This window comes from Apium graveolens, chromosome 8 (assembly GCF_009905375.1).
Source record: "Apium graveolens cultivar Ventura chromosome 8, ASM990537v1, whole genome shotgun sequence".
Classification (NCBI taxonomy): domain Eukaryota; kingdom Viridiplantae; phylum Streptophyta; class Magnoliopsida; order Apiales; family Apiaceae; genus Apium; species Apium graveolens.
Window position 1 is genome coordinate 18,937,739 of NC_133654.1, and position 72,089 is coordinate 19,009,827.

Below are 72,089 nucleotides of genomic sequence, written 5' to 3' on the forward strand. Positions count from 1 at the left end.
TACTAGCTTGTCGAGTGAAAATCTTTCATTGATTGGTAGAAAATATGCCGACTTCGTGAGTCTGTCAATGATTACCCATATCGCATCATGATTTGCCTTTGTCCTTGGTAGTCCTACCACAAAATCCATCGCTAGATGTTCCCATTTCCATTCTGGAATGTCTAATGGTTGCAATAATCCACTCGGACGTTGATGTTCCGCTTTAACTCGCTGGCATGTGTAGCACTTACTTATCCATTCAGCTATTTCCTTCTTCATGTTCGGCCACCAGAAGTTTTCTTTCAGATCACGATACATTTTTGTACTTCCTGGATGAATGGAATACTTCGAATTGTGCGCATCTCGCATTATTTCTTCTTTTAATTCTACTACGTTAGGGATTCAGATTCTCGACGCAAAGCGTAAAATTCCTTCACTATCTTTCTGAGTTGTGATTTCTTCTCCCGTCAGGTCGTCATCTTAACTCATCACTTCATTTTGATAGCGGCGAATCTTTTCTAACAATTCCGGTTGGAAAGTCATAATGTAGATAACTTCTGCAGATTCATTGGGAATACGAATCTCAATTTCTAATTTGTCGAATTCCTTGATTAAGTCTTCACACGAAGTTAACCGATTCAATCTTTCTTTCCTGCTCAGCGCATCTGCTACAACATTTGCTTTCCCTGGATGATAACTAATCGTGACATCGTAATCCTTTATCAATTCCAGCCATCGACGTTGTCGCATGTTCAGCTCCTTTTGCGTAAAGATATACTTTAGACTTTTATGATCTGTGTAAATTTCACATTTTTCACCGTAGAGATAATGTCTCCAAAGCTTCAACGCAAATACGATCGCTGCCAATTCCAGATCATGAGTGGGATATTTTTGTTCATGAGGTTTAAGTTATCTCGAAGCATATGCGATGACGTTACCGTGCTGCATCAGTACACATCCTAACCCGCGATACGAAGCGTCGCTGAAAATGACGAAATTTCCTAGCTCGTCTGGAAATACAAGTACTGGTGCGGTTACTAACCGATTTTTCAGCTCTTGAAAACTTTCTTCACACTTATCACTCCATTCAAACTTTTCACTTTTTCGAGTTAACTTGGTCAGCGGCGTTGCTATTTTCACAAAATCTTTGAAAAACCTTCGATAATATCCTGCCAATCCCAAGAAACTTCGAACTTCTGTCGGCGTTCTTGGTCTTTCCCAATTTAACACAGCTTCAATCTTTGCTGAATCGACTTGGATGCCTTCTCTACTGATAATATGCCCTAAAAATTGTACTTCTCTTAACCAGAATTCACATTTCGAAAATTTTGCGTATAGTTGCTCTTTCCTCAGAATTTCCAAAGTTATTCTCAAGTGTTCTGCATGCTCTTCTTCTGACTTGGAGTAAATCAAGATGTCATCAATGAATACAATCACGAATTTATCCAAATATTTCTTGAATACTCTGTTCATCAAATCCATGAATGCTGCTGGCGCGTTTGTCAGACCGAATGCCATTACCAAAAACTCGTAATGCCTATATCTTGTACGAAACGCAGTCTTTGGAATATCTTCAGTTTTAATCTTCAATTGATGATAGCCTGATCGCAAATCTATCTTTGAAAACCATGCTGCTCCTTTTAGCTGATCGAACAAATCGTTGATTCTCGGTAAAGGATACTTGTTCTTGATAGTGAGTTTATTCAATTCCCTATAGTCAATGCATAATCGCATGCTGCCGTCCTTCTTCTTCACAAATAACACCGGTGCACCCCATGGGGATACACTAGGTCGTATGATGCCTCGGTCTAGAAGATCTTGCAGTTGCGTTGACAATTCCTTCATTTCGACTGGAGCCATCCGATATGGAGCTTTCGAAACTGGTTCTGTACCTGGTGCTAGATCAATTGTGAACTCAATTTCTCGATCTGGTGGTAACCCTGGAAGCTCGTCTGGAAAGACGTCTGGAAACTCGCACACAATTGGAATGTCTTCTATTCTAGGACTTCCTCTTTCGGTATCTAACACGTAAGCTATGTATGCCTCACATCCTTGTCGAAGCAATCATTTAGTCTGCATCACAGTAAGAAATTTCTTCTGCTGTTTTTCGCCTTTGAATATTACTGTTGCATTCTCCGCAGTTCGCAATTTGACTCTCTTATTCGCGCAATCTATCTGAGCGTTATGACATGCTAACCAATCCATTCCCAAGATAATATCGAATTCTCCTAGCTTAAAAGGAATTAAATCTACCGAAAAATGATGTCCGGCTATTTCTATATCACACGCAGGACATACTCGATCTACCGGAACTTGGTCGTCATTCGCTAATTTTATAATTAACATTTCGCCCAACCATTCGATTTCACAATGTAACTTACCAAGAAATTCTTCAGAAACAAATGAACGAGTAGCTCCAGAATCAATTAATACTTTTAAAATTACAGAATTCACCAAAAGTGTACCTGCAATAACACTCGGACTCTGCACCGCTTCTTTCATGGTCATGTTAAAAGTTCTTGCTTTGGGTTGATTAGGCGGCGGCGGAGGTAATGCTAACATTCTCGGAACACTGGCTGCCATAGCTGATCCTTTGCAATTTCTGGCGATATGCCCTTTCTTTCCACACTGGAAACAAGTCATCTCTGTTGTTCTACCTGTTGGACATTCGTTAGAATAATGCCCTTTCTGCTTACACCGATAACACGTTACATCCCTTTTGATACATACACCAGTATGCTTTCGATTACATGTCTTGCAGTATGGCACTGGAACTCTGACCATTCCCTGCTGACTGGAGGTTTGGAAACGATTACCTGCCTTCTGTGAACCTTGTCCTATCCTTTTAAAATTCAAATTTGCCCGGGCTTGGAAACCCGGCTTTCTGCTAGAGCGATCTGGGAAACTTCCCTGTCCCTTATCTTGCTGAGATCTTTCACTTTCCCCTTCTATAATTAAAGCTTTCTGAACTATGGTGGTAAACGTCGTTAATTCGAAAACTGTAACTTGGCCACGAATCCATGGTCGTAATCCTTCTTGAAACCTTTGAACTAGTTTTTCTTCAGTATCAACCTGTTCTGGAACAAACCTAGCCAACTCAGTAAATTTGGCTTCATATTCTGCCACAGACATATTTCCCTGCTTCAGTTCTAGAAACTTAATTTGCATTTGATTCTTCACATAGCGAGGAAAATGCTTTTCTAAAAACAACTCTTTAAACCTATCCCATGCAATAACTTCTTCACCCTCTAAGGCCTTTTTAGATTCCCACCAATAATTCGCCTCTCCTTTCAACAAGTAACTAGCAAAATCAGTCTTCTGGTCCTCACCTACCTTCACTAGTGCGAACGCTTTCTCTACTTCTTTTAACCAGGTGGTAGCTTTAATAGGATCAGTAGTCCCTTCAAACTCTGGAGGTTTAACTAACTGAAACTGCTTAAAAGTAACAACAGGTAATATTGGTGGTAATTGAAGCTCAGGACGAGGTGGCTGTTGTAACATTTGTTGTTGTATCTGCTGTTGCTGATGCTGCATCTGTTGCTGCATCATTACCATCTGTTGTTGCATCAGATGGAACATTTAGTTCATGGTCTCATTAGTCTGATTTTCAGAATTGCTGTTAGAGGTCTCAGCCCTAGTCTTTCTTTTTGGTGCCATCTTCTTCTGATAATAAAACAGGTGATATTTATTTAACAGTTTAATAAACAATCGACAATATGTATGGAAAACAATTTATCCTGTATTCATAACATGGTTTATTTAAAGAAAACAGTTGTTGAGTGTACAGACTGGAAATGTAAACAATTAAATAAAATAATTGTTTTTTTTTTCAACAGGAATTATAATATGAAAAACTGTAAAGTGAAAGTAAATGCTATGAAACTGTAAAGACTGAAATTTAAATAAAAAAAAATTTGAAAAAGTTCATCTTATATATATATGTGTGACACCAGCTTCAGGTGTAAATGCTTGATACAAAAAGTCTCGGGTTACTGGTCATCACTACGGCTACAAGTCACACTATCGCTACAAGTTAAACTACTACTACAAGTTAAACTACTGATACACACATACACACTACTCACTAGGTTATACTATGCTGCCTCTATATACACATGCACTCTGGAGTCACCGTCTCAAACCCTCTCAAAACCCAGGCGGAATACGCCTAAGCTCCTCTCTAAGTGCCTGGACCAAAGTCTGTGCCAAGCGAAAAACCCTGTAGAACTCTGCAAAAGAAGGAGGTCCATTATGAGTCAACTCATCCAGCTCCCAAGTAGCACTCATCAATACTGACTGTAATCATTGTCTCATATAATAATCCGGCTGTAGGGCCGCTAACGGTCCTCTGTCCCTCTGATCAAACAGATGCATAATCTCCCGACACTGTGCCCGCCAATACTCCACATCATCCCTCATAACTCTATACTCATGGTATGGTACCATATGCGGCTGAGCAACCTGACCTACTGACTCCTGAGAAGGAACCCTCGGAATACCTGCACCCTGCTGGGGTAAACCTAACTGTAGATCCACATCATGCTCTCCCATCCCCTCTACTGGAATCATCTGAACTATGTCCGACTTTGGGGCATGCACTGGTATAGGAGGTAACAATGGTGGTGGTGGTAACTCCTGCTCAATACCTAGTATAAACTAGTGCTCAATAGGTAAAGGAACCATCGGCTCGAAGAACTCAAATGGATCAAACATCTCTATGGGATCATGCACTATCTCCTGTACTGGTGGTACCAGCTCCTGTGGTAATGGTGGTGGAGGTGGTAGAGGAGGAAACATATGCTCAGATACTGGAGGTATGGCTGGTGCTACTGGCCCAGTGACTGTCCTCTCGGAAGATGCAGAATAACTAGAAGATGCCATCTGATAATATACCAAAGAAAAGAAAAGGTCATTAACAATCCTAAGATTATTTCCCTATTCTAATCTGACCTAAATCCTAACACTATTCATCCTAATTTGACTATCCCTATCTTATGTGATCTTCTTATCCTATCTTAATCCCAATGTTCTTGTTTTCAGGGACCAAACCTACAGCTCTGATACCAAACCTGTAACACCCTCCAGACCCGGGGTATAAGTCTGGGGGTTACTAGCTAATCACCAAACCTGTATAATTTGATTAACAATTAATAAAGAAATGAAATTAAACCCCTTTAACACTAACCAGGATCTTTTTAGGTTGAAGTATGAAAACAAGAACCACTAACTACTTTTATTACAAACCAACATTCAAAGTCTCACCAACTCTCTTTATTACAAACCATTGTTTAATTCATTTTAAGCTAAGTTCAACTTTTATTCAAACACACACACACCTACTATCTATCAACACTCCACCTGCTCGGGCAACTCAAAGCTTTCTTCCTGGATTGGGATCAACACCTTGGGTATAAGAGGATCCCGAGGCTTGACTCGCTTCTTTACCACTCGAGTCATGATTGGTTTCATATTCCTTCTTAATTGAAAACAATAAGGTGAATAACAACAAAAGGGGTGAGCCAAAAGTTGCTCAACAAGTCCACAAACATATAAACAGTGTTAAAGCATTGTAAATGAATCCGCCATCCCAGGTATATCTGCCAAGATATAACCTCACGAGAATAGAAAGAAGGCCATTACTGGCGAGTACAAATAAACTAAACTGGACACAAGTTCGCATCTATATTCTGCTGATCAGTCAGAATATAATGCAGATCCATATCTCAATATATAGATCCAGTCGGGTACCCAGGAACTACGGCCCACGTCGAGGCACCAATCATCCCGGTCCTCAGGATTAAGACACACTCAATCCCAAAATATCATTATCCAGTCCATCGCTTAGCAACCGGGACAATCGGTATGCTTTGATATATTCCAAACACTAGAATATATCAATCTCCATGTGTTACCAACAGAATATGAATCAAGAATCAAAAGAAATGGAGAAATCAAGAATTGAAATGAAATATGAACAAAGGAATAGGGATTGTATATTAGTGATCAAGAATAATAATCAAGAGAATGTAAATGTGATAAATATTTGAATCAATATCACTATTCCGAAAGTAGAATAGAGGAAAAACTTGCCTTCTGTGTGACTTACTCCAATTGAATCACTTATGTCTATCACCTTGGACTATTACCGACTCAACTGGCCTGGCTGGCTTAGCTTCTGTTGGCAAAACAGACTAGTTAAGTCACGTCGTACTTTATTTGCATCTTGAATCGACTTCAAACTGATCCTAACATCTACCCATGCGCTTATGACTGACTCATGTATTACATATAAGCAAGTAAGACTCGATTAACCACGTAATACACATAAGCACATAAGCACATAATCATTTTTATGGTTAAAATAATTTTTAAAACTAAAATCGACTCGCTGATCGCTCAACTGATCGTTATCTGACTCGTTTCCCATTTTTCCGGAATTTTTCGGACTCGTCTCGGCACGTAACTTGACTGATAATCAAACAAGTCACAAAATCAACTAACTTCTAAAAGAAATTAAGCTTTGATATTATTTTTAATGAAAAGAATTCATTTTTCTGAGTTAACAAGCTTTCGTTTCACGCAAAACGGACTAACGGTTGAATTATTATTAATTAAATACTGATAATTCCATTTATTAATCATTATAAATAATTATTACTAATTTTTAAAACCCAAAAATAATTTTTAAATCATTATTTAAGAAAATCAGAATTAAAAATAATTTTTCTATAATTTTTGAAATTAAAATGAATTTATTATGATTTACTGAAAATTATTTGATTAATTATCAAAATAATTAATCACTTTTAAGTAATTAATAAGTAATAAATAAATAATAAATAATTAAGAAAATAATTCAATCTGATTTTTAGAAAATAATTCAGAATTATTTATAATATAAATTAATTAATTAAATAATTAATTAATCAATTTACAAAATAAATAAAACTGATTTTTAAAATTAATAAAAATAAAATAAAAATCAAAATTTCAGAAACAGTTGTCAAAAATTGGTTTCTGACAAAAACAGATCAAAACCGGGTAATCTGAACGGGTCAAACGGGTTGGATTCCGGGTCACCAAGAACACGCCGGAATTTTTCCAGATTCCGGTGAGTTCCCAGAGTCCGGCCAAGCTCCGATCAGCCCCAAATCAACACCGTTTGGTGCTGTTTTTGAGTGTTTTTCATTGCAAATCAACACAGCAATCCAACCACGGCCAAAACATCACAGAATAACTCCTGAATCAACTTCTCCGGCAAAATTGACATAAACTCCGGCCAAAAATCGAATTTGCAGAATCGTACATAAAATCAAACGTTATATAGTGCAAAATGAAGCTAAGAACATATACAATCAAAGCCCTAACATTACAAGAACCAAATATTCACAGAAATAATCGAGTTGTGTTTTGAAAATTCGACCTAAACCCTAGAAATCGTGAATCATTATCCAAGCATCGTTTGTTCAATTAAACACCATAAATCGACTGTAAATCATCTAACAAAGCTATATCAATCATCAAAACATCACAATAACCGCAGAATCAAAAAGCCCTAATTCGAACATAAACCCTAGAAATCAAAAATCAAAAACGATGCAATAAAACGTGAAATTGATGCAAGAAACAGAAACAACGGATCAAAACCTTCGATTTGAGTACTTGAATCACACGATTTGATACTGTAATCAGTGAGAAATCACGACTTGATTCTTCGACCCGAACATGTTCTTCCCGACCCGATTTCAGAGAATTTTTGGTAATTTTGCAGATTTTAATGATTAATTATAATTAATTAAATAAAAATTAGGCTATTTATAGTAGTAAAAATAATACTCCTAATTAAAATTAAGGGGCTAATTATACATTAAATAAAAATATTGGGACCCTAATTTTTATAATTTTTGAGTATTAAAATTTAATTTATAAATATTTTATATATGCAATATATATGCCAAAAATTCCCAAAAATTGTGAAAAATGCAAAAATGCAAAGAAATAATATAAATGAAAGTCCTATAATTTTATAAAAATAAAAATGTGATTTTTGTGGGGTTTTTGACACCCAATGGGGCCCGGAAAAATCATTTTTTCGCAAAACGAGAAAATTTATAAATTATCTAGATGTTCAGAACAAGGCGATTGTAAAAGCCATTTGATGAAAAATAAGGCCCATTATTTTATTTGAAATACTGGCTTTAAAATCATCGTTTGGGTCATAAAACGTTTGAAATAAAACCTATAAATGCATAATAAAATATCTGAAAAATACCTTAAAATACATAAATGACATGGAATACACGTATCACGTAACAGTTAGGGTTTATCAGATAATCACACATAAATGACACATTAATTCACATATTTTATTATAATCATGATATAATATAAACGTAAAGTTCCCAGTCGTTACAACTTATGAGCCTTTTTCTTGATATCCTGCCCTTCGCCTTAGCCATGTCACAACATTTAACGAAGACCTTTTAATTAGTGCATGCATATATATAAAGTAGTGGAGATTTGGTAGATAACCAAGCTTATGGTAGCGCATGACTTCATTGATCGAACTTGAGCGAATACACTTAACCTTGTGTGACTTGAGAGTTATGTGAGCTTTCATATTCATAGCATGTTACTTACTAAAGGCGACTTTGATGGCTGTTTCATGTTAATTTTATCTATTTAGACAATGTGTGCGTACTTGGATTGTTGTGTACAAATAATGTATAAATTAGAAAGACTGTAAAAATTGTGTAATTATGATTTACATGTGTGGAGTGCTATGAGATGTTGCATACTTGAGACTTGGCAGAAAAGAAAAATGAATTTTGTAGGTAAATTCACTATAAACCTTAACGAGACAACACTCGTCCTACTAGGGCTACTTATGGGTTTAACGGCTTATTGCATATGCTCAATGCAATCGTTGTTAGTGTTTGTGCCCTAGAGACAACACTATTATATTTATATTAGGAAACATTTGGATTATTAATTCTGATTATATGGATTATTCTTTAGTAATTTATTATATCTTTATTTTCTGCGATAAGATGTTAGATTAATAAATGTCCTTGGAATGTGATATGTAATTTTATATCTCTAAGTACGTGACTTAGAAATGAGATTATGAGAATAGTATCGATATTCCTAAAGATCCCTAGTCGAGTATTATTATTAAGGGACAATAATAATGCATTAAGACTAGTGTGAATGTTGACTGATGATCACATCTCATTGATCATAGGTATAGTGATACTAAAGTCAAAACACAGGCAATGTATTATATACATGGTGCTGGAAGACCCAATGTGAGATTCTACATGTCTGTTGTGTCATAAGTAATTCTCACAGTGATAATGATGTATTGATCCTTAGACTTGAAATCATTATATTTCTATATGAGAATTAATATATTTTGGTTGCATTAAAAGTTACCTTTGACCGGGTGATGATAAAAGTGTATATTGGGTATATTATGAATCATATGAGAAATATAAATGATCTAGAAAGGATTTAACCTTTCTATTTTAGGAGTGATATTATTGGCCTCTTGTTTGAGTTAGACTATGAAATGCATGGTCATGCTCAAATATTGATTTGATGTTATAGTCTACTCATCGATCAAGGAAACCTAGATTAAATTATGAAGAGGATGACACATAACATGCCTCGAGTTTAATCTATAATATATGGTTAAAAGGATTATAGTACATTATAAATTATACACAAAAGGTTTAATCGATCACCGATTTAATTATTATTACTTGGGTAACAATGATGTATTACTAGATGCCGCTCATTGTTTATGATTTTAAATTAGATTTAAAATTGTTGCCAACGTAATAATAACCTAAAGGGTCGCACAAAGAATGATTGGAGGATTATTTAATTTAAATTCGGATTTAAATTAAATGTAAGTAATTCGAATTATTTGTTATTAATTAAGTGTGACTTAATTAATTAAATAAATAGGAAATTCGAATTTTATAATTAAATCTGAAATTAAATTATTGGATGATTAAGTGAGACTTAATAATACAATAATTAGAATTTCGAATTTAATAATAATAATAACTCTAAAATTAAGTTTAGGGTTGGAGGCCCATTAGTTCTTCCCTATATAATATCTTTTTCTAATAGAATTAGGGTTACACGTTTTATTTGATAAAATATAAACCCTAGCAGCTTGAAGAGAGAGAGAGAGAGAGAGAGCAAGAAGGCGGCCTCAAGAACGTGCTAGTACACATCCATCCTCCGGGCGATCATTCGTGTGGATACCTTCAAGGCGTAGATCGTTCCAGCGACGAGCTACGTGGTGATCATTCAAGACCTCCATCTTTCCATTAACGTAAAGCTTCTTAAGGTAAAACATACTAAACTACGAATTGAATATTATTTTTTGCATGGATCCTGCGGAGGGATTTTGTCTTTTAAAATTTAAATTTATGTTTTCGTTGCGTTTATGTGCTAAAAACCCTTCAATGGCATCAGAGCTACTTGCGAAAAGTTTTTAATTCGTTTATGTGTTTAACCGTTTTCGATATATGAGCATGTACGTGATTCGCCATGATTTGATGTTGATATAATATACTTGTATATGTATGGTTTTGAATATATGATATTCATGTGAGTTGTATAATTATTAGATGATTATGTAATCTGTATATATACCTGATATATACATGATTTATGTTTGTCCTAATTATGAGAATCATATTAGATACAAATTCTGAATTGGCTGCTGCAGATTTGCTGAAATCTGGGTCTGGTGTCCGATTTACGCAAACGAATACTCTATTCGATTGGTAAACGAGCGTCTGAACAAAACTGATAGCTAAAGCTTTCAACGACTCATCTGTAAGGCTTTTGACATCGTTTACTTCCCATAAACAGTGATTCTTGTTTTTCTAATTTGATTCTGATTATTCTAATTTTTGTCATATTTTTTTAATGATTAGATCATGGATAATATGATATGTTAAGATCAGATTATGTGTTTTAACATGCTTTTATGTGTTGTATGAGCATGGTGGATGGTTATGGCCTTTCGACCTTAGTGTAGTGGTTTTGGTTTTGGTTTTAAATACGACTTACATGTCGTCAATCTTTGTAATCATAAATCTCGAATGTAACTCGAGTTATTCTTGTAAGTTCATTAGATTAGTTTTACTTTCAATCATGTAATGTAATTGAAGACTCAAAAAGGCTATTGTTAGGGCGAAAACACGCACTAATATTCACGCAAGTATACGCATTCGCAAGTAATATAGAATACTTTCTAGTTCGTTCCCTCAGAGACTCAGACTAAATTATTGTCTAATTAAACTCACTCACCAATGTATGATTACTTCTCAATGTTAAGATAATAACACTTAAAATTGTTGATTAAATATTAACTATAATTAACTACTTAGTTAACCACTTAACTAACACTTTAATTTATCAATAATAAAACACTCATGAGATCACAACTTCATTATTACTTCCTTCTATAGCCATTGTTATTACATTTAGCATGTGACAGTGATGACATTAATCGAATAACACGAAACTGATAAAAGCCAACTTTCATTGTACTAATACCATTCTACCAAGCATCCACAATTAAGATAGAAGTTGAATAGTCATCAATTATGTTGAGTTCCTATATGTCTACAGAAATTGACAACACAACGATTTAAGCACAAGTTATTCCTTTTGATTACATAGGGCAAATAAAACTGTTAGAGTTACCCACTAATCATGCACAACGTACATGAACCTATGCTAGCATGGCAAGTTCTAAATCTCAAGATCCACCGTCGCTTCACAAGAGATTAACACCCTATCTTATATGTTCGCGACGCACATAAGACGAATACGCACAACCAATACTAGATATCATGCAATCATCATACACTAAAGTATTAAACAATTAACTAAAGAATTCCATAATAAATCCGTTGTAACCCCATGATCACGATTAGCCCATAATAGAACTCATCGCCATCATGGGTTCATATGAAATCATGATAAACAAACACAAGAAAATAATAACTAAACTAATTATATTAAAACAGAGTACGTCACAAGAGTAAATAAGTCAAAGCAAGAAAACTAGCATCCAACGTTACAACGAAACAAGAATCACAAGAATATATGCTTCCTCTTCGTTGCGGTGTGCTAAATCGGTCTTCTTCCTTATCTCCTTCGCTCCTTGCGTAAAACACAATCTAAAACATAATCTCCTTAATACTCTCTATGAAAACGTCTCAAATCTACCTATATAATAGTCCCATAAAACTCAGATTACATAGAAGTTGGAAGCCACACAGAAGTAGAAGTCTAAAATAATTCAGCTTTTTTTCCCCGACCCTGCGCGGCCGCTCAGCATTTCTGCGCGGGCGCGCAGGCTGCTGTGCGGCCGCTCAGCATTGCTGCGCGGGCGCGCAGGACCCTACTGGAAAAATTCCAAGCTTGCTCCGTTTCTTCGCCGTAATCTGCCCATTCCTTTCCTCTCGCAATGGTGAACACATGTCAAGGCTTATTCTTGATGATTCCTCCCCCGAAATGCAACTAATACCCTGAAATGCATAAACACTAGAAAACGCATTAAATACACAAAATACTTGATTTCAAGACACCAATTTAAGCCTTTTTAAGACGTTCTAAGCGGTATAAAATGCCACTTATCACACCCCCAAACTTAAATCGATGCTTGTCCTCAAGCGTCACAGACTCAAAATAAATAAAAATATGCATGAATGCAATCTATATGAAAATGCAACGATCCCCCTTACTACAATTAACCAACCAAATTGTCTCATCTCAACGAATGCAGTTAGACATCTAAAGATCAATAAACTCATGCAACCGGACAAACAGCCAGAAACGTGGTGTGTGCAAATGCTTAACAGATATGCTTCGGAACTAGACCAATTACTATGACCAGACTATCCTCAAGGCAATCCTACGATTATACAAAGAATAAAAATTCTAGGCACAAAGTGATATACAACACTACAAGAACTCTGGAGCTTACTACGGAATTGTGCTTTTTATTTACAACTCAAATGTTTATTTGACCGTGCAATGAGTGAGGTCCACAGAAGACTTATACAATGGTATCCATGTAACGAGCGTTAGGTTAGCGGATCCCAGACTCTAAAAGACTTAGGTCACTAGGCATAAAGTCCCCTAAGAACTTAATAACTCGAATACCAAAGAGCCCACTCTTGATCAATTATGCAGAAATTTTTTTTTTTTTTTTTTTCATAACTTCTGAGCAAGTGCGTTTCGCTCCATCTTACTCAACCCTAGACTACTCGCAACATTAGCGAGCCGGCTACTAGCCATTTGACGCCTAGCCACAACTAGCAACAACTTCCATATTTTTTTTCTCCAAAACAATTTTCTTTTTCATGTTTTTATCACTAAGAACCTATAATCGAATTCTAAGCATAATAAATAGATTGACCTTGAAAACAACCAAATCATAACAACAATCTAGCCCTTACGCATTCTTTAAGACTCAGTGGATTTACAATTGTTTCTAGCATGCATATCAACCTACACAACTTAATATCACTTTAATGCTATCACTACACTCACATCAATATCACAATTCAGTCGATAAATCATTGCAAAAGGGATCATAGTAAATGCATGAGCTAAATGACATTCATAAAAAAAACTATATGGCATAAATTATGCAACTATATGAACTAACTATCATGAATATGCAACTAAATGACACACACACAATATTTCCTTTAACTACCACCCCCAAACTAAAAATCTTCACTGTCCTCAGTGAAAGTAGTAGAAAGGAACACAGGGTATACCTACTCGGAGTCATCATCATCACCCTCAGCGGGTGGAGTATCAGGCGGCGGGTATGCAGAGTCCTCACCAAAAACTGGCCACTGGATATCAGCTCCAAGGCCTCGAAAAGCAGTCTCTAACGCAAGGGTGAGCTCCTGAGCAAACCTACTATGCGTCTCATACATGGCATTCATCCGCCGTGAAAGCCTCCTATATTGGGCATCACCCATCCCAGCACCCTCCTGAGCTCTCGATGAACCAGCCTCACCACGCCCTGGCCTAGCCATAGTAGCACCTCGTGCTGGACGCCCTCCTGGAAGACGATAACCCAGCCCATGCTCCTCAGGCTCACCACCGGTCCACTCCTGCATCCCATTCAGAGTGCCAGAATCTATCGGAGCTGCTGGCAACTGCAACTGCTCATGAGCCGGCCAGTTCACTCCCACTGCTCGGCATAGCTTCGTGACCGTGGATGCATAAGGGATGTTCATATGCTTTGCTCCCCTCAAAAACTTCAGAATTCCTTGGTAGATAAACTCACCAAGGTCCACATAGTATTCCTCATTCAGAATTCCCCACAACAGCTGTGCTCTCTCAACTGTGACTTCGTGTGCATGTGAAGAAGGCAAAATATTAGCACATATAAATGCATTCCATGCACGGGCATACCTGTTCATGGCGATCGCCGGAAAGTGACGATACTTATTATTGGCTGGACTGCGGTTCCAAACTGTGCCCGGTCGACAGAGAGTCGCACAAATCAAATCCAAGTCAAAATCCTCAGCAGTCTTTTCATTCCAGTTCTCCTCCTCGGGCTTCCTCTCTCGCTGTCCAATCACACGGCGAATCGCCGCAAGATGATAATCAACCGTCAGCCCAAGGACTACAGAAAACCCATTCTTTTCAGCCTTCGCGTTCACGTAGAACTCGCGAACAACGCTCATCGGTACTGCTTCGGGTGACTCACAAAAAGCTATCCACCCCTACTCTGCAATCATGGGCAACAACTCACCATCCCTCCCTGATGGTAAAAACCCCCTCTCCTTCAGAATCGGCTTCCCCAACAGCCTAGTGTACTCCTCCTCCGCAGCTCTGTCAGTTAACCGAGGCCTTGCAGCAGTGCCCCTCGATGAATCAGCAGTAGGAACTGTGCTGCTGCTGTCAATAGTGCGTGCTCTCTTGGGTGCCATTGATTCGTGAATAGAAGTGTGTAAGAACTGATTTTTGATGTTTGTGAGAGGGTTTAAGTGTAGGAAGTTTTGTGGGAGATATGTAGGATAAGTGTATGTATATATAGGGTGTGGATTAGATTAGGGTTTGGGAATTAAGGGATAAAATCATGGGGTAGTGGGAATAATTCGTGGGTTTATGGGCTAAAACTGTTTTTGTGTTTTTATTTTTTTTTTTATTTTTTTTTTCTGAACTGCAAAAAATTTTCTGGAACTCGACCCTTGCGCGGCCGCTCAGCATTTCTGCGCGGGCGCGCAGCAAGCTGCGCGGCCGCTCAGCCTAGCTGCGCGGGCGCGCAGAGGGTCTCTGGAAAAAAAAATTTTCAGCCCCTGTTTTCTGATTTTTTTGTATTTTTGGATAGGTTATTAACTTCTAAGGGTTCCTGTAACAACAATTCATGGGTTGCCTCCCACGCAGCGCTTCTTTTTCGTCATTAGCTTGACGTTCCGTACCTTTCTCAAGTAGTCAACAAAATGGCACTAACCACCTCTCGGTTTGCCATGTCCCCATAGTAGTGCTTCAACCGCTGACCGTTAACCTTGAATGCTTGGTCCGAATCATTCTCAAAAATTTCCACCGCTCCATGTGGAAACACAGTTTTGACAATAAAAGGTCCAGACCACCTTGATTTCAACTTACCAGGAAAAAGTCGGAGCCGAGAGTTGAATAAAAGAACTTGTTGCCCTGGCACAAATAACTTAGGATGTAGCTTCCTATCGTGCCACCTCTTCACCTTTTCCTTATACATTTTGTTATTCTCGTACGCTTGAAGTCGAAATTCATCAAGTTCATTAAGCTGAAGCATTCTTTTCTTACCAGCTGCATCTAAATCCAGGTTCAATTTCTTCAATGCCCAGTAGGCCTTATGCTCAAGCTCCGCTGGTAGATGACATCCCTTACCGTACACTAACTGAAACGGTGACATCCCTAGTGGAGTTTTGTATGCTGTTCTGTAAGCCCAAACAGCTTCATCGAGCATTAAAGACCAATCCTTCCTTGACGGACAAACAACCTTCTCTAGAATGCGCTTTATCTCTCTGTTAGACACTTCTGCTTGACCATTTGTTTGCGGATGATAGGCAGTAGTTACTCGATGATTCACATTATAATGCTGCATCATAGAAGTGAACTTACGGTTGCAAAAATGCGATCCTTCATCACTTATGATTACCCGAGGCGTTCCAAACCTTGTGAAAATTTGCTTATGAAGAAAATTTAGTACTATCTTTGCATCATTTGTCGGTAAAGCTTTAACTTCGACCCATTTTGAGACATAATCGACTGCCAACAAGATGTACTGATTATTGCAAGACGAGATAAAAGGCCCCATGAAATCGATTCCCCACACATCAAAGACCTCGACTTCAAGCATCACATTTAATGGCATCTCATCCTTCCTTGACAAATTTCCCACTCTTTGGCAACGATCACACCTTAAAACAAACTGATGAGCATCCTTGAACAAAGTAGGCCAGAAAAAACCTGCTTGCAGAATACGAGCTGCCGTCTTCTCACCTCCATAGTGTCCACCATAAACCGTGGAATGGCAGTCTCGTAATATCCCCTCCGTCTCACAGAACGGGATACATCTCCTGATGATCTAGTCAGCCCCCTGTCTAAACAAATATGGTTCATCCCACATATACCACTTCACCTCATGCAGAAACTTCTTCTTTTGCGCGGATGTCAAATTAAAAGGCATTATATTGCTGACAAGATAGTTTACAATATCTGCAAACCATGGTTCTTCCTCCTGAATTGCAAACAACTGCTCATCCGGAAAAGATTCATTGATTAACGTCATATCTTGTGAAGTAGAATCGGCATTCTCCAACCTAGAGAGATGGTCAGCTACTTGATTCTCGGTACCTTTTCTATCTTTGATCTCTAACTCAAATTCCTGAAGTAAAAGCACCCAACGAATGAGTCTCGGCTTCGAATCCTTCTTAGAAACCAGATAGCGAATAGCTGCATGATCAGTGAATACTGTTACTTTCGTACCAAGCAGATAAGATCGAAATTTCTCAAAGCCAAAGACTATAGCCAAAAGCTCCTTCTCAGTAGTGGTGTAGTTCAATTGGGCACCATTTAAAGTCTTACTCGCATAGTAGACCACATGGAAGAGATTTTTCTTGCGCTGTCCCAGAACTGCACCTACCGCATAATCACTCGCATCACACATCATCTCAAACGGTTCTGTCCAATCTGGTGCTGTAATAACTGGTGCAGTGATCAAACTCTTCTTGAGAGTCTCGAATGCTGCCAAACATTCATCATCAAATTTGAAAGGCACATCTTTCTCAAGCAAATTACACAACGGCTTAGATATCTTTTAAAAGTCCTTGATGAATCGCCGATAAAAACCCGCATGACCAAGAAAACTACGGATTCCTTTCACAGAATTGGGTGGGGGAAGATTTTCAATGACTCCCACCTTGGCCTTGTCCACCTCCAGACCCTTGCTAGAGACCTTATGCCCAAGGATAATGCCTTCACACACCATAAAATGACATTTCTCCCAATTAAGCACCAAATTAGTATCCACGCATCTTTTGAGTACGGCGCGCAGATTATTCAAACATTCATCATATGAGTGTCCAAAGACGGAGAAGTCATCCATGAACACTTCGACGTTATTTCCAATCATGTTAGAGAATATAGCCATCATACATCTCTGAAAGGTGGCCGGGGCACCACATAACCCAAACGAAACTCTACGAAAAGCAAATGTGCCAAATGGACAAGTGAAGGTAGTCTTTTCCTGATCCTCTGGTGCAATACAAATCTGATTATACCCGGAATAACCATCCAGAAGACAAAAATACTCATGTCCCGCCAATCTGTCAAGCATTTGATCAATAAATGGAAGAGGAAAGTGATCCTTCCTTGTGGCTTTGTTCAATTTCCTATAATCCATGCACACTCTCCATTTTGTAACTGTTCGAGTAGGGATGAGCTCATTCTTTTCATTTGCGACCACAGTGATACCTCCTTTCTTAGGTACACATTGTACGGGGCTCACCCACGAGCTGTCAGAAATAGGATAAATGATGCCTGCATCTAGCCATTTCAGAATTTCTTTCTTCACCACCTCCTTCATGATGGGATTCAGTCTTCATTGCTGTTCCACAGTTGGCTTACTACCTTCCTCTAGCAGAATTTTATGCATACAATATGAAGGACTTATCCCCTTGATGTCTGCTATGGTCCATCCTATAGCCGATTTGAATTCTCTCAAAATCCTTAAGAGCTTGTCTTCCTCACTACCTGAAAGGTCAGCTGAAATAATAATAGGTAACGTCGATGAATCACCTAAAAAAGCATACCTCAAGTGTTCAGGTAATGGTTTGAGCTTCAAGGTAGGTGCTTCCTCTATTGATGGTTTGAGCTTCCCTTCAGCATTCTTAAGGTCAGAAGTACCAAGAGATTCAAATGGTATGTCCAGCTTTCGCTTCCAGGGAGAAGCGTTCAGATATTGTAATTGCTCGTTGCTATCTTCATCATCACTGTCAAATTCCCCCACTAAGGCCTTTTCCAATGCATCAGACATTAGCATGTGCTCGAGTTCCGAAGTAACCGCGGAATCAATCACATCCACTTTTAAGCACTCCTCATCTTCTATAGGGAATTTCATTGCCTTGAATACGTTGAAGGTCACATCCTGATCTTGGACCCGCATAGTAAGTTCCCCTTTTTGCACATCTATCAAGGTACGGCCAGTAGCCAAGAAAGGCCTCCCCAAGATTATGGGAATCTTCTTATCTTCCTCAAAATCCAGAATAACAAAATCTGCTAGAAAGAAGAGCTTATCCACCTTGACGAGCACATCCTCAACTATGCCCCTTGGGTAAGTAATGGAACGGTCCGCCAATTATAGCGACATGTATGTGGGTTTTGGATCAGGCAGATCCAGCTTCTTAAAGATCGACAAGGGCATCAGATTAATGCTTGCTCCCAAATCACAAAGGCACTTGTCAAAAGTTAGATTGTCAATGGTGCAAGGAATGGTGAAGCTTCCTGGATCTTTCAGTTTTGGTGGTAACTTTTGTTGCAGAACAGCGATGCATTCTTCCGTGAGAGCAACGGTTTCAAGGTCATCCAGTTTCACCTTCCTTGAAAGAATAGTCTTCATAAACTTTGCATAACTAGGCATTTGTTCCAGAGCCTCAGCGAAAGGTATATTGATGTGAAGTTTCTTGAACACCTCCAGAAACTTCCCAAACTGTCTATCCAGCTTTTGTTGCTGCAATCTCTTAGGAAAAGGTGGTGGAGGATAGAGCTGTTTCTCCCCTGTATTAGCCTCAGGCAGAGTGTGTTCAACAGTAGTCTTCCTTGGTTCCGCCGCTTTCTCCTTTTGCTTAGATTCTTCATCTCTAACTTCAGCTTCGACTTCTTTTGCCTTTTCAGCATCAGCTACTTTTCCAGACCTTAAGGTAATAGCCTTGACTTGCTCTTTAGCTTCCTTCCTGCCTGGTACTTCCGTGTCACTGGGAAGAGTGCCAGGTTGACGATTGAGCACTGTATTGGCTAATTGACCGATTTGATTTTCCAAGGTCTTGATAGAGACCGCCTGACTCTTGCACAACAGCTTAAGTTCCTCAAAATCAGCACTAGTAGGTGCAGCTGCACTTCCCTGTTGAGGATATGATTGCCTTGTAGCATACTGCTGTGGTTGCTGGAATCCAGGTGGGTTAAACTGTTTACTCACCCCTTGCTGATATGGTGGCTGAATAGCATTCTGATTATTCCCCCAGCTGAAATTTGGATGATTTCTGTTATTAGGATGATAGGTCACTGGCACAGGCTGCTGTTGTCGCTGATAATTATTCACATACTGAACAGATTCGTTGACAAGAAAACACTGATCCGTAGCATGAGAACCTGCACAAAGCTCACAAACCATAGCTATTTGATTAACTCCATATGTAGCCAGAGAATCAACCTTCATTGATAGCGCTTGGAGCTGGGCTGCAATAGCGGTGGCTGCATCAACTTCCAGAATACCTGCTACCTTGCCTGACATCATCCTCTGAGTTGGGTTTTGATGCTCATTTGCAGCCATCGTCTCTATAAGATTATACGCCTCAGTATAGCTTTTAGCCCATAAGGCTCCTCCAGCTGCTGCATCGAGCATGGGCCGAGATTGGGCCCCCAAACCATTATAAAAACCAATGATTACCATCCAATCCGGAATTCCATGATGTGGACATTTTCTCAACATTTCCTTGTAGCGTTCCCAAGCCTCGCACATAGATTCTGTAGGCTGTTGCGCAAACTGAGTAAGAGCACTCCTCATAGCAGCAGTCTTTGCCATTGGATAAAACTTCACCAGAAACTTTTGCGCAAGATCTTGCCACGTAGTGATGGACCCAGCTGGTTCAGAATGTAACCAGTCTTTAGCCTTATCCCTCAGTGAGAATGGGAAAAGCCTCAACTTGATAGCCTCATCAGTCACGCCATTATACTTAAAAGTGCTGCAGATCTCGACAAAATTTCTTATGTGCATGTTGGGGTCTTCAGTTGCCGCTTCTCCAAAAGAAACAGAATTCTGCACCATCTGAATAGTGCCCGGCTTGATTTCAAAGGTGTTAGCTTGAATAGCCGGATGAAGGATGCTTGACTGAATATCATCGATTTTAGGCCGAGAAAAATCCATAAGAGCTGGATCAGCTTGAACAATACGATCTCCCATGTTTACTGGTTCTTTCTGCTCAGTTCCTGAATCCGAATACTCAAAATCTAACTTCTCCGGAATATCAAGAACTTCGTCTGTCTCCTCAGTTGTATCTAAAGTCCTCTTGCGAGCACGAGAACGAGTTTGCATAAACGCTTGCTAAAGTACCTGAAACACAACCGAAAAGAGTAAGTAACTACTACGTCCTAATCACTGAGTCCTAATGACCAATGATGGTAAGTATATAAACTAAACAAATACGCCGAGTCCCCGGCAGCGGCGCCAAAAACTTGTTAGGGCGAAAACACACACTAATATTCATGCAAGTATACGCGTTCGCAAGTAATATAGAATACTTTCTAGTTCGTTCCCTCAGAGACTCAGACTAAATTATTGTCTAATTAAACTCACTCACCAATGTATGATTACTTCTCAATGTTAAGATAATAACACTTAAAATTGTTGATTAAATATTAACTATAATTAACTACTTAGTTAACCACTTAACTAACACTTCAATTTATCAATAATAAAACACTCATGAGATCACAACTTCATTATTACTTCCTTCTATAGCCATTGTTATTACATTTAGCATGTGACAGTGATGACATTAATCGAATAACACGAAACTGATAAAAGCCAACTTTCATTGTACTAATACCATTCTACCAAGCATCCACAATTAAGATAGAAGTTGAATAGTCATCAATTATGTTGAGTTCCTATATGTCTACAGAAATTGACAACACAACGATTTAAGCACAAGTTATTCCTTTTGATTACATAGGGCAAATAAAACTGTTAGAGTTACCCACTAATCATGCACAACGTACATGAACCTATGCTAGCATGGCAAGTTCTAAATCTCAAGATCCACCGTCGCTTCACAAGAGATTAACACCATATCTTATATGTTTGCGACGCACATAAGACGAATACGCACAACCAATACTAGATATCATGCAATCATCACACACTAAAGTATTAAACAATTAACTAAAGAATTCCATAATAAATCCGTTGTAACCCCATGATCACGATTAGCCCATAATAGAACTCATCGCCATCATGGGTTCATATGAAATCATGATAAACAAACACAAGAAAATAATAACTAAACTAATTATATTAAAACAGAGTACGTCACAAGAGTAAATAAGTCAAAGCAAGAAAACTAGCATCCAACGTTACAACGAAACAAGAATCATAAGAATATATGCTTCCTCTTCGTTGCGGTGTGCTAAATCGGTCTTCTTCCTTATCTCCTTCGCTCCTTGCGTAAAACACAATCTAAAACATAATCTCCTTAATACTCTCTATGAAAACGTCTCAAATCTACCTATATAATAGTCCCATAAAACTCAGATTACATAGAAGTTGGAAGCCACACAGAAGTAGAAGTCTAAAATAATTCAGCTTTTTTTCCCCGACCCTGCGCGGCCGCTCAGCATTTCTGCGCGGGCGCGCAGGCTGCTGCGCGGCCGCTCAGCATTGCTGCGCGGGCGCGCAGGACCCTACTGGAAAAATTCCAAGCTTGCTCTGTTTCTTCGCCGTAATCTGCCCATTCCTTTCCTCTCGCAATGGTGAACACATGCCAAGGCTTATTCTTGATGATTCCTCCCCCGAAATGCAACTAATACCCTGAAATGCATAAACACTAGAAAATGCATTAAATACACAAAATACTTGATTTCAAGACACCAATTTAAGCTATTTTAAGACGTTCTAAGTGGTATAAAATGCCACTTATCAGCTATCCAATGGAGGTGATACAAAGAAGAAGACGAGACATACAAGGAGTCTAAACAAAGAAGAAGATGAGGCATACAAGAAGTCTAAACAAAGAAGAAGACTTATGTAATAAGTAGTTGTATTTATTTCCATCACCATATTAGATTGACCTTGATCTTTATCATGAGCTTGATAAAGATCACATAGGATGGGGCCATAACCAAACACATTTACTTAATTGCACTTTACATATTGATGTATGAATGTATGTATAGAATAGTTAATGATGCATGCTTTAATTAGATTAATCATGCATGAATGTATGTATTAGATACGTCACCCATGCCATGCCTAAACAAGATAAAATCTATAAGACTCAAGATTTTAAAATTTACAAACAATTATGAGATTCTCGTGTTTATGAAACACGGAATGAAAATCCGAATCTTCTTTATTTCCGACATGGGGCGATTTTGTCAACAACGGGTTCATAGACCTTGTAAGGCTGTGCGTTTTAAGCGAGACCGATGTGACTCCTCCACTACCTGGAAATCAAACCATTGACGAGTATTGATTTGAAGTATTTTATTCAAGGAAAAATTGGGAATCTCTTTATGATGGGATCATGATCGTTATAATACTAACAAAACCCTAATGTTTATATTAAGTTATTTAGATGCCTTCCAATATGTCCAACGCGTTAACCCCTAGATCAATAAGGAGTGGGTTCACCAGAGCGAAGTACTCCCATCTATCATGGGACGGCGTGTTGAAGTATATGATACTTTTAGACCTTTGGGTTTTAACTTAACTAAGTTACAATAATAGGATTGTGAACTTAGAGGCATAGAGTTTGGTGAGATTTATTGGATAAATAAGAATAAATTTTATTCCACTAAACTATCCAAGAGTTATATAGTTGATATAATTGACAAATGTTGTCTATCTTATTCAATCATGTTTTAGGAGTAAAGCCAAAGTTGAACTAAAACGTTGGGAAAATTTGGATCTTGGCTCACTAGAAAGTATATAGAAGATACTTTTTCCGAATTAATAGTTAGGGCTATTAATTTGATAAAATAGTGGGAGATATATATTTTGAATATATATGAATAATAACTTGAACATAATTTAATAATCCTCTGTAAACTAATTTATCTTATGCATTTTAAATATTGTAGATATCAAATGGCAATCAATTCAAACAACTTCTCTGTGCGATCAGTCCTTGAGAAGGACAAGTTGACAGGAACAAACTTCCTTGACTGGTAGAGGAACTTGAGGATTATCCTCAAACAAGAGCGCAAGCTCTATGTCATAGATATCCCTCGCCCTGCACCTCTCACTGAAGGAGCATCCCGTGCTCAACATAATGTTTATCAGAAACATATCGATGATGACACGGATGTTCAATGTCTCATGTTAGCGACCATGAGTGCTGAACTTCAGAAACAACATGAGAATATGGATTCTTATGATATGATTGAGCACCTTAAACGTATGTTTGAAGGACAGGCTCGTCGGGAGAGGTATGATACTTTCAAATCATTGCATGCATGTAAGCAGGGAGAACGTGATCCGGTCGGACGCATGTTATAAGGATTATTGGGTATATTGAGTACCTTGCCAAGTTGGGTGCCCCGATTGCTGTGGAGCACCAGATTGACCTAATTTTGCAATCTTTAAATAGCAGTTATTCTTAATTTGTGATGAATTACAATATGAATGAGATAGATAAGAACCCCATCGAACTGTTGGCTATGTTGAAAACTGCTGAGACCAACGTTCAGAAGACATCCCCTGCTCTCATGTTGATGGTGAATAAGGGGAAGGCCAAAGGAAAGGGTAAATGGAAAGGCAAGAGGAAGATGGGATCTATATCGAATGTCAATCCGAAACCTGATCCGACCAAGGCTTTGAAGCCTAAAGGTGGTGTTCCAAAGGTTGGTGATTGCCACTATTGCAAGAAACCAGGTCATTGGAAGAGGAACTGTCATGCTTATTTGGAGGATTTGAAGAAGAAGAAGGTTGTTGTTACTGCTTCTGATTCAGGTATTTATGTTATTGAAGTCAATTTCTCTACTTCTACATCTTGGGTATTAGATACTGGATGTGGTTCTCATATTTATATAAATATGCAGGAACTGCAGGGAAGTAGGACATTGGCGAAGGGAGAAGTCGACCTACGAGTTGGAAATGGAGCAAAGGTTGCTGCTTTAGATGTAGGGAGTTATCGTTTATCGTTGCCCACTGGGCTTGTTTTAGAACTAGATAACTGTCTTTGCGTGCCTGCGATTTGCAGAAACATTATTTCGGTTTCTTGTTTGGACAAGAAAGGTTTTTCATTTTTAATTCAAAACAATAGTTGTTCCTTTTCATTCAATAATGTTACCTACGGGATTGCACGTTTGTTTAATGGTTTATATGTTCTTGATATAGATACTCCTGTCTATAACATAAATAATGATAATAAACGTATTAAGATGAAAGACTCAAATCAAACATACATTTGGCATTGTCGTTTAGGTCACATAAATGAGAAACGCATTTCCAAATTACATAAAGATGGTTACTTGGATAAGTTTTATTTTGAATCATACGAAGAATGCAAATCTTGTCTCATTGGCAAAATGGCTAAAGCTCCTTTTACCGGATAAGATGAAAGGGCCACCGAACGATTAGGACTTATACATAGTGATGTATGTGGTCCAATGCGTACGATGGCAAGAGGCGGCTTTTACTACTTCATTACTTTTACTGATGATTTCAGTATATATGGATATATGTATCTTTTGAAGAACAATTCCGATTCTTTTGAAAAGCTCAAAGAATACAAGGATGAAGTGGAAAAGCAAATAGGGGAAAGTATAAAAGTTCTACGATCAGATCGTGGAGGAGAATACTTAAGCCTCGAGTTTAAAGGTTTCTTGAAGGAGTGTGGTATCGTATCACAACTTACTCCTCCTGGAACGCCTCAATGGAATGGAGTTTCTGAGAGGAGAAATCATACCTTATTGGACATGGCACGATCGATGATGAGTCTAGAAGATCTTCCAATAAGTTTCTGGGGTTATGCTCTAGAAACGGCTGCATATACACCAAACCGAGTTCCAACTAAATCGGTTCAAAAGACTCCATATGAGATATGGACTGAGAAACATCATAGCATGTCTTTTATGAAAGTATGGGGATGCGAAGCATTTGTGAAATGCTTGGTATCTGACAAGCTGGGACCAAAATCGGATAAATGTTATTTTGTGGGATATCTTGAAGAAACTAAAGGGTATAGTTTCGATAATCCTACCGAGAACAAAGTGTTGGTTGCTCGAACCGCTGTATTTCTTGAAAGAGAGTTACTTTCAAAGAAAATTAGTGGGAGGACTATAGATATCGATGAAGATCGAGTTGTACAAAATAATATTGAACCAGAGTTGGAAAATGGGTAGGAAGTATATCAAGATGTTCCTGCTCCGGAAACACAGGTTGTTCGTAGATCTACTAGGGCTCGTCATGAGCCAAAGAGATATTATGGATTTCTCTTGACTCAAGATGATGATGTAATGCTCATAGATAATGATGAGCCTTGTTAGATATATTTGATAATGTCATGGCTAATATGTCTTATGTTTAGCTTTCAGATCTTGTGTGAACAGGATAGATCAGTACTTAACTGGTGATCAGTACTTATACTGGAAGTCAGGACTTAAGGATATCAGTACTTATATTATCAGGAGATAATCATCAGAAGATAGATATCAGAACTTAAGTGCTGAAGGACGATCAGATAAGGACAGTAGCTGATTAAAGGAAAGAAGATAGAGATAAAACATAAGAAGAGATATGCATGAAGAAGGAATTCCGTGAAGAATGGAATACTTGGAATAGAAGATATCTGATTGATATATTTTAGGAAGCAGAATTATATTCCATATCAATTAGCGATTATCTTGTAACTGTGTAGTATATAAACACAGGCATAGGGTTTACACTAGAAGTGTTATCATATTTGAGAAGATTATTCATTGTAACCCTAGCAGCTCTCGTGATATTTGTTCATCACTGAGCGGTAACAGTTTCATATTGTAACAGAGTTTATTATTTCAATTAAGTTTGTTACTCAAGTTCTTTAAGTTCGATTTGAGTGTACTATACACTGTATTCACCCCCCTCTACAGTGTGTGTGTGACCTAACAATTGGTATCAGAGCATATCTGTTAACTTACATACAGTTAAAGATCCAAACACAATCATGTCGGACACAGAAACTCCAACTAAGCCTACCAAAACTGAGGAACCACCAAAGACACAAATTCAGAGTCGGTATGAGACCATCAGAGTCCCCATACTGAGACCATCTGAATATCCCATATGGAAGGTAAGGATGACCATGTTCCTAGAAGCAACAGATCCAGAATACCTGGATAGAATCAAGGAAGGTCCTCACAAACCAACCAAACTCGCTGTTGCAGTTGCAGGTGAAGCAGCAACGACCGTACCAAAGGAGAAGAGTGATTATACTGCTGAGGACATAGCATCAATTGCTAAGGATGCTAAGGTACGACACTTACTGCATAGTGCCATTGACAATGTAATGTCAAACAGGGTAATCAACTGCAAGACTGCTAAGGAAATATGGGATGCTCTGGAAACAAGATGTCAGGGAACTGACACAATTAAGAAGAACAGAAAGACAATACTCACTCAAGAGTATGAACACTTTGACTCAAAGACTAATGAGTCATTGAATGATTTATATGATAGATTTGTCAAACTTTTGAATGATTTGTCATTGGTTGATAAAGAGTATAATCTTGAAGACTCAAACCTTAAGTTCCTGTTAGCTCTTCCTGAATGCTGGGATTTGAAGGCAACGACAATAAGAGATAACTACAATCTTCATGAAACAACTCTTGACGAAATCTATGGAATGCTCAAGACACACGAGCTGGAGATGGAACAAAGAAGCAAGAGGAAAGGAGGAAAGTCAAGGACAGTTGCTCTTAAGGCTGAAGAAGAATTCTCCAAAGCAGCTTCCTCAAAGAAAGACAAGGGTAAAGCTCTTTTCATAAAGTCTGATACTGAGTCATCAAGTTCTGAGAGTGATGATGACTCAGATTCTGAAAGCTTGCCTGAGACTGATGCTGATGAGGAGATGATGAAGCTGTGTGCTCTTATGGTGAAAGCAATCACAAAGATTGCATACAGGAAGTTCAGGAAGGGAAAGAAGGTTTCCAGGAAAAGCATAAGTTCTGATAAGAAGAATTTCAGAAGATCTGAAGGCAGAGGAGGAAAGTCTGACAGAGGAGATTACACCAATATTAAATGCTATAACTGTGGTGAGAAAGGTCACATATCTCCTGACTGCAAGAAGGTAAAGGGTGACAAAGGCAAGGCTCTTGTCACAAAGCAGAAAAGCTGGACAGACACCTCAGACTCTGAAAGTGAAGAGAACTATGCATTAATGGCAAATGCTGATAAAGAAAGTGCTGAGAGCAGTTCTGAAGCTGCTGAAACAAAGGTACCTCAGACCACTTATGCTTTTCATACTGATGATATTAATGAGTTGAGAAGATATCTTAAAACCATGTTTGTTAGCTATAGAGATCAAAATTTAACATGTGAAAGATTAACTTCTGAAAATCTTGTATATAAGAAAAGAAATGATTTCTTAGAAAAAGAGTTAGTCATATTCCATCAAACTCAGAAGGATAGAGATGATGCTTTTTATGTTAGGGATGAAGTGCTAAAAATGAATGAATCTCTAAAAACTGAGTTAGAAAAGGAAAGAGAAATAATCAGGACTTGGACTAACTCTGGCAGAACAACTCAAAATTTGCTAAGTAGTGAAAATTGGAAAGAGGGCTTAGGTTATGGAGAAAATAAGAATGATAAAGGAACTGAAGAAATTAAGCCTGTTGTTAAGCAAAAGTCAAAGTTAAAACCTGTTAAGTTTGTAACTGTAAAGACTGATAATGAGAAATCAGAAGTTAAAGAGGAATTAACTTCTGACAAACTAAAACAGGAAAAGACAGCTGAAGTAAACATAGGCTTAATGACAAAGAAGCAGCTTAAGCATAAGCTGAAAGATGTCAAGAATGCAAACAAGGTAAAATCACCTAGGAAAAATAGGAATGGAAAGGAAGGTGTGAATAAAAGCAATGATTATATATCTGTTCCTGATGCACCTAGGAAAACATGTCATAACTGTGGAAGTTCTAACCATCTGGCTTCTTTTTGCAGGAAAAATAAGAATATTAACTCCTTACCTTCGAAATCAGGAGTTAAGAGTCAGTCAGTTAGATACAAACCACAAAATCCTTGTTTTCATTGTGGTAGTTTATGACATTCCATTTATACTTGTAAGGAATATCATAGTCTGTACTATGATTATTATCAAATAAAACCTTCTTTGAAGAAAGTTTCCATTGTTCCTTCTAGTATAAATTCTGATTCAAAGTCTGATAATGTAATTTCTGATAAGAAAAATGTTAACATAAACTCTGATGCTAAATCCGCTGCAAATGTTAACAAACTTAATAAGACCAAAGGATCCAAGCAAGTCTGGGTCCTTAAAACTAATAATTAGTGGTCCTTATGATTGCAGGGCAACAGGAAAAATATTCTAGTTCTGGACAGTGGATGTTCAGGTCATATGACTGGAAATAAGGCTCTGCTATCAGACTTTGTGGAGAAAGCTGGCCCAAGTGTTTCTTATGGAGATGGCAACATTGGAAAAACATTGGGATATGGCAATATCAATCTTGGGAATGTCATCATTAAAGAAGTAGCTCTGGTCTCAGGACTTAAACACAACCTTCTGAGTATAAGTCAAATCTGTGACAGAGGTTATCATGTTGATTTCTTTGAAGAACACTGTGAAATTGTGAGTAAATCTAAAGGCAAAGTTGTTCTGAAAGGATATAGACGTGGTAACATTTATGAAGCTAAGCTTTTAACAAGTGCTGATGGCTCTGCAATCTGTCTGTTAAGTAGAGCATCAATTGAAGAAAGCTGGAATTGGCATAAGAAACTCTCTCATTTAAATTTTAACAATATAAATGAACTGGTCAAGAAAGATCTTGTGAGAGGATTGCCAAACACAGTATTTGCTCCTGATGGTCTTTGTGATTCATGTCAGAAAGCCAAACAAAGAAAATCTTCATTCAAGAGCAAGACTGGATCATCAATTCTTGAGCCTTATCATCTTATACATGTTGATCTATTTGGTCCAGTAAATGTCATGTCTATTGCAAAGAAGAAGTATGCGTTGGTCCTAGTGGATGAGTTCACCAGATACACATGGGTGTATTTCTTGCACACAAAAAGTGAAACTGCATCTATCTTGATTGATCATATCAAACAGCTGGATAAAATGGTCAAAGATTCTGTGAAAATTCTAAGGAGTGATAATGGCACTGAGTTCAAGAATCTGATAATGGAAGAGTTCTGTAAAAGCCATGGAATAAAGCAGGAATTTTCTGCTCCTGGAACTCCACAGCAAAATGGAGTTGTTGAAAGGAAGAATAGAACTCTCATTGAAGTTGCACGTACAATGCTTGAAGAAGCAAAGCTTCCAACCTATTTCTGGGCTGAAGCTGTGCAGACTGCTTGTTTTACTCAAAATGCAACACTCATTAACAAGCATGGAAAAACACCATATGAGATGGTGAAGAAAAAGAAGCCAAATCTGAAATATTTTCATGTATTTGGATGCAAATGTTTTGTTCTCAAGACTCATCCTGAACAGCTATCAAAGTTTGATCTAAAAGCTGGTGAAGGAATCTTTGTTGGATATCCACTTTCCACAAAAGCCTTCAGAGTCTATAATTTGAGAACAAAAGTGGTCATGGAATCTATCAATGTCTCTTTTGATGACAAGAAGATCACTGGTCTTAAAGATTTCGTTGATCATGATCAGCTGAGATTTGAAAATGAAGACTCATATTCTGATACTGAAAAACCTGACAGTCTAAGTCCTGATACTACAAACTCTGACGGATTAAACTCTGATGTTATTGAAACTGTGGTGACTACATTAAAGGAAGATGCACCTATGCAGGGGGAGCATACTCAAGATTCTACCACATCTCAAGAAACATCAAAACATGCATCTGGCTCTTCAAGTTCTGATTCGTCAAGTTCTGATAAGCCAAGTTCTGAAAGAGCTGACAATCTAAATACTGAAGAATCCAACTCAGAGAGCATAGTTTCAGGGGGAGCATCATAAAATGAAAATGAAGATAGCATGGATCATGGGGGAGCATCCAGTTCTAGAGAAAACATTCCATCTGCAAGGAAGTGGACAAAATCACATACACCTGATTTGATAATTGGAAATCCTGATGCAGGTGTCAGAACTAGAACAGGTACTTCAAATGAGTGTCTATACAATTCTTTTCTCTCTCAGACTGAGCCAAAGAAAGTAGAAGAAGCTCTTCAAGATGCTGATTGGGTGCAAGCAATGCAGGAAGAGTTGAATGAATTTGAAAGAAACAAAGTCTGGACCCTAGTACCAAGACCAAAGAATAGATCTGTTGTTGGTACAAAGTGGGTATTCAGAAACAAAACTGATAGTGATGGCATAATTACAAGAAATAAGGCAAGGCTGGTTGCAAAAGGATATTCTCAACAGGAAGGAATTGATTATGATGAAACGTTTGCACCAGTTGCTAGGTTAGAAGCCATAAGGATATTTTTGGCTTATGCTGCTCACAAAAAGTTTACTGTCTTTCAAATGGATGTGAAAAGTGCTTTTCTCAATGGAGAATTGGAGGAAGAGGTATATGTTGAACAACCTCCAGGTTTTGTAGATACCAAACATTCAGATTATGTCTACAGGCTTGATAAAGCACTTTATGGACTTAAGCAAGCTCCTAGAGCATGGTATGAGACTTTAGCTCAGTTTCTTCTGGAAAGTAGATTCAACAGAGGGACAATAGACAAAACACTGTTCTACCTCAACCATGAAAAGGACTTACTTCTGGTCCAGATTTATGTTGATGATATCATTTTTGGATCTACAAATGACAAACTTTGTAAGAAGTTTGCCAAACTAATGCAGTCAAGATATCAGATGAGTATGATGGGGGAACTTAGCTATTTTCTGGGCCTTCAAGTCAAGCAGAATGAGGAAGGCACTTTTATTTGTCAAACCAAGTATACCATAAACTTGCTAAAGAAATTTGGAATGCAAGATTGTTCTAGTGCATCCACTCCAATGGCCACTGCAACAAAACTGGATAAGGATACCGGTAAATCAGTAGATATTACTGACTACAGAGGTATGATTGGCTCTCTACTCTATCTAACTGCTAGTAGACCTGATATCATGTATGCTACCTGTCTTTGTGCAAGATTTCAAGCAGATCCAAGAGTACCTCACTTAACAGCTGTAAAAAGAATCTTTAAGTATCTTAAAGGAACAGCTGCTCTGGGATTATGGTATCCTAGAGAATCAGATTTTAAACTAATAGGTTACTCAGATGCAGATTTTGCAGGTTGCAAAATTGACAGGAAAAGCACAAGTGGAAGCTTCCAATTTCTTGGAGGCAGATTGGTTTCTTGGTACAGCAAGAAACAAAAGTCAATTTCCACATCAACTGCAGAAGTAGAGTATATTACTGCAGGAAGCTGTTGTGCACAGATTCTTTGGATGAAGAATCAGTTACTGGATTATGGGTTAACATATTTCAAAATCCCTATTTACTGTGATAATCAAAGTGCTATTGCTATAACAGGTAATCCAGTTCAACACTCAATGACAAAGCACATCAGCATCAGGTACCACTTCATCAGGGAACATGTGGATGAAGGTACAGTGGAATTGCATTTTGTTCCCACAGATCAACAGTTGGCAGATATCTTCACAAAACCATTATGTGAAGCTACTTTTACAAGATTGGTAAATGAACTTGGAATGGTTTCAGGTTCTTTCTTTAAATCTGCTTAGACTTGTTCTGTGTTATCAGACTTTATGCTCAGTATTTACAGAATTAATATCATTGTGTATTCTGTGCTTAATTGATAAATGTCTTTAAGTACTGACTGTTGTCTGATATATGTTTCTAAACTCTGATAAGTGATATGTTTGTTCCAGTACCTATTCAATCCTATGAGGATAACTGTGCTAGATACTGACCTAGTAATCTTCAATAAACAAATGACTCCATGGAAGAAGTAATTATTTCAATGGAAATCTTATGACACTAGCAAATTCTGATAACTGAGCTTAGTTAAGTTCACTTTGTATATCTTATTACTAAGTCACAAATTAGAATAATGCTACTCATCTGTTAAGTTCTGATACTAGTAAAACTGCTGAGTGCACTAAGTGCTGATAGACCTCTCTTATAAAAAGAAAAAGCAAAAAGATTAAAGAATAAAATCAGGTACTCCTTTGAGATCTAGAGTAAAAATGTGAAAGGAACGACCCAAGTGCATTGCTGGTATTAAGTAAATATGCATTAGAAAAGCAAAATATTTTCTTGGTGACTTTTCACACTCTATGATTACTGGAGAAATACTCTGATAATAGCATAAATTCTAATAAACAGTCGTGACTCACTTACACTGAGAAGCCACTGTAAAATAGAATTTCAAAAGATGCATAAAATGAGCACAAAACAGTTGAGGTGGACTCAAGCATGAACTCATTCATCAGTAGGTTTCAGGACAATGACAGATCTTTAGCAAAATTTTAGTTTTGCCTTATTTCTAAGATATACTGAAGTGAATCAGACTTTACTCTTTGTCTGTTTTTAGCTTAATGCACACACTAATCACTCCATCTGAATGATGAAAATTTCTGTGGTGGTCTATGTTATTTTAGATAAACAGTCATTGTGTCATTATTGCACAAATTCTGAGGACAAGTTCTGAGTAACACGTTCTGATGATTAAGTTCTGACGTCCATAACTCAGAACATGTATGAGTATTTACTAAGATGGGCATTCCTTTTTCGAGTTAAGAAATTATGTTCTGATGACTGTTAAGTTCTAGTATAGGTCTAAGTTCTGATTTCTCAGTCTCATCCTTTACTTGGCTTATCTATGAATAAATTTTAATAACAGTCTCAGTTTGTACTCGCATATGTTGAAGTGGAAGATTAATAGTCACTATAATTAGGATTAATGGTTTTTTGTGTTTTGTGCGGTCTAGACCATGCTTCCTCTTTCCAATGACTGTTATTCTTTTTCAAAGTCTAGGGAGACGAGGTAGAATTAATTCTACCTGTCAGCATTAAATATCTTTGCGTCTCTTGGCATTCTTTTGCCTATATAAACAACCACTTCACATCAGTCTTTCCATCACATCCTTCTTCCACACTAATCCTCCTTCTTCTGTCAAGAACACAATGGTTCGATACAACATGTTTTTGAACACACAAACCTTCACAATGGAGCTTAGTTGTGCCGACTGGCGGCAGGAGTGGCATGTAACAGCCATTCCTGAGGAGATCTGGGACTCTGTCCCACAGGAGGTGCTAACTCACCTCCTATTCTTCTATATGGACTACCATCGCCATCTGGAGCGATTGGAGGAGGAACGGCTGGAAGCTATCCGTCAGCAAGAGCGAATCATACGACTCGCCATCTTGTTCGTCGAAGATAGGAAGAGGAAGAGGACTTAATCTCGTCTTCTACCTGTTCTTCTTCATCCTCAGCTTTGTCAGGCTTCTTAGCTAGGACTAAAGCTGTTGACGTTAGGATTAGAAGCTTAGGGAAAATCTTGTATAAGTATTAATGTAATTTCCATTTCATAAATGTATTGACTTGGTATATTAATGAAAACTGTTTTTACTTCATGATTGTGTCTCTGAGTTATTTTATCTTGTGTTGATAAATCCTGATTGATATTCTGATGACCATTTAAATTTTGTCTTTATTTAAGTTCTGATTCTTTGTCAGCACTTATTCATCGAAATTATCTCGGTCATTTTTAACTTGATTCATTTTCAGAATATTAATGTTGCAGTGAAAAATAATTCAATCAGTGCTAACGGTTTAAATTTTGAATTAAAACTGTGTCTCTTGATAAATGGAACGGTTTTTCCTTGAAACAAGGCAACTGGGTAAGTAATCATTCCTATTTTCTCGAGCCCAATAACTATCCGTTATTACTGCATGTCTGACAGGTGTCCAACGGTAATATTTTTTTTATAAGTACAGCAGAGAGAAGATTTCTGTAATCTTTTTAATTTCTTCATCTTTTATCTCTCTTCTTACTTTTACTCTCCTTCACTTTACTTTTTCCGTTGTTTTCATACAGATATTATCTCAAACACCTAACAAGCATACTTGAATCTCAATTCTTTTTCACATGGCCCCAAAGGATTTAATCATTGATGGAGCAAAGTTTGTTCCAAACAATTTTGCTGCAATTCTTGATCATGCTGACGCTCCATCTGAATTGCACTTTGTGCAAGATCTTCTTGCACATAGTGAGGTTGGGTACACCTTAACTCAGCCTGAATTATTTTCAAGTCAACAAGTTCTGCGGTTCTGGAGGACTGGAGTTTTTGATGATGGTGGAAAACGAGGCACTCCCAGTATTATCTTCCAAGTGGGTGATTCATCCTATGTAGTCACTCCTGGTACAGTATGAAAAGCATTACATCTTCCAGAAGATTGTACCTTCTCTATACCAGAGGAATCAGAACTTCGGGAGTTAATGGCTGAATTGGGATATGAAAAGAGTCTGACGAAACTTGGACAGTTAAAACGGGCTAATATCATAAGAGAATGGAGTTTCTTCTTCGATTGCATCACCAAGGCTTTTGGCAACAAGTGTTCAAATTTTGATGCCATCCCAATTCTGAGTCAGCACATAGGGTATGCTATTATCCATCAAACTCATTTTGATTTTGCAACTGGAATAATTGGTTTTATTGGGGATAGGATGACAGAGGATAGAAATGTTGTTTACTTTGCTAGATTCTTTCAACTTATTTACACTTACTGTACTGCTGAACCCCAGTTAGTCAGCACTCAAACCCCACCTTTTAAGGTTGCAAAAAGGTACTTTAATGACCTGATAAATGCTGACACAAAGAAATCAATGGTGAGACCATTACAGATCCCTCAGTCTGTGAAACAGATTCTGGTAAATGCTGATCCTGCTACTTACAAATCTGTTTACTCAAATGTTCAATCAACTCACCATAACCAAAATCCATCAATCTCAGTACCTACCTCTCATTCTACTCAACCTACCCTCAGAACTTATCTCAAATCCTATCTCTCCACTTCACAGACTGCTCAACCTTCTTCTTCAGCACCTACTGTGAAGCCTACATCCTCTAAGCCAAAGAGAACAAAGACTGTTCCTCACACAACTCAAAAGAGGAGGAGAATTACTTTGAGAGATGAATCAGATTCTGAGGATCAGATTCCTTCTTCAGAACCTGTGGTAAATGAAGCTGAGAAGGCAACTTCTCAGAAGGATTCTGCAATTGGGGGTTTTAGGCTTCTCAAGAGGCTTAGACGTATGACGGTTCCTGAAACTCCCAAAGAATCCAAATCAACAAGGAAATACAAGAAACAGAGGGCACAAAGGCCAATTTCAGATGATGAGGAGGAAGCAGCTAAGGTAGGGGATCAGGAATCTCTGATCTCACAAGCCAAGGAATTTGCTCCAGTCACTTCTTCTCCATCAACTTCATCTCAGGAACATGTATCTGCCAAGGCTAGTTCACCTTCTGTGTCTCTTGTTGATCCGGGCACAAGTGCTGAAATTGATATTCAGAACCTGGTTGTGCCTGAAATACTTTTCTTAGAAGCTCCAACTGCAAATAATCCTTCCACAACACCTGTTACTGATGCTGTTCAAACTCCTGAGTTATCACTAACACCTTCTCTGCATCAAGATGCTGATGATCAGATTTTAGGTGAGCATCAGGATATGGTGGTTGATCAGAACTTAATATCAGATCAGCAATTAGAGGATGCTAAAGCCTCCATTGCTACTCACACTGTTGTCTTATCAGAAGATACTGATTCTCTAAGTTCTGATGCTGCAAATATTGGAGATACTGGTGATGCTGCTACAACTGTAGATGCTGATGAAGCAGGTCCTTCAGGACATACTCCTCAACAGACTCTTCCAAAGTCTGAACTGGTAAAGAAGTTTGTTATCGGGGATGCACCAGTACCTTGGAGTGAAACTCCTGCAGGTCAGGAGTGGACTAAGGAATGGAACTCAGTTTCCTGTGTTCCAAATGCTTTACATCTTGCTGAGCACTTGACTAAAGCTGATGAAATGTTACATTCTAATGATTTTAAAACCCAGCTTAGAGTCACTGCATTGAGTACTAAACATCTACAAGGTCTTCATTCTAACACTCATGCAGAGCTACACAAGATTCAGGAGAACTTTATCAAACAGGAACACGTTTAGAAAATTGATAAGAAAAAGTTCTTCCAACCTACCATTGACAGGGTTGCTTATATTGAGAAAACTCAAGAGAAGCAACAAGCTCAGATTGATCAAATTCTGACAAATCAAGCTTCTCAGCAATCACAACTTACTGAAATCCAGACCTCAGTGGAACTACTTATCTCTCTTTTATTACCTGCTGATGCCAAAAAGGGGGAGAAGGTAATTAAGTCCAAATGCAAAACCAACAAGACACTGCAAGGAAAGGATGATGGAAAAGATGACCAAGGAAACTCTGGAATGGGTAGTGGTCAAAGTCAAGGTAGAAGATTTACATCAAGACAAGATAGTCACAGAATAAGTTCTGATACTGGGAAAAGAATAAGTTATGCTACTGGTACAAGGATAAGTTCAAATGAACTTCTAGATCTTGATGAGGAAATGTCAAGACAGATGTCAAGACAGTTATTTCTTCAAGAAAATCCAGGGATGGACTTGGAAAATTTAAAGGAAGAAGAAGTCAGACTTAAATCAGAGAAAGTCACATCTAAATCTGAAGCTTCTGGTAAAAAGTTACTTCCAAAACCTAAAGGCATTGTGATCAAAGAAAGGGTACATACTGAAGAAACTTTGGCTAGATCACAACCACAGATAGATCCAAGATCCAAGGGTAAAGAAAAGGTTGGTGAACCTATCAAGCCTTATGTACCTCCTGAGGAAGAAGAAATTACTGATGGAAAAGATGATCTTGTTCTGACTTCAAGAAAAGTTCTTAAAACAACCTCTGACATGGCTCAAGTTGTTCAGAGTTAAGGCATTGTGAGTTCTGATATTCAGAAGAAGCAAGTAACCTCTGACAGTGCTCAAGTTAACTTGATATCAGAAAATAGATCTAAAACACTCCTACCAGGATTCACTAAAGCAAAACAGACTCAATCTTTGAAGACTACTCCAAGTGGTTTTGAAGCAAGAGTAGTTACTGGAAAGGAAGTTAGAGATAAAACTGGATTGGGAAGTGCTGATGAAAGAAGAGTACACAACACTACCGTTGATCCAACTTCTTTGAGTGAACCAGGTATTGGAGCAACTCCTGAGAGATTAAATCAACTAGAATCTGTACAGATGGTATAACACCCTCCAAATCCGGGGTATAGATTTGGGGCATTATTAACAACAATTACCAACTATACCTGCACAAGCGGAATATTAATATAATAATTACCCCGAACTATCACTACTCAGGATCTTTTAAGGGTTGAGTTTGGAAACAAGAATCATGCACTACACTTTATTACAAACCCAACTAAATAAAACCTGTCTCAAGAACTCTCTTTATTACAAAACTTTATTCTATCTACAGTTTCACTACGCAATCTTTTATTCAAACTACACAAAACTTTTATTCAACCCAACATTACTACTTATCCTGCTACACCTGATCTGGCAATTCAAAGCTCTCTTCGGGAATAGGAAGGAACACTCTTGGTATAAGAGGGTCCCGCTGCTTGACTCGCTTCTTGACTATGCGGGTCCTGATGGGTTTCATTCTCTACCTTAACTGTAAAACAATAGGAGTGACAATAAAAGAAATGAGCCAAAATTGCTCAACAAGCCTGCAACAATATATATATATATATATTATAAAGAGAGAGAAATAAATGAACCAATAAGCTGCTGGTTTGAACAATCATCTGTATTTGTATATGATAATAATTTGCCAATGATGGCGAGTGCCAAATGAACAAGACTGGAAACAAGAACCAACATATGCACTATAATCTGCTGATCAGTCAGAATATAGTGCGGATCTATACCCAACTGCATAGACCCAACCAACATAAGGAGTACTCAGGCAACTATGGCCTATTAATTAATGGTCTGGGAAAAACCCAGCCTTTATAGTAACCATCCAGTCCAAGGCTGAGCATCCGGAACAATCGGTATGCTATTGATAAATCCCAACACCAGGATATACCAGAATATATGTAGGGTAAAAGAATTGAAATATGAACAGGGAATTCAATAAATTGGGTAAATCAAGAATTGAAATGAAACTGGAACAAGTAATAATAAATGGACAACAGTGCATATGAACAATGGTTATCAAAGAGAATTGATATGATAGAAAAGAAATATAATTCACTATTCTGAATTTAGAATAGGGGAAAAACTTGCCTTGTGCGTACTTAACCTGGTTTAATTCACTACCTTCTGACCCTAGCTTGCTCTGCCTTGCTAACACTGAACAAATCATGGAAATATAGGTGTTTAGATAACTTACTATATACGTGTATCTTGAATTGATATCACGCAACCTTATCAGTCTATCCATGCGTTTCTATCTGACTCGCATATATATACATATATTTACACAACACATTTATGCACATAATCACATATAACACGTAACATGTAAAGCACACAATTAATTTCTAGATTTATAATTATTTTTAGAATCAATTCTAGGCTTATACCTGCATTACTAGTCTTATCTGATTTTATTATAATTTTTCGGGATTTATTCGGCTCAATTATATCCCTACTAGGACCTACGAACTATCAGTTATCACCAAACCACTCTTTTTCAGAATAAATTATAACTTACAACTATTTTTATTGGATTCGTCTCATTTTTCTGAGTCTAGGGGTCTTCGTTTCACTTAAATCGGACTAACGGTTGAATTGTTATGAATTAAACACTGATAATTCAATTTATTATTCAGTATAGATAATTATTACAACCTTTTAAATCCTAAAATAATTTTTAAATAATTATTTAATAAAAATCAAAGTCAAAAATAATTTTTTTTATAATTTTTGGAGTTAAAACGAAGAAGTTACGATTTATTGAAAATTATGTGATTAATTATTGAAATAATTAATCACTTAATAAATAAATAACTAATAAATAATTAATAGATAATTATTTACTAATTTAAAATAACTAATCCCTAATTATTAGGATTAATCACAATTTATTACAAATATTTACAACTCATCGTTATTTATTTGATTAGATCGATTATTTACAAATAATCAATCAACTTAATTAACCGATACGCTATTTATCGAATAACTACGAATTACTCAAATTATAAACCAACTCAACGATTAATCACTCGTATAAATACGAGCTACACACTATTCTCGAATATTACCGAACTAATATATTATTATTGGAATTTAAACGATTCGTTAATCAATTAATTATCAGTATTTAATTATATGATACGAACAATTACTGTAATATTATTCGAATAACTAACGCTCGAATAATAATTCTCATTATCGAATCACTACTCGTAATATTAACTAATTATCAAATTATTAATCAGTTTAATCCTTATTTATTAATTAATTACCTAATTATTAATTAATTACCTAATTATTAATTAATTAGATAACTAATAAATAATTAGATAAATAATTAATAATTAAATAATTAAATTAGAATTTATAAATTAATAAAATAATTTAGAAATTAATAATACTATTTTTCAGAATTTAAAACTAATTTTTATTTACTTTTTAGAATTACTAAAAACTGATTTTAATATACTAAAATATAAATAATTAATTAATTAACTAAAAACACAAAAACATCAACAGGGTTTGGGTTATTAGGATTAAACCCGGGTCGAAACCGGGTTAGAAACCGGGTCGTCCCCAACCCAATCGGGTCGGGAAGAACAGCCGGCCGTTGCCCAGATTCCGGCCCGGCGGAAACTTCCGACGAAGCAAAAACGGCAATCAATCGGCCTCGTTTCTTCTGCTGCTTCGTTCCCTTTCGTTCCCAGGCCTCCCCTGTCGTGTTCCTCCTTCGTTTTATCCGTCCCCGCCGCCTAAACCACCGATAACAGCGGCGGCGGCGCCGCTTTTCCGGCGAGACAAAACCCGAAGCCAAACTCGACAAAACCGGTGTCAATCGACTCCAAAATCGATGATCTAAACATCTATACTAACATAATCATCAAACAATTACCAGAACTTCAAACCCGAATTCAAGAAATTAATCCGAAATTACGAAACACAAATTAATACCTCGGTTGATGATTTTGACGTGATAATCTGATAGAACAGACTTTGGGCTTCAAATCGGTTACTCACACTTCAATTTCTGTCACCGGAATCACCTTCAAAATTCCGATTGATTCTGCTGCTGTTCTTCACAAAACCCTAACCCTAATCCCCTTTCTTTTTCTTTTTATTTTTTTCTTCTGATTTTTAATTATAATTAACTGATTTAATTAATAGTAATTCAGGTATTTATATTTATGAAAATAATACCCCTAAGTAAAATTAAGGGGCTAATTATACTCCTAATAAAGATATTTGGCCCCAATTTTTATAATTTTTGGGTATTAATAATGAATTTTTAAATATCCAATAAATACAAAATAAATACTAAAAATTCCCAAAAATTGTGAAAAATACAAAAATACAAAGAAAAATGATATATGATAATTTCATAATCATATAAAAATAAAAATGTGATTTTTGTGGGGTTTTTGGTACCCGAAGGGGTCCGGAAAAAGTCGTTTTTCGCGAAAAAGGTCAATTTGTAAAACGTCTAAGGGTTCAGAATAGCGATACGGTATAGGGCATTTTTGGCAAAATAGGGCCAATGATTTTGTTTGAAATACGGGCTTTTAAAACATAGTTTTGAGCTGTACAGGTTTTGATATAATATATATAACTGACGATAGAACGCTCAATAAATATCCAAAACACGTTTGGATCAAAACAACCAACACATAACACATAGCAGTTAGGGTTCAACGACTTAACACATTTAATCACATAATAATACACATAATTTATTATTATTATAATATAATACAAGCGTAATTCCTCGGTCGTTACAGATGGTTTACCATACCTACTTGAAAGAATACATCATGTTGTATTTCATGACAGATGGTAGGGTTTATCATATAAGACAAAATGCCATTCCTTTGAAGAATTGGAGCATGTACTTTTCTTACTTCAAGTGGATGACAGAATAACAGAGACTGCTGCAAACTACTTAAAAGAACAGATTCAGAGACAGAAAAGGCTTTATTCTGTTAAGTCTGACAGCAGATATGTTCCAAAGTACAGAGATCACAATGGGGATATTGTTGATATGAAGCCTAATACTGCACAGATCAGAACGTATCTTGGTATTAAGGGACTTGAATTCAATCTTGAATCTGACAAAGCTTATGTCATAAGACTAGACCAGGAGTTAAGGAAAGCAAAGATTAATGATCTCAGAGCTGCAATCTTTCAAACTGGTGAAGATACTGCAGAGCTTAAAGATGTTAAAAGGAGAATGATTGATGAACTAAGATATGCTGAGAAATGTTTGTTGAAGAATTATCTCAGAACAACTCCTGACATCAGAGAGATCAGAAAATGAAGAAGCCAAGTCGAAGATCTACAACTGTTTAAATTCTGATGTTTATACAGATTGAAGTTGTTATCAGAAGTTAAAATTGGTAAAACTTTAAGGACTGTAAGTTGTATTTATCTAGTCTATTTCTCATGCATTTGTACTTAATGTTTTTGACATCATCAAATATCTGTTTAACTTGTATATTTTGTTAATTTACAAGTTGGGGGAGATTGTTAGATATATTTGATAATGTCATGGCTAATATGTCTTATGTTTAGCTTTCAGATCTTGTGTGAACAGGATAGATCAGTACTTAACTGGTGATCAGTACTTATACTGGAAGTCAGGACTTAAGGATAACAGTACTTATATTATCAGGAGATAATCATCAGAAGATAGATATCAGAACTTAAGTGCTGAAGGACGATCAGATAAGGACAGTAGATGATTAAAGGAAAGAAGATAGAGATAAAACATAAGAAGAGATATGCATGAAGAAGGAATTCCGTGAAGAATGGAATACTTGGAATAGAAGATATCTGATTGATATATTTTAGGAAGCAGAATTATATTCCATATCAATTAGCGATTATCTTGTAACTGTGTAGTATATAAACACAGGCATAGGGTTTACACTAGAAGTGTTATCATATTCGAGAAGATTATTCATTGTAACCCTAGCAGCTCTCGTAATATTTGTTCATCACTGAGAGGTAACAGTTTCATATTGTAACAGAGTTTATTGTTTCAATTAAGTTTGTTACTCAAGTTCTTTAAGTTCGATTTGAGTGTACTATACACTGTATTCACCCCCCTCTACAGTGTGTGTGTGACCTAACAAGCCTCTTACCTACCAAGATGCTATGAACAGTCCAGACTCCGAGAGATGGCTAGAGGCCATGAAATCCGAAATGGAATCCATGTATCGAAATAAAGTATGGACTTTAGTTGATCCACCTGAAGGGGTAAAACCTATAGGGTGCAAGTGGGTTTTCAAGAAGAAAACTGATATGGATGGTAAAGTACAGACCTATAAAGCGCGACTGGTGGCAAAAGGTTTCAAACAAGTTCATGGTATAGACTATTTGGATGGTAAAGTACAGACCTATTTGCTTTACACAAAATGCAACATTGATCAACAAGCATGGAAAAACACCATTTGAGATGGTGAAGGGAAAGAAGCCAAATTTGAAGTACTTTCATATTTTTGATTGTAAGTGTTTTGTTCTCAAAACTCATCCGGAGCAGCTGACCAAGTTTGATCTAAAAACTAATAAAAAAAATTTGTGGGATATCCATTGTCCATAAAAGCCTTCAGAGTTTATAATATGAGATCAAGAACAGTCATGGAATCTATACATGTATCTTTTGATGACAAGAAGATAACAGGTCTAGAAGATGCAAATGACCATGACAAACTGAGATTTGAAAATGAAGTACCTTATGCTGAACTTTTGAATCCTGATCCTGATACAGTAAATCCTGATATCACTCAAAGCTATGATGTTCCACATAATAGTGAAAAATTCTTCTAACACTAAAGCATATGTTGAGGGGCAGCAACATGATTCAAATCCAGAGATTTCTACAAGTGATTCAACTCAAGAAACATCAGTAGATAGATCATCAGACTCATATTCCTCAAACTCTGATGAGTCAAATGCTGATAACAATGGAAACACTGATTCAGGGAGAGCATCAGGAAATAACAATAGTACTAATCAAAGAAATAATAAAGATTTTATGAATCAAGGGGGAGGTTCATCTTCAAGTATTTAACTTCCATCTGCAAGAAAATGGTCTAAGTCACACTCACCTGACTTAATTATTGGAAACCCTAACAGTGGTGTAAGAACTAGAAAAGCCACTCAGAATGAATGTTTCTACCATTCTTTTCTATCTCAAACTGAACCCAAGAAGGTTGAAGAAGCTCTGCAAGATGCTGAATGGGTTACATCAATGCAAGAGGAGCTAAATGAATTTGAAAGGAACAAAGTCTGGACTCTTATGCCAAGACCAAAAAAAGATCTATAGTTGGCACAAAGTGGGTGTTTAGAAATAAAACTGACATTAAAAGCATTATCACAAGGAATAAAGCAAGACTGGTTGCAAAGGGTTATTCACAACAAGAAGGCATTGATTATGATGAGACATTTGCTCCAGTTGCAAGGCTTGAGGCAATTAGAATCTTTCTTGACTATGCTGCTCACAAGAAGTTTAAGGTGTACCAAATTGATGTGAATAGTGCATTTCTAAATGGAGAAATTGAAGAGGAAGTTTATTTTGAACAGCCTCCAGGGTTCATTGATCCAAGGTATCCAAATCATGTCTACTTACTGGATAAAGTGCTTTATGGACAGAAGCAAGCTCCAAGGGCCTGGTATGAAACATTTGCTCTATTTCTTCTAGAAAGTGGTTTCACAAGAGGTACAACTGATAAAACTCTATTTTGTAAATACCATGGTAAGGACTTTTTATTAATACAGATATATATAGATGATATCATTTTTGGATCTACTAATGATAAACTTTGTGAGAGATTTGCAAAGCTAATGCAGTCCAAGTATCAAATGAGTATGATGGGAGAATTGAGTTACTTTCTAGGGTTACAAGTTAAACAAACTGATGAAGGGATCTTCATATATCAATCCAAATACACCAGGAATTTACTCAAAAGATTTGGAATGCAAGACTGCTCAACTGCATCAACTCTCATGGCCAATGCAACCAAGTTAGATTTAAATATTGGTTCTTAAGTAGATATAACTAACTACAGAGGTATGATTGGCTCAACCCTATATCTGACTGCTAGTAGACCTGATATCATGTATGCTACCTGTCTATGTGCAAGGTTCCAAGCTGATCCTAGAGAACCACATCTATTAGTTGTGAAAAGAATTTTTAAGTATCTCAAAGGCGCCATGAATATTAAATTATGGTATCCTAAAGATTCAGACTTTAAGCTAATTGGATATTCAGATGTTGATTTTGCAGGATGCAAAATAGACAGGAAAAGCACTTCTGGAAGCTGCCAATTTCTTGGTGGCAGATTGGTTTCTTGGTATAGCAAGAAACAAAAGTCAATTTCCACATCAACTGCAGAAGATGAATATATTGCTGCAGGAAGCTGTTGTGCTCAAATTCTATGGATGAAGAATCGGTTACTGGATTATAGGATAGATTATTTTGCTATTCCTATATAATGTGATAATCAAAGTGCTATTGTAATGACAGGAAATCCAGTGCAGCATTCAATGACTAAACACATCAGCATCAGGTACCATTTCATAAGGGAACATGTGGAAGCAGGTACAGTGGAATTGGTCTTTGTTCCAATAGATCGGCAAGTAGCAGATATATTCACCAAGACTCTCTGTGAAGCTACTTTCATAAGATTGGTGAATGAATTGGAAATGATATCAGGATAATTCTCAAACTCTGATAATTAAGACTGTTAATATTTTGAAGCATGGTATCTTATTATGTGTCAATACTTGTTAGATACTGATTATTGTGCTAAATGTTGATGCCATGATAACATGCAATTATATTCTATGAATCCTATCTGAAAACTGCATGTTGAACTACTGATTATGCGTACATGCTCTGTTATTAGTTAAACTTGCTTTGACTAATAGATCATGTTAGTAGTTGATAAATTCTGATATTGGTCAAATCAGTGTTGACTGAAATCCTAATAGTCATAATTAAAATACTAATAATGGTCAAACCTTGATTGACTGTTATATTTCATTGATTATTTTAAAGTTATTCGAAATAAATGGTTACACAGTATTTTTAATTAAACAGTGAGTTAGTGGAATATCTTTTAATTGCTTAAATGGGTTAGCTACTGATGTAAGTATCTAATAACACTTAAGTACTCACATTGAGAATAGGAATCTGGAGAGAGAGAGAGAGAGAGAGAGAGAGATTACTTTTTGTTTATCTAGATACGCGTAATCGTGTATACGTAACATGATTAATTATTACATGGTTAATCAAAGAGTTTTTTCAATTTCTATCTCCTATGCTATAAATTCACACCTTCCACTTTCAAAACTTTTCACTGCCTTTTTATACATAACTTCTCATCTCATATCATCACAATGGCTCAAAATTAGTTTTTCACTCGTACTCACGATGGAGTTTATTATCTTGCTTTCAAGCTTGATAAGGGTCAAGTCTATTATGATCCACTGGGATGTAGAGTCAAGATTAACAATCAAATTTTTAGTCCTCATGACGTTCCATCGTCAGTGTATGAGGAGATGTGCTTTGAGCAATAAATGGATCTCCAGTTCTTTCAAGTAGAAACCACTCTGGAGGAAGAGCGCCTAACCAAAGAGGCTGAGAGGCGTAGGCTTGAGACTCTCGAGCTGCAAGAGAATATTATCTCTCTTGCAAAGACTATCTCGGGAATTTATCACCGCCGAGCAATGAAGAAGCAAGAAGCATTGAAGAAGTTGAAGATGGGATAGTTTCTAGGAATAGTTTCCAGCTTGTGTTAGGACTATTTTATGATTCTTCTTTGATTCATTTTCTTCCTAATTAATGAAAATAGTTAATCTTCTTTTGCTCTCTTATTTGGCTAGTTGTTATTTGTCTTATGTGTACTTAAGCTTAATTATTCAAATAAGTATTGCATGCTTAATTTCAGATATTTTTCATAGTGCATGTGATAAACTAATCTCTGTTTAAGTTCATATGTTTACTACAGTACATATTGAGCATACTACAGTAAGTAACTGCTGTTAAGGAAGAAATTTTTGAAAGGTTTAATTCTTAACCAATGAGAATTATAATCTTTGAGTGTTATGTTCGATTCAGATTCTTGAAACTTTCTTTTTCTCACCAAGAAAGTTATTCACACTCAGTCTCAAATATCATATATCTTAAATTTCTTCTTATAACTGAAACACTTGAATCCATTTCTCAAATGTTGCCAAAAATCAAGTGACATAGTTCTTGAATTATGCCCACCACTCAGAAATAACATTTAGTTGGTTAGAGACTACTTGCTGAGGTAGATCTTAATGATACTAACATAGACACAGAGGTTTCATCAGTTTTTACTGAAGACTCTGTAAGAGTTTTCACTAAACACATTCAAGTGTTAGTTCTTTGTAAGAAGAACAAGGTTTGAGATCATGGTACATGACAGTAACCTGATCAAATCCTCTCCAATTCAAATGGAGGTTCTCATTATTGGTGAATAACAACTGTCATAACCACAGTGTTGAATGTGAGTTTAATTATGACTTCAGATTCACAAGGTATAATTATTGTTATTACTTTATTAGCATTTATTCTAAATACTGATTTGGTCTTTTCAGCATTTAGTTTTTTGGATATAAATCCTGTTGGTATGATTATTTATAGAACTTATTTAAGGACTACCTCTAGTTGTATGACCACAGATCACCCTTCTTTAGCCAACTCTTATTTCTGTAGGAAAATATTTCTGAGCTTTTTCTGTGAGATGTGTGAAAAGATTGAGAGAAAAACAGAACTAAAGAGAGGCGGGATCCTCTCTGGCAAAAGGAGAGGTAGATGAGAGATAGGATTTAGTAATCCATGTGAGGAAGCTCTGACTATTAAAAGTCATAAAATGTGTGTTGTGAGGAGTAGTGAGACTACTTTAAAAGAATAGAGAGAATAAGTTTTACTTGTTATATGTTTGCAGGTGCACAGAGTACTAAAGAAACAGATGCTGAACAACAGTCTGTTGAACCTCAAATAAACTTTGATGTACCAAGTGTTGTTAATCTCCCTACAAGTCTAAGTACTGATACTTTCTTGCAGTCCATATATTCTACTATTCCACCACATGAGACAATCCCTATTTTTGTTGAAAAACAGCCCATTTACTCTACTATTCCATCACCTGAAGAAATCCCTATTGTTGCTGACGATGAAGTAGCACAACAGTCCATTCATTAAGTTTTATCCATTTCAGGGTCACCACAGCATTCTACAGGAACTGAGGTCCTGGAAGTAAATTTTAAAGCTCAAGTTCATTTATCTATAATTCTTGAAGATGTGGAGTTAACTGCTGATGTTATGAAAGCTTCTGAAGCTGTTGGATCACATATTCCGCCAGTTTCTAATTCTATTCTACATGCTGAAGCTGGTGATGAAGTTCAGCAATTAGTGCAAAATTCAGTTGCTATTGAATAATCTAATTATGGTGAAGAAGCTATTATTTCTAATTCTATTATAGAGCCTGAGGATGATCGTTTCTTCCCTGAAGATATGCCTATACATGTGAGACAACAGAGAATGAAAGAGTTAGATGCTAAGAAGGAACATGATTATTTTGATAATCTCTGGAATGCTCATTGGAAAGATGAAACATATCCTACTTCCAGAACAAAAGTTGTTGCACATCTGGAAACAGCAGAATAGAAGATTAAGAATCTTGATATGCTGAATCATCTAAAAGCATCAACTTTAGTTGCCAGATCCTTACATACAGCTCAAGAAGTAACCACTTCTCAAATAAATCAAATCAAAGAATCATTGATTGCTTCAAGGCTGATTACTCATCAGGAAATTCAGAAACAAATTTCTCAAATAGTTGTAAGACGGAATGCAATTGAAGCCAGTCAAGCTATAGGAAGCTAAACAAGTTCAAATGTCTGATCAACTTACAGAAGTACAGAATTCAATGGAGCTGATTCTTTCTCTACTGATTGGTGATGATGCCAAAAAGGGGGAAAAAATTGTTAAATCTAAATGCAAACAGCTGACATTGACAAATACTGATGATGAAAGTCCTGATGGAGGTAATAAGGGGGGACAGAAGAATAATGAAAGGAAAAGAGGTGAAGAGCTAGTTGGAGTTAGTGGTTCATCAAAAACAATCACTAGATCTCAATCTAGACAAGGTGGAGAGAGTAAGAGAAATATAATAAGAGTTAAAGAATTGATTGTGACTACAAAAATGTAACAATCTTTACATGTCACAACTGCTGCTAATGAAGACCAAGGTATTCTGGAGATAGAAGTTGGTGCTGACGCAAGTCAATATCTTCAAACTCTGAAAGTAAAAGGAAGAAAGACAACTCTATTCTACAAAGATCCAAAGATTCAAACATTTGACTCTGAGATGAGTAGAAGAATCTTTGAAAGAGAAAATCATGGAGTTGATCTTTAACAGCTAAGGCAAATGGAGGAAGACTTCAAGAATTCCATGAAGACAACAAATGCTGATATTGTTGTTATTTCTCAAGTACTTTATGAAGATGATCCTTGTAACAGACCAACCAGAGGTGTAGTTATAGTGAAAGTGGGTCAGGCACAAGATGAAAGATCTCTCAGATATCAAGCTATCTTAAATGCTGACACGAAGCTTAAAGGAAAAGAGAAGATAGGAGAGAAGTCAAGGATTTCAAAGCCTAAAGCCAAAGTTTTTGCAAAGAAGAAATCAGTATCTAAGACAACTAAATCTCAAATACTGATAGATCCAATCTATACAGTAGTTCAAGATTATGATACTGAAGAAAGATTTGAAGAAGAAGAAATCAGCCAAGCTCACCAAAGAAGGAAGATTTATGGAGCTGACTGGGCTGATAAACTGAAATTAACCTCTGACATTGCTCAAGTTAAAGAAGAAGTTGTTATTCAACCAATCACAAGCTCTGATTCTACTCATATTTTATTGATTTCTTAAACCCAATTCAAGCAGATTTATCAAATCCTGATTTTGAATACATAGTCTTTGTTAAGCCAGGACTTACTTTTGAAGAAAAGAAGCAACTATTATGGGGAAGCAAGATACCGGCACTTAGAAGAGATTCTTCTGAAACATTAAAGAAGATTTATAATGGAAGTTCTCGATCTAGACAACCTGGAATCGCAAGTGGTCTTGGAAGATTAAATGCTTATGATCCATTTGTAGGAGATGCTTTGACTCTGAGAAAGCATTCTTATTTGACAGGATTTTGAGACAATGTAATGCTTGAAGACTTACAGAAGATCGTATAAGTACAAATTGTTATTAATCATGCTGAAGAGAAAATAATCTATTTTCTGGAGTCTGGGAGAAGCTTAAGGTTGAATCAAGAATAGTTAAGATATAAACTATGGCAGGAATTGAAACTTATTGTTACAATTCTCAAGGTAACTAATTCTGTAACTGCCAGATGGTCTGCATTCATAAAGAACCTGATACAGTTAAAGAAGAGAGGAATTCCTTATAAATCAAACTGCATTCCAAAGTACATTGATCAATCTGAATATGTTGTTGATATGCCTATTGGAGGAGCCAAGATAGAAATGAGTCTAGGGACTAAATTTTTAACCTTTAATCCTGATGGAAAGAAATTTGGGTTTCTGGAGCTCGATGATCTATCACTTGGAAATTCAAAGTTACATAATCTCAGGGATGCCATCTATCAGAATGATGAATCAACATATGAACTGAGGGAACATAAACAGAGGATGCAATGATATTTGGATGTAATGGAAGAGAATCTGCTGAGGAAGTTTCTTGAAGATTTTTCAGACTGTGTTAGAGTTCAGAATGAAGAGTAAAGTTTGATATTTACTGAAGTAAGAATGAATATGATTACTTGATTTCTGCATTTAGATAGTTTTGACATCATCAATTGGAACTTGTACATATTGTCATAATGCGCAAGTTGGGGGATATTGTTAGATATAATTGATGATATCAGCAGAAACTATCAGTAGTTCATATTAGGACTTATATCAGCATTTACTGAAGAGTGACGTCATCAGTACTTATATCAGTACTTGATGATCAGCAGATGATGTCATCAGAACTTGTCACTTCAGTAGATATTCGAAGAGAATAAGGAAAGTAGGAATTCAAGGCGGTGAAGGACTTTATCTCAGAAGTATTTTATTAGGTTTTCTTGGTGTTAATAGAATAGGATTCCTTATACATTGTGTAGTTGTGCTCTATATAAAGCACAGGTTAGGTTCATGCTATAAGTATTGCGAACATTATTATATCTTTCGCATAACCTAGCAGCTCTCAAGGATATCTGTTCATCCTTTCGAGAGAGTACGTTTATAATCAGTTTTTATTTGTTAATATAAAAATTGTTGATTATGTTGAAGCTTTGTCGAATTAATTGTATTAACTGTATTCACCCCCCTCTACAGTTGATTACGGGCCTAACATTTACACATCAACCAGTTAATCAGTCATACGATTACAGATTCGGTCATTTGTTCATTCACTCTCAGAATCTCTCTCACAGTATGAAGTTCGAACAAGGCTACAAGCGACACAAGAAACTAAACAAAATTAGATCATTTTCGGGAATGAAATTCTTTAAGAGGGAGCTCATCAACAAGAAAAAGTTCAAAAACAAACAGTGGAGAGGTATTTATCTTTTGCGAATTAGATATTATGCTTGTGTTTCGTGTGTATATATCTCTGACTTTGTCATGCTTGTGTTTTTTAAATTTAATTATTAGTACATATATGCATCTTATTACCCTAAAACTGAAACCAATTAAAACAATACATATTAATCTTTTTTGATAAAAAACATATTGATCTCATTTGTATCGATATATATTCTCCTCAATAATAAAAAATATTAATTAGTTCATTTCACATGCTTAAAACCCCAAAAATAATATATACTAATTTTTTTATTGTATTTGTTTATAAATTTCGGATTTTTTTAAGAAAGAAAAGAGGTGTTTGTAGCAGAGCTTTTTGTCTAGTTTATTTTTACCTTTTAACGGATGTAATGGTCAACGCTTTTTCAGTTTGATGGCCCGATTACAATTTTCTAGTCAGTTGAGTGACCAAACATCACTTCGGCTGATTATATATGTCATGATTGATTTATTCGAACCAAGTCACCAAACTTAGTTAACTTTCCATCAAATATTTAATGGAATGTAACAGTCATTTATCGAATTGAATTTTTTTAAGAATATAATGATGTGATTGAAATTTTTTTGAGTTGAATGACCCAATTACAAATTTCCATCCAGTTTAGTGATTATAAGACCATTTAACAAAAATTAAAATCTGAAAATTTCGAATTTGGTACTAAACACACAAATTTAATGTTTAAAACCCAAAAAGTTTAAATAGCACACATATTCAGCACGATGCACCCCACAATAATAATGATTTGACCAAAAGACTTGGGGTCGTATAATTTTGTACTAACTTATAACTAGTGCGATGTACGGATTGATTATAATGTTTATAATTTTAATTTTTATTATTCTATAAAAATAAATTATAAAAGATAAAAATTATATATTATTGATACTAATGAAGTTAAAATATTTATGTATTATATTATTGAATGATTCAAAATTTAAATAGTTAAAATCTTAAAAAGAGTCAAAAAGACAATAATTATATATTATCGAGATTAATGAAAGTTAAAATATTTACGTATTATTTCCTATGTATTATATTATTGAAGGATTTAAAATTTAGATAATTAAAGTTTTAAAACAGCCTATGGGTTGTTTGGTTGCGCGGGAAAGTGTGAGTTTGCATAGGAGTGATGTATTTTGGATGATTTGGTATTGTTTTTTTAATGTTGTATTTTTTAATTTTTTTCTTTATTTATTAATTATATTTTTATATTTATAATTTGAATCACTAAAATTAATTTTGGAAGTGTTTGGTTCCCGGTAAAAGAGGTATAAAGAAGTTAAGTGCGATTAGAAATTAAGATGGATAATAATTTATAGTAGATATATTAGATACATAATTTAATTTTTTTTAATAAATTATATTTGTTTAAACTTTATTGTGGAAATTGTTTACAAATTTTTTGAATAAGTTAATCAACCTACCAAACGAAACCATATTTCTCTTATAATAGTATAGTATAGATACATTGACTTAAAATTTTCCTTGTTTTTCCTGTTTTATATTCTTCACTATTTGTTAAATGTAAACAAAATTAAAACCTAAAAATTTCGAATAAGTTATTAAAAATATATAACATCGTACCAACTTTTTTTATAAAATATTATATTTTATATTATACACAAAAATAATAAAAAGAGGTCATATGTGCATACTTTTAGTGGATTTATTGTTAGTTGACGACTAAAATAGCCAGCAGTAACACTATAAGGGCCATTAAAAAGATGATCATAGAGTATTAAGATTGGGATAAAATGATCCTGCAGTATTTAGATGGCTTGATGATGGTTGACAACCAAGGTTGCTTGATTTAATATTTACTAGCCTATAACCCGTGCAAATCTTAATTTTTTTTAATATGTTCTATGGATGGTTAAACATCAACTGATGTTCAGTATACAAAATAGCTTCCGGTCGAATGAAATCCTTTATGTTTCTCTATAACCTAACGTTTAAAATTGTAAATTACTCAATAATGATGATGTATCGAGACTTAGCAACATTATTTAAGTGAATATTATGCAACATGGTAGTTATTATTATTATTATCACCTTTACATTAGTTGAATTTGCTGGAGTTGTCACTTCCATATAAGACATGAAGCAATTGGAAGCGATCAAGGATCAAATTTTTCCACCTTTAATTTTTGATGAGAGAAGTAGACTCTTCTTTGGTGCATCCTCTATTTTGCGTACTTGGTGCACACACAGTATGTCTTGTAATAGCCCTCTTAATCTAAAGATTCATTTTTTATATGAATTTCAAACTGCAATCAGATAAAGACATAAAAGGCGATTCTTACAGTCGACAACAATGCATCGGAACTCCCCCAGTTTGATAAGGTTGGACCAGGGAAGCGGTGGGGTTCTTTTTAATTAATTTTTATGATTTGATAATATTTTTTTAACTAGTCATGTTCTTTGAAAATTGTTTGATGATTTGCAAAGTTGTGATTTGATGCGCCTGAGACAATGAAGCCTTTAATTATTTTTACACATGGTTATTGTTATCAGAGACGTGAGGGTGTTCTCAAAAATTTAAGAGGCACATTTTCTTGATAGAAGTATATATACATATATTTTATTTGTTTGAAAAAATAGAAACAACATATAACTTTTTTTCTAATAAAAAAAATATACAAGTAAAAGAAAGATTAGAAAATTGTAAATATTAAATAATTATAAATTATTAACTTGAGAAAAATTATAAAACAATTTAATCCTAAATATTAAATAAGTTACAAAACATTTAGGAAAAAAATTACTAGGGGAATAAGAATGTTATTTTTTTTGATACGTACTATAGACTACGTTTTTCTTAAATAACATGTACAATATATTATTTTTCTTTTGATAAGTACTACGTACTATCAGTCTTGATAATAAAACAAAAGGGAAATAGTAGTTTTTCTTAAATAACCTGTACCTAAAATTATTTTTTAAATAATACAATTTTTAGGTAATTAATATATTTTAAATTATAGTAATATTTACATATATTCAAACAAAATTTATTTCAAAATATTAATTAATTAATTAATATTTATATATAGATTTAAATAAGTTTACATATGACTTAGATTTTATGTGATTATTTCTTGTCGATAATTATTTACCTTACTGTTGTGTACTTGTAATATTTTTTAAATTTTAAATTAATTTCAATTATGTTAAAAATATAATTTTTAATAATTTTTTATTTTTAGGACTTGAGGCACATTTTTTAATTTTGCACACGTCATGTGAAATTTCAGGCACCGCTCTGATTGTTAGACATGTTAGATGGGTCGGAAATCCAGATTGTTATATTTTATGCTAAGAAAAATAATGTTCAGACGAGGATTTGAGATCCGTACCGCATAAACCGCACAAACTGCCCGCCCCGCACCGTCCCGCACCGCTCCGCGTGTTTTAAACTTTTCGTAGTGCAGCGGTGCGGTTTGTGGTTTGGGACTTTGCTCAAGTGGTTCAAACCGCACTGCACCGCATATTATTATTATCAATATTATATATATATAAATATATATATAATATTATTGTCCATTTATAATAAAAATAAATAAATATAATAAGCATTTATGTAGCAATTGGATGATTGGATGTTACTATTTATTATTTTTTTGTCAATAACTAAGATAATTTGAAATTTTATCTGATGTATGCCCAAAAAAATAGAAATGGTAGTGCATAGTTCAGCTTTACTAAAATTGTATTTTGAAGTAATACTACGAACTTAGAACTTATTTATTAATTCATTTAGTAATGTATTGAAAATTGTAAGTCACCCTGCACTAAATTTTATTATTTTCTTAAATAGTTTAAACCGCTTAAACCAGTTTTGCGCGGTTTAAGATTTACGCGGTGCGGCGGCGATTTGAGAATTTGGACAAACTGCACCTGTGGTTTGGTTTGCGGTTTTGGTCCAAACCGCACCACACCGCACCGCGAACACCCCTAGGTGGAGGGGATGATTTCGAGATAGACTAAGATGCAACTGACATTGTTAATCTTAGACCCGGCAATTTTGTACACGACACGACTTACATGACACGAAATGATACGAAAATCTAGTGTTTGTGTTTGCATTTTTTGTACACGACACGAAAGTACACGAACACGAAAGTAAACGGTAGTGATTTAGTGTCGGTTTTGTATCTAACATTCGAGTACATGACACGAAGTATACGACATTAATAAATATTATAATTAAATTTTAATATTTTTTATAAATATATGTCGAATTATAATAAATGTATGCATATTTATTTTTAAAATATTATTTGATTTTATTATATTATATATAATTGAGATCTAAGTATATATTTTCATATTTTTATAATTTTTCTACCTAAAAATCTTATATACTAATTTATATTAATATTAAATTTAATATATATTAATATTCAATTAACACGACATACACGACACGAAACGACACGACATTCAATTAATATCGTATTAAGCTACTTTTATTTTCGCTTATATAGCCTTTTTAAACTTAAAAATGTTTGAAGTCGTGTAAACCAGAAATGAATTAACAACGTCATAGAGACCAACAATCTGCTTATCTTTATTGTCTACAATTTTCCAAAGTTATTAAGAAAATAAATAAATAGTGTTATATATCCGCTAAACTGCTAAATTATTAAACTACTACACAGATTTTTCTATTATTAAAAAAAATAAAAAAAATAATATTATATATTTGCTAAACTACTAAATTGTTAAACTGTTAGATATAATATAGTTATCCTACTAAACTACGACCACATGTTATCATATTATTATTTTTTTAATTATCCAGTCCGGAAGAAGAGTTATTGATGAATGAGAATCTAATGTCTTATTCAACCTTTATAAAGAAATATCTACGATAGTGTATTAGAAAATGAAATTTTAAATAAAGTTAAAAATAAGAACAGTACTGCTTAAGTATCAATGAAAGTTGCGGGAGATATGGAAAATAAGAAATACAAAGGTCAGAATTGCAAATATAAGAAAGTAATGTAATGTTGACCTTGATCTTTTTGGCAGTCAAACTCTTATTAAAAAAGTAGAACTTTTGGTCTATAGTTACGACTCCATTGATATCTCCCACAAAACTATCCACGGTCGAGGACAGATGGGTTCAACAAGTATATCCCAGCATTGATCTTGTTACCAACATGATTTTGGTATCTCTGACACATTCTTTAAGTTGTCTAGTATAGTCTTTCCTAACCACAACTCCATATTTTGAAGGCTTTCCCACCTATAAAATTAAATTAGGATTTCTTTTTAATTTAAACCACATCAAAAAAAATTATAGGCAGACATAACATAATATGAGAAGATTTTGAAGCCATAACTTGTATTCATATTTACCTTAGTGACCATTATGAACACTTTACTCGCATGGGATTTGTGAACTAAATCATCTGCTTCAAGGGTGCTCACTGATGACATTATTATTTAATTATTTAAAGTAAAAAAAGGCTCACCAGATTCATCCACTAACTTATCTCTATCTAAAGCCAGAGTCCAACAGTGCCAAGTGGTTCAGTCTCTTGTAAAATGGTGATCTTGATGTCAAGATTAATCTCAAATTCCTTTAGAGACATGCATAAATAGACTAAGTTACATGCAAACAGCGTTTCAATTTTACACTAAACATAATATCATACCTCTGGTTGGGAAATTTATAGCGAGAACCACTTCAGTGACACCAATTGCTTTGAGAGCCTCAATGTGTTGTAAACCCATGTCAATATCATACATTTCCTGTCAAACAAATTGCAGATACGCACGCAATAAATTCCTTTTTTTTTTCAAAAGAGAAACGCAAAATGACTCAAATATTATAGATAGTATTAGGGATAGTTCTTGAAAATGCTAATATATGTGTTTTTTTATCTACCACATGAGTAAGAGAAGTTAATTGATGAAAAATAAATATAACGCACGTAAATGCTAAAAATTTCAATCAATGTGTCAAAGATTCAACTTTATAAAAAATTCCTAGAATATATAAATACATTTCTCATTAATATTATGCATTTCAAAATTTCAAGTTGAATATAATAGAGTAATGCAGATACATCCAAGGCAGCAAACTCGACTTCTCAAAAAGAAGAACATAGATTAGCATCTACATGCAAAAACTTCTCATGTTAATCATAAATATAAAAACAAAGTTTTATTATGTGTATCGTAGCAAGGTAATTTATTTATGATTGCAAGCAGAAGTTAGCTAATTAGATTAGGTATTGTGTACCTTATCAATGAGCAAGCTATATCGGTAACATTTTGAGTTTTAAACTAATAAAAGTAAACAAAATTCAGATCAAGTCAATATTAGAAAACTATATTTATTAAATACTATAAATCCTCGTGGCAATAAAGCTATAAATCCTTAAAAAAGTCATATCCACAAACTAAACATCCAACTACAAGAAAAACGGATTTTTCCTACCAAGTAAATCAAACCAGAAAAATTTGGTAGGAATTGCTCTACCATTTCCTACCAACCCGTAAACTGGTAGGAATTGCTCTAGGTGGGGCCCAGATTTTGTACACGCAAGCACCAAAACCTACCAATATTGGTGGGAAACTCAAAACCTACCAATTTTGGTAGGTTTTGACCAAAATTTGATACCGAAATGGTCCCACCAACCACGTCATCAGCCCTCACTTATTCTATTGATTAAACTTTTTTTATGAAAAAAGAAATAATATCATCAATCCGAGACCATTTCCTACCAAGTTTGGTGGGAAAGTTTTTCCTACCAAGGTTGGTAGGTTTTGGTAGAATCTTAATGTGAAAATAACCCCACCAACCACATCAACATGCCACGTATTGTTAAGAATATATAACATTTTTTTGAAGCATAAATAAATATCAATAATTCAGGTCGTTTCCTACCAATATTGGTAGGAAATGGGAGAAAACTAAGAAAAATGTGTTTTTTTCCACTTTTCGCTCATTGTTTGTCACATTTCCGTTGATCATACTCTAAAAACATAAATATCTATTCATTTTAATAGTGAAACTCTAAAAGTTAGTTGATTACACTTACAGTCCCGTGTTTACATTTGTTTTTTGGATAATTATAATTATTATGAAAAAAAATATTAAATATGAAAATGATTCGATAAATCAAAACTTTTCAAGTGAAATGTCATTTTATAGGGAAAAAAAATTGGGTAAGAAAATAAATATGAATAAGAAAATCGTTTAGAAAACAGAACGTCGAGATTATTCGAAGATTCAGTTAGATTTTCAACTCAAAGTTTCGGGGATGAGTTAGATATTTGGATTTTTTTAATAATCCAACCTTACGGATGATTATATATATGAGTTTTATACATGTAATTGAAATATAGAATTTTTAAAAATTAAGCTATTATGTTTTATAATAGATCTATAGAAAAAACTGCAAGAAAATTATATTTTTTTTACTTTTCGCCTATTGTTTGTCACATTTCCGTTGATCAAACTCTAAAAACATAAACATCTATTCATTTTAATACTAAAACTCTAAAAGTTAGTTAATTACACTTACAGTTTTGTGTTTTCATTTGTTTTTTGGACAATTATAATTATTACGAAAAAAAATATTAAATATGAAAATGATTCGATAAATTAAAACTTTTCAAGTGAAATGTCATTTTATAGTGAAATAAAACTAGGGAAAAAAATTGGGTAAGAAAACAATTATGACTAAGAAAATCGTTTAGAAAACGGAACGTCGAGATTGTTCGAAGATCGAGTTAGGTTTTCAACTCAAAGTTTCGGGGATGGGTTACACATTTGGATTTTTTTTAATAATCCAACCTTACGGATGATTAGATATATGATTTTTATACATGTAATTGAAATATAGAATTTTGAAAAATTAAGCTATTATATTTTTATAATAGATCTATAGAAAAAAACTGCAAGAAATTTATTTTTTTTGTACTTTTCGCCCATTATTTGTCACATTTTCGTTGATCAAACTTTAAAACATAAATATCTATTCATTTTAATAGTGAAATTCTAAAAGTTAGTTGATTACACTTACAGTCCCGTGTTTCAATTTGTTTTTTGGATAATTATAATTATTACGAAAAAATATTAAATATGAAAATGATTCGATAAATTAAAACTTTTCAAGTGAAATATCATTTTCTAGTGAAATAAAACTAGGGAAAAAATTGGGTAAGAAAATAATTATGACTAAGAAAATCGTTTAGAAAATAGAATGTCGAGATTGTTCGAAGATTGAGTTAGATTTTCAACTCAAAATTTCGGGGATGGGTTAAACATTTGGATTTTTTTAATAATCCAACCTTACAGATGATTATATATATGAGTTTTATACATGTAATTGAAATATAGAATATTTAAAAATTAAGCTATTATGTTTTTATAATAGATCTATAGAAAAAACTGCAAGAAAAATATATTTTTTGTACTTTTTGCCTATTGTTTGTCACATTTTCGTTGATCAAACTCTAAAAACATAAACATCTATTCATTTTAATATTGAAAACACTTACAATTTTGTGTTTCCATTTGTTTTTTGGATAATTATAATTATTACGAAAAAAATATTAAATATGAAAATGATTCGATAAATTAAAACTTTTCAAGTGAAATGTCATTTTATAGTGAAATAAAACTAGGAAAAAAAATTGGGTAAGAAAACAATTATGACTAAGAAAATCGTTTAGAAAACGGAACGTCAAGATTGTTCGACGATTGAGTTAGGTTTTCAACTCAAAGTTTCGGGGAAGGGTTAGACATTTAGATTTTTTTAATAATCCAACCTTACGGATGATTAGATATGAGTTTTATACATGTAATTGAAATATAGAATTTTTAAAAATTAAGCTATTATGTTTTTATAATAGATTTATAGAAAAAAATGCAAGAAAAATATATTTTTTGTACTTTTCGCCCATTGTTTGTCACATTTTCGTTTATCAAACTCTAAAAACATAAACATCAATTAATTTTAATAGAGGAACTCTAAAAGTTAGTTGATTACAATTATAGTCCCGTGTTTCCATTTGTTTTTTGGATAATTATAATTATTACGAAAAAAATATTAAATATGAAAATGATTCGATAAATTAAAACTTTTAATGTGAAATGTCAATTTATAGTGAAATAAAACTAGGAAAAAAAATTGGGTAAGAAAACAATTATGACTAAGAAAATCGTTTAGAAAACAGAACGTCGAGATTGTTCGAAGATTGAGTTAGGTTTTCAACTCAAAGTGTTAGGGATGTTTAGGATTACACACTTGGATTTTTTTATTTTTATTTTTTAATAATCCAACCTTAGGATGATTAGATACATGAATTTTATACATGTAGTCGAAATATTGAATTTTTTAAAATTAAGCTATTATATTTTAATAATAGATCCATAAAACAAACTTTTAATTCCTACCGGAATTGGTAGGTTTTGCCCAAAACAATTGTTTGTCCTTTTCCTAGTTGGGTATTTCCTACCAAGTTTGGTATGAAATAGACCTAAAATTGGTAGGAAAAGGCATCACCTGAAAATAGTAATTAAATTGTTATTTTAACAATTTCGTATAATATTCGATTTTTAATAAATATTATCCAATTTTTTAACTAAGATATATTTGTTTGTTTCTCTATATATTTTAGGAATATGATAAAAAATTTAGAAAAAAAATATATTTGGTTTACTAGTATTTAGTCCTATATTGATATTTAATTTTTTTTAAAATATTTAATTTACTTTTTACTAATTGCACTCACACTAAAAATTAAAAAAAAATCGTTAAACCCCATTATCTACCTATATTGGTTGTAGTTTCACGAAAATTTAAAACATGAAAGTAAATTCAAATTTTTTAAAATTGGAGCGAAATCCAAAAATTCAAAAATAAAGTCCAACTCAAAACCCACCAATATTGGTAGGAAATGAACTTTAGTTTCACGAAAATTCAAATATGGAGCCAAAACTAAAAGTTTTAAATATGGAGCCAAAACCAAAAATTCAAAATTTTCGTCAAATTCAAAACCTACCAGTATTGGTAGGAAATGAACCTTAATTTCACAAAAAATTCAAATATGGAGCCAAAATCAAAAATGAAAATTTCAAATACGGAGCCAAAATTAAACTCAAAAATTTGAAAATTCCGCCTAAACCCGTAACCTACCAATATTGGTAGGAAATAGGTGACTTGAACTTATAAACCACTGTCTTCCTCTTTTCACTTTCAATTTCATCTACTCCACCAAAATTTCATTTCATAATTTCTCCATCCTCTTCTTATCTTTTGGTAAATATCTTCATCTTCTTCATTTAAACCATCTCATATATATGTATGCATTTCAATATTTTTAACATATTTTTTATCTTGATTCGTTCATATAATTACTTATTTGTTTTTACTACATGTATTAATTGTTCATGTACGTTAATGACTACTAACATTTATAATCTCTTCTTATGTAGATTTTATTCACTCGAGACCAAGGAAATGAAACAAACAAAGACGAAAATGGAAAACTCACAAAGAATGTAGACAAATTATTCAACAACGATAATGAAGAAATTACAAAGAATGAAGGCAAATGATTCAACAATGATGAAACTTGAAGATGATTAGTCTTAACTTTTGAAACATCTATTAATTGTTGTAATGAATTATTATTTCTAATATGCAATTATCACGGATATGTAATTTTTTTTTTAATTTTATAATGGTGATATGTCCGGATTGTGATTTATGATGAATTTTTCAATTTTGGTTATTGTTGTATGCTTATGATTTAGATATTAATTTATGTACAACTTGTTCTACATTGTTATCAATGAAATAAATTTTTTTATAAAAAACTGTCCAACATTTCCCACCACATTCAAGCCATTTCCTACCACATTCAAGGTATTTCCTACCACATTCAAGCTAAACAGTGGTAGGAAATGGTTGGTAGGAAATGCTGATATTCATGTCTTCTGACATAAAACCTACCATTCATCAATCAAAACCTACCAGTTATGGTAGAAAATACTCACTCAAAACCTACCAATTTTGGTAGGAAAAAGGTCTTTTCTGTGTCAATTGCCACGTGGCAGGACACGTGGATGGGTCCCACATGCCAACTCATCAATCTGATTCCAATTTGTATGACATGGCAGCTGACATGGCAGGTGACGTGGCCGCCATGTGGCGTTTCTTGTAGTGTCCAGACCACCATGTACTATACAATTATCAATCAATAAATAAATAAATTACAAAAGTTTGGGAATGGGAATTGACACAAAAACTGCTAGGAGTCTCTCAATTGTTTTTTACAGTCTCCTTCTATTTTGGCACTCTGATGACACTTTTAGCTTAGGCAGACGTATCATCCATACCATTGTTTAAATACTGGATTATGTAGAAGAAGGAAAACAATTTTATTTTTCAGTAGAAGTTTTTCTTAATTTGCTGCAAAATTTATTTGTGGTCATCTGAAGTTTTTTTCCACTAGAAAATATCTGCAATAGATTGTTTAACACTATACTATTATTTGAGGTCAATTTTGATTTTGATCGTTTTATAGTTATACTCTAATATAGGATGCAGTGCAAAGCCGACATTTGTTACAATGTACGCATATAGAGCATTGCTAGTTACAATAAAAGAAGCCGAACACTAAACACTTAAAGTTTAAGTTCTTAAAGTATTTTAGTGTCAAGATCTCTCCCTCCCTCCCCCATCTCTCTCTCTCGGATCTTGATGGATCTGCTGACATGGAGTTAAAAAATAAAACATATTCAGGTATTGGGTTTTACAACTTGCATAAATATAGCAAAATATGTTACTATTTCTATCAGCGGTATGGTTCATGGTAAGAGATGGAAGTGCAGACAACATGAGAGCATGGTAAATAAGAGTGATAAATTTACAAAAAAGATAGTACTAAATAAGTTAAATTGAAAAGATATAAGATTTGGAAAATTAGACCTGCACAACTGGTGAAAGATAGATGGTTTATGCTAGTATGGTTAAGAAATAGTTGAGTATGCCTCAATAGGACCATTAAGATCATTAATTGCCTCACTATAACATTTCACCATGACACTAAGCGAAACTCTTTCAAACAAATCCGCAACATCACTGGGTTTGCCATCTGTACATAGAACCTATGTCAATCAAAATTCATAAAGCACCAGTCTAATATATCAACATTTAATAAAAATCGATAGTGAAACAATCCTGCAACTGTTCGAATAATTAAAAGCTGGGACACCGCAGAACAACATATTTCCAAAATTCTCTCTAAGATATTCATACCAATCTAGTCTGCTAGAAGTTCTCGGTATTATATAACTTTGATTTTTATACCAGCAACATAATAGAACAATCCACAAAGCACATGTCTTACGTCCTATAATAAGTCAAAAAAATTACTTAGCAGCAACATGTAATTAAACTATTTTTACTTCATGTACAGTCTCTCTGATCAATTATACAGCCAAAACGAATACTAAAAATAAAATCTATACCCAATTATAATAAACTACATATCAGACCTAACGGAGAAACAAAATTTTAAATTAAAACTAAAATAACATTGCAAATCATCCAAACTACAATAGAACTACTTAACTGATAAATTACTCAACACATTGAAACCAACATTAAGATCAATTGCCAGACTAAAATTTTACGAACTTTAAAGATTGTCACCCCTAGTAAACACTTTAAAGTTAATAGATAAGTAGCGATTTTTCAGATATTTTAAAGGAAAGCCAGAACAACCTAAAACGAAAACAAACATATAAAAAAATATGATCAGAGAGAGACAAAGACAGCTGAAAATTTAATTCTTTCGTTCAACAACAAGATGCATGGACGTATTGTTGACTGCTCTAATAAATAAGTAATAGAGTATGACATAAACTCCACCCTTCCATCTTTTATAATACTCCTGGGTCATCTTAACCTCGTGAAAACACAAACTCACAAACAGGAAAAGGTTAAATGTTAAATTTTATCAAAATAATGAATTGAAGATTTTCTTACTTACTATTTATGGTCTCAAAAAATTGCAAAAGCACAAATAAAAAAACAAACAGGTGGAAAGCGAAGATGAATAATTTGAGCAAATGGTATTGTCGCAAGAAGTCTGGTTCGGCCTGTCAGTTCATACTTCATATAATTGGATTCGAGCAGGACACTGTTTTCTTTCTTTTTTCATCTGTTTTTAATGTCTTTTTCGGGTACAATTCTTGTAACCAAATTATAAAATAGAAATAATCGTTAAACCAAATTATAAACTATTCATATTATTATAGTATAATATAAATACAAGTGAATATGTAAATATGAAATTTGTCTCTCTTTTTTTAGTTTTTTTTTATTTTACAAAGTCCCGGCAAACAATGAAATAAGTACTAGTATAGTGTTTTTTACTGTCCAAATATGCTCACATCTATGTACTTTTTACACAAAGTATTCTAATATTTGTAGAGGTCAATTTCGTACACAATATGTACAACTAGTGTCCTAGATTCTTAGATTCTGGGTACATGTTACGGGATTTCGCGAAGCATACTTATAAATATATTTTTTTGTCAAAAGACATGTCCAAATGACATGTCATTTATTAATTAAATATAATAAAATTTAAAATATAATTGTCATACTAATATACAGTGAACTTAAATATAAAATTAAAGTTAGTTGATAGTAACAATCGAATTTCATCATAATACTCATTTATATTAATAACTTTTTAGATATTCAAATATATGTAAATATTTTAGAATTACATTTATTATTTCTGGATATTTCTAATATTAAAATAATTATTAAAAATAGTAAAACGGTTTCGCTAATTGACATCATGACAGGCCTGTGACGTGCACCCTACCTAAATATACTTCTACTCATTTATGTGAATCCCATGTTGAAAATATCCCTTAGGCCAATTTCAAGAGTGGCCTAAAGGTCCAAATTTAGACCGATTTCGGTCCAAATTCACCTAACAGTGGACTAAATCTCGGTCCAAATTTGGACCGATGTATAGTGCCGGCCTAAATTTAGGTCGACACTATTCATCGGTTCAAATTTGGACCGAGATTAAAATAATAGTTTTTAATGTATTTCTTTTAATTTATTACATAAAATTTTGATTTCGGGTATTTATAAATGCAATTAACCGATATTAGAATATTATTATTATTTATTTAAATAATAATTTAAATTAAAAAATATTTAAATGTAATTAAATAAATATCATTGCATTTCTTAAATTCAAATTATGAATACATTCAAACATTAAAATAAAGATTACAACACATAAAACTTAATTTGAAACACAACATAAATGAAAATGCGATGAGAACTAAATTATTAATTTAGTCCGACAAATTTAATTGACTTCCTCCAAGATAGTCAAAATATTACCCGTAACTATTTTTCATATATGTTATGGATTAAAAACTAATATATATAATTGCTTGTATTTAGTACTAAGGGACGTGAGCTTCGAGGCTCGATTTGACTGCTCTTGTGTTTCGTGACTCAATCTGCCTTAACAAGATGTCTACGTACCTTGCTGATTGCCAAGGATCAAGTCAAAAAACGTAGTTCTGATTGGTGGGGGTGAGACCCCTTATATAGATGTTGGGAGTCCTTGAATTGGACTTGGTATAGGAGACTTGGTGGGTAAGTCTCATAATTCGAATAGACTTTGGAGTCCTAGATAGTAGGAAACTGATTCCTTATCCTTTTAGGTCCCCTTGAGGCTAATCTATAAGGATTTATATCCTTATCGGGACTCTTCTCAATAGCTGATTTTTCCCTTATTAATTAATTACGAAATTAATTAATAATCAGGGCTTTTGGGCCTTCTTTATTTCATCGGGCCTGATCTGGTCCATCAGGCTTAACCTTTCTGGTCTGAGTATCATATATCTTTTTATTGGGCCTAACAGCCCACACCTTGCAGTAAATAAATTATACTATCATAATTTATTTATCCCTATCATTTGCCCCCCAACTTTTGGAAACATTGATTAGGTTTCGCAGAAGTTAAATCTATTCGTTCCCTTACAGGGTTTCATTTTTCCGTAAAGTGTGGAGCGACCTACACATTTACAATTATCTTAATTTCCAGGAATTTTTTCCCTTAATTTCTGGGTTTTTCCCTAATTTTCTGAAATTTTTCCTTAATTTTCTGGATTTTTCCCTTAACTTCTGGGATTTATCCTTATTTTTCTGGATTTTTCCCTAATTTCTGGGATTTATCCTTATTTTTCTGGATTTTTCCCTTAACTTCTGGGATTTATCCTTATTTTTCTGGATTTTTCCCTAATTTCTGGGATTTATCCTTATTTTTCCTGGATTTATTCCTTATTCCTGAAAATATTAGTATTTTTCAGAAATTATTTAAGGAATTTTCTTATTTTTCCTGGATTTATTCCTTATTCCTGAAAATATTAGTATTTTTCAGAAATTATTTAAGGAATTTCCTCATTTTTCCTGGATTTATTCCTTATTCTTGAAAATATTAGTATTTTTCAGAAATTATTTAAGGAATTTCCTTATTTTTCCTGGATTTATTCCTTATTCCTGAAAATATTAGTATTTTTCAGAAATTATTTAAGGAATTTCCTTATTTTTCCTGGATTTATTCCTTATTCTTGAAAATATTAGTATTTTTCAGAAATTATTTAAGAAATTTCCTTATTTTTCCAGGATTTATTCCTTCCCTTTTTCTTCTTTTTTCTTCCTTTTTTTTATACAGATTTCGACCAGGAATCCATTCGACCAGGATCATGGTCGAATTAACCTTCATATTGCCCTGGTCGACAGGGTTTCGAGCAGGATGTCTTCGACCTCAATTCCTGGTCGAATTTCGGCCAGGATTTTCTCCCCCTTTTTCCTTTTTTTTTTTTGGTCGACTAGGAATTTTCTCCCCTTTCGGTCAGGACTCTTGCTTTTTGACCAAATTAAGCTTCTTTTGTTGCCCAGGTCGACAGAATTTCGACCTCAATGATTTCGATCAGGATTCCTTCGTGTTTCCTGGTCGAATGGGTCTCAATTCTGGTCGAATTAAGCCTTTTTTTCAACCTTGATCGACAAGATTTCGACCTCAGGAGCTTCGATCAGGATTTCTTTGTATTTTCTGGTCGAATTGATCCTGGTCCTGGTCGAATTAAGGCCTTTATTTACCCTGATCGACATGATTTCGAGCTCAAGCCATTCGAACAGGACTTCTTTGTGTTTTCTGGTCGAACAGGTCAGGAATATACACATAGATTTGGGCCCTTAAACCTGGGCTGATCTCTGGGCCTCCCACATCAATTATTTAGGCCCTTTCCTGGGCTTGGTTCTTATTGGGCTAATCTTTGGGCCTAGTACTTTCAACTGGGCTACCCCTTTTTCTTTTGGGCCTCATTCATGCCCCTCTTTTTATCTGGGCTTTTACTTGGGCCATCTTCACTTAGCTGGGCCTTTTTCTAGGCTTGTATTTTGTTCAACTGTGTTTTGTTTTAAGCCCAAGCTCCAAATTCTTCTGGATTTTTCTGGATTCTTCCAGATTCTTCAAAAAAAACTCAAGTTTTCTTCTGATTTTTGCTAGAATTCTCTTGAATTTTCCAGGAATTCCCTGGATAATTCCAGAACCTTCCAACTTTTGGGCCTAAATGGGCTTTTTAAGGCCCATTATCCACTTTTTCTTCCTATATATAGGTGGGGGGAGTGTGCATTCACTTCACACTCTTCACTCTTCACCCTTCATTTCATCTCAAACTTTCTCCCCTTCCTTTCTTCCCTTAGCTTTTAGCATTTCCTTTTTCAAATCCCTTCCCTTAGTTTTCCAGCTTCAGGCTTTTTCCAGCTCATAAATGGCTGACAAGAGTTCCGAGAGGGCGGCAAAGATAGCCTCGGCTTCAAAACGAGGTAAGGATATCGTGATCCGTTCTTCATATATGTCTTTAATCGATATGATTAACACTAGGGGGGATGAATATCCCTCCACTGCACATCTCGATTCCTTTAATCATTGTAATACTTGGCACAACATAGATTTCGATAAACTAAATGCCCGTTATAACGTCCTTCCTCCTCTTAGATTAGTTCCAGTCTCTGGTGGTGACCGTACTTGCCACTGGAGACCCGACATTCTCTTCATTTACACAGATGCCCTTAATGCTGGGCTTAGGTTTCCTTTCCACCCTTTTATTCCTCATCTTTTAGCTGATTTACAAATCAACCCGTGTCAGCTTCCTCCAAACGCCTGGAGGAACATTTTATGTTTTATGGTTTGCTACCTTAGGGAGGGCTTTCCTCTTTCTGTAGCTGTTTTTAGGAAGGTCTTTCAGTGTTACAATAGCTCTTCCAGTATCTGTGGCTGGGTCTATGTCAAGCAAAGGCCCAAAAGTAAACATATCTTTAACAACGCCTCTATTCCTGATAACAATCAAAATTGGAGGAATAGTTTCGTTGGGTTACGTTGGGAGAATGGTGACTGGGGCACACTTTTCCGATCTTCCTTCGGGAAGGTCAGTGATGGTAGACTCAAATCCATTCACTTAACTCCTGAGGAAACTATTATTTATAATGGTCTTACTCAGGACGATGGCACTACCACCAGCTGGACTCTTTTAGAGGAGTTCTCCCTCATTCACGTGGGACTATCCTCTGTTTCTCAACAGGGTATTTTTCTTCCCTTATCATCTTTATTTCGTTTCATGAATTATTAACATCACTCATTTTGTCTTTTGATTTTTGCAGCTGCTAAGGAGATCAACGAGGACAACGTACCTCTCGTTGAAGAGACTGCTAGGATGAAAAAAGCCCGTCTTGCAGGCCTAGATACCCGAGGGAAGGCCACGGAGCCTAGTTTCTTGAGAAAACACAAGGAGACTATGGGGAGGCTTCAGCTGAAGTAGCTGAGGGCCACAACGCTCCCATCACTGCTGTTGTTCCTGCTGCTACTGCTACAGGCGCCTTCCAGCCTCTCTGGGGATTTCGCCGAGGGGACACCGTGGTTGGATCCACGAAGCATGCATGGGATTGGTCCTACCATAGCGTGACTCCCAAGGACTTTACTGATGTGGTGGCCACCCCTGATCTTGAGAGGATTAAGCTCATGGGAGCTCAGTCTCTGGCTTCGGTATGCCTTCTCTTTTTTGAACTTATCTTTCGTTCTTGTAGCATTTTCTTGCCTTATACTTTGTTAATTGCTTTGTTTCAGTCTAACGCCTACTTTTAAGGCGCTGTGAGGCAAGCCGAGTCATGGAAGCGGGCTTCTGATAAGGCCGATAATGCCCTCAGGAGGCAACAGAAGAAGTATGCTACCCTGGAGAAGAAGCTCAAGCGCAAGGAGGAAGAACTCGGAGAGTCTAACGCCGAGCTGGTGGTACTTCGGGCGGAGAAGGATAAAGCTATAGACAACTATCTGGACTCGGAGGAGTTTGCCCAATCCATGAAGATTAGGGATGATTCAGTCTTTCCCGGGTTTTTTAGGACTGGTTGGGACACGGCCCTTGGGACCGTGAACGAGGCTTGTCCTGATATTAACCCGGCGGACTATGTCTGCCCTGATGACGAGGCTTTGCTGCAGAGGTTTCGTACCCGAGTAGTTGTCTCGGGTCATGTTCCTCAGGATCCACTCCTTCCTCCTCCCGAGTCTTCTTCCAGACCTGCTGATGACGATAGCTCTTTCTCCTCCTCCGAGACGACAGAGACATCCAGCTAGAGCGGAGAGGACGATGATATGGATGCCGAGGGTACTTCAGCTCCTTAGAGCTTTTTCAGCCCTGCGTGGCTTGTTTTATCCTATTTTCGAGACTTTATTTATCGAACTTTTGTAATATCTATCAGATCTATTTTATTTATCACCTTTCATGCTTGCATCCATGCATTTGGTTTTTATTTGTTAGGCCACAAACATACTTTGAAGAACTCATGAATTTCATAAAATTATCTGGGATTCATCCCTTACACAAGTAATAAAACTAAAACATATAAATCCTAAGCAAGCAAAGCTTCAAGGTGCTTTTCAACCTACTCGCCATCCTGACGAGTGAGAATCGTATCCGGCTGCCCTACACATTGTAAACCTTCAGGTTTTGTGCATGCCAAGTTCTCGGGACTTCAAAACCATCCATAGTCTCTAGCTTGTAGGTTCCTCTACCTTGAACACTCTTGACTCTGTACGGCCCTTCCCAATTCGGGGCAAGCTTCCCTTTTTGTCCTACACCAGATGCTTCTATCTTCCTCAAGACTAGATCGCCTTGTTTAAAAAACCTTTCTTTAACCCTTAGGTTGTAGTAGAATGAAGCCTTTTTCTGATATTCTACTATCTTTGCATGTGCCGTATCTCGCACTTTATCGATCAGATCCAGGGCTAACCTCTGCCCTTCCTCATTTTCTTCTGTATTGAAAGCCTGAATCCTTGGAGAGGAATGTGATATCTCTACTGGAACTACTGCTTCTGCCCCATATTCCAACATGAAGGGAGTTGCTCCTGTCGTGACTCTACAGGTAGTCCTATAGGCCCATAATATGGGAAGTATCTCATCCACCCAATTATTTCTTGACTTCTCGATCATTTTCTTTAATCCATCCAGGATTATTCGATTTGCTACTTCTGCTTGCCCATTAGCTTGTGGGTGAGCCACAGAGGTGAATCGTAACTCAATTTCATTTTCTTCACAATACTTCTTGAATTCCTCATTGTTGAATTGTGTTCCATTGTCAGTGACGAGGATACGGGGAATTCCATATCGGCACATAATGTTTTCCCACAGGAATTGTGCAACCTGCTTAGTTGTGATTTTGGCCAAGGGTTTGGCTTCAATCCACTTGGTGAAATAATCAATGGCTATAATTAGAAACTTCCTTTGTGTCGTGGCCATAGGGAAAGGCCCTAGAATGTCCATCCCCCACATAGCAAAGGGAATAGGCGAGTTGATAGAGGTCAGCATCTCGGGGGGTTGTCTAACAACTGGTGCATGCTTCTGACAGCGATCACACTTCTTCACATATTCTTTAGCATCAGCCATCATTTCTGGCCAATAGAAGCCTAAACGGGTTATCTTATGAGCCAAGGCCCTGCCCCCCAAGTGTTGTCCACAAATACCTTCATGCACTTCTTCAAGAGCCAAGCGTGCCTCATCGGGCCTGAGACACCTCAAGTAAGGAACCACGAAAGATCTTTTATACACAATCCCATCTATCAAAGAGTACCTTAGTGCTCGAATAGTTAACTTCCGTGCTTCAGTTGCATCGCTTGGCAACCAACCGGTCTGAATGTGAGCCTTGATGGGATCAATCCATGATATCCCCAAGCCTATGGGAGCCACTAGCTTAACATCTATGCTTCGTGTCTTCAAAACACGGAAGTACACACTTCCTGAACTTTCATCAATCTCAGACGAAGCAAATTTTGATAACGCATCTGCCTTAACATTTTCTTCCCTTGGAATGTGTTCAACATGGCATTCATTAAATTGGGTCATCACAGCCCTCACTAGGCGTACATACTTAGCCATCGTATCATCCCTTGCCTCAAATTCTCCCTT

At 35.4% G+C, this 72,089-nt stretch overlaps 1 non-coding gene across 1 annotated transcript; it reads left to right on the forward strand.

The window, feature by feature from the left end:
- The first annotated feature begins 20,204 nt into the window (after positions 1–20,204).
- On the forward strand, positions 20,205–20,311 carry LOC141681660 (small nucleolar RNA R71). Its single transcript, XR_012559087.1, has one exon. It is a non-coding gene; the product is annotated as a small nucleolar RNA R71 (small nucleolar RNA).
- The last annotated feature ends 51,778 nt before the right edge of the window (positions 20,312–72,089 follow it).